This window comes from Lactuca saligna, chromosome 6 (assembly GCF_052625555.1).
Source record: "Lactuca saligna cultivar CGN05327 chromosome 6, ASM5262555v1, whole genome shotgun sequence".
Taxonomy (NCBI): Eukaryota; Viridiplantae; Streptophyta; class Magnoliopsida; order Asterales; family Asteraceae; genus Lactuca; species Lactuca saligna.
The window spans coordinates 152,949,018-153,021,106 of NC_136422.1; the positions used below are offsets into that span (position 1 = coordinate 152,949,018).

At 36.4% G+C, this 72,089-nt stretch overlaps 2 protein-coding genes and 2 long non-coding RNA genes across 4 annotated transcripts; all 4 read right to left on the reverse strand.

The window, feature by feature from the left end:
- Positions 1-3,544: 3,544 nt before the first annotated feature.
- Positions 3,545-5,268, reverse strand: LOC145002041 (uncharacterized). Its single transcript, XR_013661787.1, has 2 exons — positions 4,072-5,268; positions 3,545-3,953 (listed from the first exon to the last, which is right to left on the reverse strand). It is a non-coding gene; the product is annotated as an uncharacterized LOC145002041 (long non-coding RNA).
- A 7,879-nt stretch (positions 5,269-13,147) lies between these two features.
- Positions 13,148-14,354, reverse strand: LOC145001132 (phylloplanin-like). The gene is made up of 2 exons (XM_078960482.1): positions 14,132-14,354; positions 13,148-13,621 (listed from the first exon to the last, which is right to left on the reverse strand). The coding sequence occupies exons 1-2, from the start codon at positions 14,316-14,318 to the stop codon at positions 13,341-13,343; spliced, it is 468 nt and encodes a 155-aa protein (XP_078816608.1). The 5' UTR covers positions 14,319-14,354; the 3' UTR covers positions 13,148-13,340.
- Positions 14,355-26,767: 12,413 nt separating this feature from the next.
- Positions 26,768-27,978, reverse strand: LOC145000009 (uncharacterized). Its single transcript, XR_013661086.1, has 2 exons — positions 27,796-27,978; positions 26,768-27,383 (listed from the first exon to the last, which is right to left on the reverse strand). It is a non-coding gene; the product is annotated as an uncharacterized LOC145000009 (long non-coding RNA).
- A 7,159-nt stretch (positions 27,979-35,137) lies between these two features.
- LOC145000204 (Transducin/WD40 repeat-like superfamily protein) lies at positions 35,138-40,617 on the reverse strand. The gene is made up of 15 exons (XM_078959396.1): positions 39,737-40,617; positions 39,583-39,664; positions 39,332-39,487; positions 38,195-39,228; positions 37,977-38,118; positions 37,635-37,880; positions 37,245-37,539; positions 37,017-37,138; positions 36,829-36,948; positions 36,470-36,601; positions 36,266-36,388; positions 35,928-36,185; positions 35,713-35,838; positions 35,504-35,620; positions 35,138-35,430 (listed from the first exon to the last, which is right to left on the reverse strand). The coding sequence occupies exons 1-15, from the start codon at positions 40,435-40,437 to the stop codon at positions 35,413-35,415; spliced, it is 3,672 nt and encodes a 1,223-aa protein (XP_078815522.1). The 5' UTR covers positions 40,438-40,617; the 3' UTR covers positions 35,138-35,412.
- Positions 40,618-72,089: the final 31,472 nt, after the last annotated feature.

Here is a 72,089-nt window from a genome sequence, read left to right on the forward strand (position 1 = left end):
TTAGATTAGATGCGTGTAAGTTTTATTTTGATTTTTAATTTCTGTATCAGTTAGAGATATATTTGGTATAAGATAAACTAATTCAATTTTATTTTGCTTATTTTCAGGGATATGACAGAATCTGAAGATATTTGTAGAGAATGTGAGATTTCAAAATCGAAGCCTTATTTTCAGGGAGTTTTAAAATCTACAACATAGGTTTAAATGGATTTCAATTATAATTAATCAATAACATGTAATGTTGGTATAAAATCATGTAATTTTGATAATTGATATGCTGAATTGAGGGGTATAATGTGGAATACAATTACAACCTGTTTTAGAGGTATAAACGGGATGAAATTCAAATCACAACCTATAAAATAAAAGGTATAAACGTCTTTTATAATGGTAATTTTTTAGGCGGGAAAAAAAGACTAAATGGATGGAGAGCAAAACGTTGGTCTAAAAGTAGGACATGTGGCATCTAAAAGAGTCTTTTATTAAGAATAGATATATTCAACTTTAAGTTATGTATTATTTATGTTAATATTTGAACTGATTTTCAATAAGATTTTTATGTTTCCGTGTAATCTTTATATTCAACTCTTATCATGGTGGTGTGGAACATGATTAAGGGCTATTTGAAACTGGTAATGGAGGTTCAAACTCTACTCATTAGTTCATATGGAAAATTCCTAATAGAAGAACCATTAGTTGTTTTTGAAGAAATGCTTGATGCTGGTGTAAGGTATGCTAATGAGCTCATCTCCTTCATTAATTTTTTTTATTTTTTATATAGACTAATTTTTTTTATATCTTTTTGCATACATTTTAGCCCAACACAAAAGGCCTAAAAACGTATTGCTTGATGCATTTGCAATATTTGGAATGGTGGACCAGGCAAAGACAGTGTTTGATAGTATGCGAAGAGACATGTTATGAAGGTATTTATATTGTCTTTTCTATCTTAAAGAAGAGATACAAACTGAGTTTTTTTTTATGGATATACTTGGGATTGAATTTTTTATTCTGCGTTCTTTCCATTATGTTGTAACTTTGATTATTTATATAGTGAATATAGAGACGAGAGAATACAATTGAAAATAGATGTTGTGTATTGATTGATGAGAATTACATGTATATATATACAGAAAGAAAGTAACCTAACGTCTGATAAATGAGTACTAGTACCACGTGACTATAATACCTAAAGAATAGGACTAGAAAACAAATTCTCTTGACTAAATCTTGTTGACTAAGTTATTAGCCGTTATCACCCCCCGACAATCTCAAGTGGGGGTCGAACTTGAAGCTTGTGTCGTATCTTAGCAAAACGATCTTTTCCCAATGGTTTTGTGAAAATGTCGGCTAGCTGATCAACGGATGAGACTTGACAAACTTTAAGAGCACTTGTATCAACTTGTTCTCGTACAAAGTGAAAGTCTAGAGTGATATGTTTAGATTTGGTACTGATAATAGGATTTTTTCACAAGAACATTGCACCAACATTATCACATAGCAAAATAGGAGACTTAGGGAGATGAACTTTTAGATCGTGAAGTAGATGTTGGATCTATAGTAATTTAGTTGTTGTGTAAGCAAGGGCACGATATTCCGCCTTAGTGCTGGATCGAGTAATGACACATTGTTTTCGTGATGTCCAACTAATCAAAATTGCTCCATGAAATATTACAAAACCATATTGAGATCTGCTATCGTCCTTGTCTGATATCCAACCAGAGTCGGAGTATGCTAGGAGTGAGGTTGCCTTGTGTGGTTTGAAGTGTAGACAATGATGTAATGTACCATTCAAATATCGCAATATTCGTTTAACCGCTTGCCAATGTAGGGTAGTAGGTGCATGCATGAATGGGCATACGCGGTTAACCGCGAATGCAATGTCTGGTCTTGTGATGATGGCATATTGTAGAGAACCAATAGTTTGTCTGTATAGCTTGGGGTCAGGGAATGGATCACCATGAAGGGTAAGAGGAACAAATGAGTTTACTAGTGTGGATACGCATTTGGATTCATGCATCTTGTTGCGAGTGACAATATCGTGAATATACTACTGTTGTGAGATCTGTAGGCCATGTGGAGACTTCAAGATTTGGACTCTTAGAAAATAAGGTAGATTCCCAAATCTTTGAGTGAAAATATATGATTCAACTCTTGAATGATTTGTTGAATAAGATGAGGATTGTTCCCTGTGATGATTAAATCATCAACATAAACCAAGATATAAATAGTAGCGTTAGTTGATGAGTGAACAAACAGAGATGTGTCTGAATGACAAGCACGAAAGCCCAAATCTTTGAGTGAAAATATATGATTCAACTCTTCTGTTAGCACACCGTTGAGAAAGGCATTATTGATGTCTACTTGTGGAATGGTCCAGTTTTCAGAGAGAGCAATGGAGAGGACCAAACGAATGGTTGTCGTTTTATGACGGGACTGAAGGTTTCAAAGAAATCCACACCTTCCTCTTTGACTAAACCCTTTTGCAACAACCTGTGCCTTGTAGCATTCGATGGTGCCATCTGAATGCCTTTTAATTATGAAAATCCACTTACAACCAACAATATTAGTATTAGGAGGACGGGGAACAAGTGTCCATGTCTTATTTCTCATTAAAGCATCAAATTCATTTTTCATTGCATTTAACCAAAAAATGTTTTGGAGAGCTTGGGGCGCATTTTTAGGCTCGGTGGTAGGTGGGCCAGTGGTGGTTGGAGTGGAGTTGGATGTTAAAAGGGCTTTCAGTTTGAGCGAGTTGGTTTTAGCACGAGTGATCATTTGATGTTTATTGTGGGCTGTTGGGCGAAAATAAGAAGGTAGATTTTGTTTGGCACAGGAGCTTATGGTGTGTCGTTGATGAGATGGACTGGTAGGTGAAGGTGGAGATGATGGATGTGTAGAGGTGTTGGGCGATGTGGAAGAATTGGATGACGACGGGGCAGATGTAAAAGAAGATAAGATAGGTGAAGATGTGAGGAATTTGGCTTGATCAAGAAGACACAAATACCCTTTGTGAGAAGAACTGTATCCTAAAAATACATAGGGAAGTGAGCGAAAGTCCGTTTTATGAGAGTTGTACGGTGTAAGAAGGGATAACAAAGGCATCTGAATGTACGAAGAAAGGCATAGTCAGGGTCTTTGTTGTAGAGAATGGAATAAGGAGATGAATAGTTTAATGTAGGGGTAATGGTTCGATTATGTAGGTAGGTTGAGGTTTTAAAGTCATGTTCCCAGTATTCCTGTGGGAGTGATGATTGAGCTAGTAAAGATAAGCCTTTATCAACAATCACTCTATTTCTGCGTTTCACAGCCCCATTTTGTTCAGACGTATAGGGATAGGAAATTCTATGAGTAATCACACAAGTTTGGAGGTAAGTAGAAACAGGGCGACATTCACCACCCCAATCAAACTGAACACATTTGATATCGGAATTAAACTATCTTTTAATCATAGTGCGGAAGTTGATAAAAGTTTGTAAAACTTGGGATTTGTGTGAAAGAAAATAGATCCAAATAAATTTTGTATAATCATTGACAAATAAAAGAAAATAACGATTGCCATTTATTGATAATAAAAGGGATGGACCCCATAGATCTGAATACAATAATTCAAATGGTTTAGAACAGGAAACATGAGTAGATGAAAGGTGAAATCTGTGACTTTTGCCCAATTGGCAAGATTCACAGATTGGTGACATTTTATTTGTGGAAATTGGAAGTTGAAAGTTAGAAACAATTCGGCGAAGTATGCGGTCATGGGGGTGAGCGAGACGGTTATATCATCCAGCTAAGGAGGTACGCACACAGGAAAGAGCCATGGTAGACGACTTGGTATGTTGAGGTTGAGCTAAACGGTAAAGGCCATTTTCAACTCTGCCTTGGATGATTGGTTTGCCCTGTAAGGTCTTAACAACACAATGATTAGGCCAGAATTCCTTGAAGACATTATTATCCTGTGTTAGTTGAGAAACATTGAGAAGATTTTAGTTAAACGAGGAGCAACAAACACTCTAGGTAAACACAATAAAGATAATGAAGTAGAGCCAGAATGAGTAATAAGTAAGTGATTACCATTAGCAACTTGCAATTTTTTGTCTTCAGTGTGTGGTTCTGTGATATGCAGCTTGTTGAGATCAAAAGTAACATGATCGGTGGCTCCTGAGTCGAAGTACCAAGAAGGGTCCATGACAGTTGATAGACTGGGGTAGTTTGCAAGATGAGCCTGTCGAGGTTTATAACGAGGGGTGGGACTCCGAGAGGGGTAGTCAATTTGATTACCCCGCTGCCAACAGTTGATGGCTTCATGGCCTGGTTTATTGCACTTCTAGCAATGCAGACGACGACGGCGAGGATCAGACCCACGATAGCTGGAATTTTGTTGTTGAGATGTGGTAGGGGAGCGGGAATGGGGCTGGTTGGAAGAAACTTGATTTGCCACCGGGAAAGAGGTGGGGTAAGTAGCAATAGATGTCGAGAGTTGGGTAACTGCTTGACGAGCAAGGTCCTGATCAATACGGGCTTCTTCTTGAAGAAGTAAGCCAAATAGGGCATCAACAGAAGTGGTGTCAGAATTCATGAGGAAAGCTAAAACAAAGTAGCTGTGGGAGGAGTCAAGACCATTGATGATGTAGGTAATGAGGTCGTCATCAGAAACATGGGTGAGATTCTCAGCCAAAGAGTCAGCGATATGGCGTTTCTTTTCAAGGTAGTCAAGCATAGATAATGACCCTTTGGAGAGCGTTTGAAGTCGAGTTTTGAGGGTCATCCGTTGTGCACGAGTGTGAGCTTGAAAAAATTGTTCTAGGGTTTGCCATGCCTGTTGGGAGGATGATGATCGAGCAATGGTAGCAAGCGATCGATCAGATAGGGTGGATTTCATCCAAAGGAGAACAAACTGATCCTACTTTTTCCAGGCTGCAAACGCTGGATTTGGAACAGGGACTGCATTATTAGGGATTGGAGCATCAACAATAGTAGGAGGAGCAATATTTTCTGTTGGTGGGAGAGGATTGAGAACAAAGGACTCGAGATCAAAGCATTCTAGGGCAGAGAGAATGGTGGTGCGCCAAATAGGTTAGTTGTTGCGATCTAGCTTGATGCTGAGAGTGGGAATTTGGAAGTTGAGGTTAGTAGAGGCGATCTAAAGAAGTTGCTGGTTTGTGGCGGACATGGTGGAATTGAAAAGCTCACTGGGGAAAAAAGGAGGAAAAAAGAAAAAAAAAAATGATGCGCAGGTCAGCGCTCTGATACCATTTAGAGACGAGAGAATACAATTGAAAATAGATGTTATGTATTCATCGATGAGAATTATATATATACACTAGGTTTAAACCCGTGGAAATCCACGGGTGATAAATTGAAATATAATTATAGTTTTTAATTTGTAACAAAAAAAAAATATGAAAGTTTAGAAAAAATGAAGAATAATGATATTAGCATTAATATGAATAAGTCAAATACAATAAAGCTGTAAAAATTAATAAATTAATATGATAGATGAAGTACGATACAAGAAAAGTAAATAAAAGATGGTAGAAAAGTAAATAAAAGATGGTAGAAAAGCATTGTTTATAAATTCCCAATTGTATCGTGATAAAAATTTAGTTTTGATTCCGGATGAGCAAACTTAAATTTTGAAGTATTTGGTGCGACGTTAGGTTTCTTGACGTAAATTGAACTATCCTCTTTTAAATAGCGCTTGAATTTAGGAAACCATTTCTTCACACATGATGCATGAATTTTCCTTCCCTAAAATAAATGAAATAATAAATATTTAAATATAATTGCTTATGAGTATGAATAATATAATTGCTTATGAGTATGAATAATTTTTTATAAAAATAATAATTGAATACATCCATCTTATACCTCCTCATCCATCAAAATCATTTCTATCGAGTATGTGTCGTTCGCATCAAATCTTGACTTTTGAGTCCAAAGACGTATGATCCAAACTTTAATTGTGAAATCGTCCTTGATTGAGTCAATTTCCTTTATAGGAGTAATATGTTCCATTGTACCTTGCAAGTTAAAAAAAAAATTACATTAAATTAGACAATTATAATCAGCACAAAGAAAAAAACAATCAAACAGTCAAGAAGAAAGTACATTGGTAGGCTGTTACGATTAAATTAGACAATTATAATATGCGTTTTTCCAGGTGAGTATTCATATAAAATATTTATTTCCTTAATTAAAACAACAAAAGATATATTTTTATTTATTTTTCCAATTTGCATAACTTTTTTTATTGATTTAATAAAGTTGCATACCAAATTGTTAGGCTGTTACGATTTCACCACCTAAAATATGTATATTTGTATTATAATATATTATCTTGTTAGTATTTCATGAATGCAATCAATAACACTTGTGTGCTTTGAATGCGAAGTTAGATTTAGCTTTACTATAAGTTTCAATCGATTTTGAAATTGAGTATTGTTCGCATTTGTATGAGTGTAGTCGATGAATCGATAAAGCAAGAACATATGAGTTTTGATTCGCAATTGGATTGATGATTGAGGGATGATTCGTGAAGAAAAACGCGAAGTCAAGGACTGTGAAATTGTTGTTTGCAAGAATTTAAAAACTCGATTGTGGAGTTGTTGATGCTCATTTTGCGAAAGTAAAACAATCGAGTGTTTGCATCTGTGAATCAATTTGAAGTCAATTGGGTTAATATTCGCATATGGGTTCAACATATGAATTTTTGATTTCGCAAGTTTAGAGTTCAAGAACTAAACTGTGTTCGCATCTGGAATGAAAATTTTGTGGTTCGCATTTGATTAATTAGGTTAAAATGCGAAGGTGATTAATGCGAAGGGATGCGAAGGGTGTAAGAATGAAGATCCGAAGTATTTCACAGTAGAATGCGAATTGGGGAAGAAAACAGAAATTTTCAAATATTGTCCCTGGAGTTTCGCATTTTTGGAAATAAATACTCAACTTCGCAAATGGGGGTCATAAAATGATGAAATTGCAGAATTTTTAAAGAGATACACACACATAGACAACCACACATATATTTAGAAAATTAAACTAAAAGATGATAAATTACAGATTATAGCATTGTTCTTTGAGAATAAATTACTAAAAATGGGATATAGTGTAACAGGAACTTTAAAAAGAAATTGATACTTTTTTGTTTATTATATAAACGGTTTGATAAATCAGACGAAATAATCAATTCTTTTGTTTATCATTTAAGTGTAGATGTTACCAAGAAAACAATGAGAAAATTACATATTTACTGATATACCCTTAAGGGTATATAATGAGAAAAAAACTAAAAATCGAAAACTAAACAGAAAAAACCTGTATATTTAACAAAAAAATTAGGATATAAACAGGAAAATCGTAAAGCACTGATTGATTTATATATTTAATTGTATCACTTGCAAACATACTTTTCAAAAACAGATATAAACATATACATACATATAGACAATAAAACATATATTTAGAAAAATAAACTAAAAGATGATCAATTCCAAAATATAGTATTGTACTTTGAGAGTAGATTCCTAAACATAGGATATAGTGTAACAGGAAATTTAAAATGAAATTTGTAATTTTTTTGTTTATTATTTAAACGGGTTTGATAAATCACATGAATTGATAATTTGAGTTACTTTTTCAACAGGTTTGTAGTTTATATGAATATGATGTTAAAAGAAACCACCAACTGATAAAAGTATTTTCAAGTTTTCAGAAAACGTGTCATGTAAGAAAAATCATTATGGAAGAATTATTGGTCTAACCATCCAAATACCCTAATTACGATTAAGTATTTAGATGGACCAAATCATTGGAGGAAGCAAATAGGTGTAGAAGAAATTGAATGGTCCTATGACTCTAATGTATCACATACAGTTATATAAGATACACATATTAAGAAAACCAAAAATCGACATACACAGATCGTGATTATATGTACCAGAATATACATAAAGAAATACCAATGTATCAAACTCTTATACATAACAGGTAAAAAAATAGAGGGAAAAGTGATGAAATCGATTAAGAATGTAGATGAAATAGAACATCTAAAAGGTAAAGAGCAATGTAGTTTTGCTGACCTGATGATGAATACGTGACCCTTAAAATCGTATTGACTTCTGAAATTGTATTGAAATATATCATCTCTTCCTAAACTGATTTCCTGATTTTTTGGGATTGATATAAAATGGAATTTAAATTGATTACCTGATTTATTGGGATTGATTTGATCTTCAATATTCCACCGAATTAAATTTGAAATTTCCTGATTTATATATTTACTGATTGACGATTTATGTTTCCTGATGTGTACAGTTTTATTTTTGAGAATAGAAGGGCAAAGTGGGAACTTCACTTATAATTTTTGAGCGGGAAAATGCAAGGGTGAGTGGCTAAGGGAATGCCAGGTGGCGTTTCTAGTACTGTTTTATTAGTAGAGAAGATATATATATATATATATATATATATATATATATATATATATATATATATATATATATATATATATATATATATATATATATATATATATATATATATATATAGAAAGTAACCTAACGTCTGATAAATGAGTACTAGTACCACGTGACTATAATACCTAAAGAATAGGACTCGTAAACTAATTCTCTTGACTAAATCTTGTTGACTAAGTTATTAGACGTTATCAGTGAATATGTACTTTTGTTGTTTGTGTGAATTGAAAAGCCAATAGTACAATTCAATATTAGAAAGGGATTTATTCTTCTCATTCCAAAAAAAAAGTCTTTCTCACAATGCTAAAATTAGTTGTGTTTATATGCAAATGTTTTATACATTTTTTGTTTTTTTCTTTTGATTAGATTATGGATACTTCATGGGAAAAATTAGAGCAAGTATTTGTAAAGTATTGTAAAGTTTGTTGCTATTTCATGTTTTATAATAAAAGACTATGAAATACGCTCCAACCCCCCACAACTTCAACACCCGCAACACGGAATTCTTTCCTAGCTCTTTATTATTTCTATGTTATTTTCACGTGCAATCTATCTGCACAATCTTTCATATTACATCACCCCAACAAGTGACATCTACAAAAATTGTCTTACTAGTTACAACACACCAATGTTTGACAATGCTTTCCATCTTGAATATTCATCACAACCATACTAACCACACTTTGGTTCTAGGTTTTCACTCGTACAATTGATATTTTTTGGGTGGAACCAACATCTGTATTTTCGTATTTTGCAAGTAGAACCAACAAATTTCATGCATCCCAATCCCAATCCTTAAACGATCAAAAACCAAACCCGATACCATACCCGAAACCCAACCTGAACCATCCCAAAGTGATAAGAGCTCCAAAACAACTGCAACTCAAGATCGTATTGATCCCTCTCCCCCTTAACCATGGTAGGGGTGTGCGTGATGCGGTTTTTGACTAAACTCGCACCAAAAACTGCAAAATCGATTTTTCCCTTTATAAAACCACATGGTTCGGTTTTTCATATGATATGGTTTTTAGTTTTTAAATGCGATTCGTTGTCTAATAGTTGTGGTTCGTTTTTTAAACCATATATATATATATATATATATATATATATATATATATATATATATATATATATATATATATATATATATATATATATATATATATATATATATATATATATATATATATATATATATACTTTGACTTTTAAAAACCGCAAAAAAAACATACACCTTATTAATTTTTTTTATTTGTTTTAACTATCTAAAACCTAAAAACAAATTGCAACTATTAGCAACTATCCAATACATTTCAGTTATCCATTGTAACTATCTCTCAACTATCGAACACATTTCAGTTATCATGATAACTATAGAAACTATTGACCAAATAATCCATCCTATATTATTGCTTTAGAATGATTAATGTGATTACTCTTTATAGAATACTGAACTAAATAATCAACCAAGAAAACTATGAGCAAATGACATACAAACAATAGACCACATTTTATACAAATGATTATTCCAAATTTTATAACGATCAAGAATTATTTGTTTTTAAGCTTTAAAAACAAGTAATTCTTTCATTAATTTTTAAAGAATGATAGCTAATCCTACCATAATCTTTCATTAATTTTTAAAGGGTGATATATTCTTAGTAAAAAAATATAATTCATGCAACAAAAAAATATGATATACACGGTAAACATCAAATTGATAAATGCCTCAGATGAAATTCGGCTAAGTTTAGCAATACTACTTTAATAGAGATGGAAACGGGACCGATGAGTACCGGGGACCCCAATTCCCCTTCTTATCCCGGAATCCTCATTCCAATCCTTATCTACATTCTCATCCCCATTGGGGAATATAAACGAATCCTCATCCTCATCCTCGGTCAAACCGAATACATATTTTGAATTTTCCAACAGCTATGAGTTTTATTTTATTTTATTTTATTTTTTTATTTTTTTTTTTCAATCCGTATACTTTAATATGAGAAAAGTTTACTTACAAGTTGATATATTAGTTAAATGTTTAAATTATTCACAAATTATGTCAAGATATATCAATATTGTGTCTGGATTTATGTAATCAGCTTATATTATGAGTTATGACCATTCACATATAACTTATAAACAACTTAAGATATGAAGTTTTTGCAAAATATGCAACTTGGTTTCTCAACTTATTTATTTTCGATTCTTCGATAATGACAAAATATTAAAGTTTTGCAAAATAAAATGCGAAACACATATTATAGTCAACTTATTTCTTTTCAAATTTCAGATATTTATACGTAGCAACTTCGTCTCATCTTTTCAACTTTTCATTATTTCACAATAGTCCTCTCTTCCTTCTTATTTTTAAGAATACCCATTTCTCATAGGCACTGCAAAAGAGGGAAGACCCTATTTTTTTTATTTTCTTTTCAAACAGCTATATTTTATATTGTCAAAATACTATAATTATGATACTTTACACGCTTAAGAGTTTATACGGAAAAAAATAAATAAAATGATCAAAGAATGTTGGATCCTTCCCGTTTTACACTGTACCCTGTAATATAGCAAAATGATGGTTTAACAATTTTACAAGGTCCTCTCTCATTTTACCTTATCACATATGAAATGGCAAAACGAGGTCTTGTTGATCATTTCACAAGTTACAAGTACTCTACCTATTTGTAGGTATTACAAAATGACAAAGTAACGTAGTTTTGACAATTTAACAAGTTTCTCTATCATTTTGCAGTGTCCCCTGCAAAATGGTTGAGTTCTTTACCATTTAAGAAGTTTCTCTATCATTTTCTTAATTTTTAGCTTATTTCATATAAATTGTTTAAGAAAAATGATAGTTTTTTTTTTCTTTCAAATATAAAGCAGTATCAACTTAGAAAATAATAGATAAAACACTTTATTGTAAATAATTTAAAAATAATATTGCATGTCAAAAAGGCATTTCACACATTTACAATATAAATGATTAATTTATAATATTTAATCAAAAGGGCAGTCATCCTGTCATTAATCATAATCCCTCACATTTTGTTTAGTTTGAAGATATCTCATTAAATATTTATCCTTTTTAATAAATAAAACCTAAGAACATCTCCAAGAAAGTACAACTTATTAAGATTTAAAATTATTGTTCCATCATCATTTTAATAACTTAACCTATAATCAAATAATCACTCAAACGATTAATCTTTTTTTATTTTATAAAAATTCAACTAATTTATCTATATGTATCTAAAATGTTCTATAAAACCCCTTTTTTAATTATTATTTTTAAACACACGATTATATTTTAATTTTATTAAAAATATTACAATACATTGTTTCAAAAGAAATATATTACAACATATCGTTTGGAAAATTTAGAATTAAAAAAAAAAAAAACTATTACAGAATTGTCATAAAAAATAAAGAAAAAATATATATAATCATTATAATTTTATATTTCATAAATAAAATGTCACTAAATATTTAATACAAATAATTAATAAATAAATAATATTTAAAACTAAAATATATTTAATGGGGTAAATGAAATATGACTAAAGTACGAAGAAGTTAAATGACAAACCATAGAAATATATCGACGACACTATATATATTGAGTGTTCAATAAAAAAACGAATAAGTTTTATATTCTAATGATAATAAGTTATTAACAAGAAAAGTTCATAATAATATATTGGGAAGTTCTCATTAAAAATGTTCTAATAATGTTATATCCTATTTCAAAAACCTTCTAAATTATTCATGATTTTAGTGAATCTTATAAAATCACGAAATACTTGGAATGATCTTCAAATATACAAATTGCTCTAAGCGAAGTTTGAATCCTCCTTAATTAATGAAAGTTTTTTTTTTTGCCACATGTCAATCTCTTATGAGTTTTGACACTTGTCATTTTGTGGTATTTTTGAAATAAATATTATCCACTTATCAATTTTTGATTTGTTTCAGTTTTTAAAATTAAAGTCATATATAATTATATATGTAAAATATTAAATATCATATATATATGATATTAAATTGCAATAAATATGTTTCTTCCTTTCTTATTTCAAAGTTGTACATTAAAAAATATTTTCTGTTTACACTTTAATTTAATGTTTAATCTTTTTTTTAAATCAATCCGTGTAATACACGGATCTCACACCTAATATTAAAATATTTTAATACCAAGACAATATTATGGTATTTAAACAATGTTACAGAATTGAATTTTGTTTTAAATAGTTGAAAGCTTTTGAATTGTGTAAAATTAAATAAAATAACAACCTTTTCAAAAAGATAAATATATTTTTAAAGATAATTCTGGAAATTGATTAAAAATTTTCAATAGCTTTTTTCTTAAACACTATATGAGATAATTTTTAGATTTGAAACTTTTTGTTTAAATTAAAACTAAATGCTCGTACTCTCAAACAAAACTTTTTTTTTAAATCGAGTGTTTTTGTTAAAAACTAAAATTAGAAGCTCCCAAACACATCATAATATTTTGAAATTCTTTGTTCTTTTCAACGAATTTGTAGACAATTTTTTCCTCTTCGTGGGATTGATTATAATTTGGTTATATACTTCTATAAAGATACGAGGCTTGAGTAATTAGCCAATGTTTAACCAATATGATATATGAAACTATAAGTATGAGACTTGAATTGAATACAAAGATGAGTGAAATAACCTCTTTCACATAATATTTAATTTAGTCACTATTAAAAAAATACATACTATATATTACAAACCTTTGAAACATGAAGAGATACCTTACAGGCTTACATCTTCTTTTATTCATACAATATTATAGTTATAAACTTATAAATAAGGTATGTTGGATTAATCATCCATACATCAAACATTAATAAGTTGGAATAGTGAGGGAATCAAGGTGACTACACTCAAAAGGCCACGAACAGTGTTCCCAAACAATAGTAGTGGTGCTTGTAGAAATCCAGTTGATGGTAGGCTTGAGTTACAACTGGAAAGTGGTGAAGCAACAACAACGTTGCAAGAGGATAGAATACTAGTAAGAAGAAACTGAAGGGGATTCAGTACGATGTTAAATCCTCCCAATCCATTTGTTATGGCTGACGCTATCACATTGCCACCACATGTTACTTGGACTAGAGCATCTGAATGTCAATCACAAAACAAGAAACACATATAAATGATTAATTATATCTTGATTGAATGTTAGCGAGAAAAATATATATTCTCTGGAGATACTATATAATTTAAGATTTCTGTTGCAATACGAAAGAAACTAAGCAATTGTTTATAAGCTTAAACCTAAGAGATAAAAGATAAAATAAAGACAAGTGCAATCCTAATCCTAAGAAATTTAATCTAGGAAGTTTTAAATCATGAAAGCAGTGAATCCTATTAGAATTTAGTAGTTACACGTGCTCAAAGGAAAACAGTAACTTACTTACTTTACTGACCCCCTTGAAAATTACTTGTATCAAGTTGTACAGTTTGCAACATCTCATGTACATCTACCATATATTAACCACTTTGGACAATCCTTCACAAGGACTTCCCAAAGGGGTCATCCATCATGTTACTTACTACTCTTGCACAATTACACTTAACTGTAGAGTTTTTAATAAGATATTTTTATATCATATACTAACATAACTTACTTGAAAATGGAGGTGTAGGGGTGGCAACATTAGGAATAATGTTGCCATTAGTAGAGCAGAAGATGGTTCCGTTGATGTTTATTATGCCGAGGAGACCAGAAAGTCCGGGAATTCCGAGAATTTGAGCTTCAGCTTGTGATGTTGCTACCAAAAGGGCCACCAAAACGATCATAGATTTGAAAGCCATTGATATAAATTGAAGAGCTAAGTGAAATGCTTAATATAACGTTGTGTTCCCTATTTATAGGCTACATTGTCGTTTTCTAAGACATCTACATGCATCTAAGTGATATTTTCTCTTGCTAATCAAAACAATACCATGGAATTTTGCCATGCAAGTGGTGTAGTATAAACGTACACATCGTATACACTTGTGCCTTTGAAATTTCTTACTTGTCATGGTTCCTAAAAAACATATTGTATAACTATACCGTCATGTTGATGTTTTCCGTTTGTTTCTTTCATAATTGATTTAAATCCGTACTTGAAAGAATTTTCTGTTCTAGTAAAAAAGTAAAAAACAGCCATTGCTTGTTATGTTTTAGATTTTATATCTTGTAATCTAGTTAAGTGATTTTGTTGCATGTACTAAACAAAGTGACAAAAAGATATGTTGATGTTTTAAATAACGTCATTTGTCAATAATAACATTATAACAACTTCACTTCCATTCGTAATCAAATTGATTATAAGTTGAAAATCTAAGGGTTCAATTAGACATATCACTTGACAATTTGTGAACATGTAAAGATTGGTAATGATTTTGTTTACATTCAACCAAAGCAAAGATTATATATGTGAAAGGAGACATTTTAATTGTAAGCTATCAAGAATTTGTTGAGAGTAATGATTTTGCATAGGAAGATTATATGGATAAACTAAAAATGTTACATAACATAATTTGTGCAATTTTCAAAGTCACACACATGCATCCATCTTACGTTATTAATAATGACTTAGTGTAAAACTAAAACTTATGTGTAACTTATTTAATCAACTATTAGGAATATATGAATCGATCAACAACGTTATTTTCTTCAATGCAAAATGTACATAGTCAAGAGAACCAAGTTGAAGATGCACGCCATAGATTTTGTGGGCATGAGTCTACCTATTTTCATTCTGGTCCAATGATTATGTGCACAAGTCAAATTTTATTTTTTGAAGTTAAATTCCATGAAGGAATTCGTTGACAATTTGTTCATCTAAACACGAGATTCTCTAAATAAATCATAATTATAAATTTATAATTCAACCAACATTACTCATTATCTTTTAATATCTCCAACTAGTTGAACCTTAATTTATATTAATTTAACTAGGTGTTATTATTGATGTAACGGAACTTTAATTTGTATTGTTAAAGGAAGCAGAACATATTTCAAGCATTTAAATGTTGCATTTTGGGCAACTACTACGCTCTGACCTCTATTTAGTATTATTGGGATGGTATGATATTTTTTTTATTTTATAGAGAAATTTGTACATTTGATGATTTTGACAAAACAAATTGTAGTTTTAAATTAAAATCAGCGACCAAGTCCCATTTAGGGGTGTTTGTAAAAAAAAAAAAAAAACTTATTGGTTATTAGTTTATAACTTATTAAATTATTAGCTTATAAGCTAATAAGTAAGTGTGGGGTAGCTTATGAAAAAATGATTTATTGAAGATTCCCTACTAGAATAAGTTATTTTTCATAAAAATATTTTTTTTAACTTATAATGGTGTGAAACCATTAATAAGCTATTGTTTTAAAAAGCTTAACTAAACACCCCCTTAGGCTTTACAAAAATGGGCCTTTCGGATATAATTTATCAAAAAAAAAAATAGTCATTTGTGTTAATAAAATTACAAAACAATTTTTTTAAATATAAAATATTTCAAAACAAGTCCATTTGATTTAAAATATTATAAAAATAGGCCCGGTCTTTGTTTTAACTCAAAAAGACATCAAGATGCAGTTTCTCATGTGAAGCTTCACCAAAACGAACATGGATCGGGATCACACATCAAAAGTGAGTTACTACAGTCCCTCTTTTACGGTTTTAATATTTGGGAGAGAATATATGTATGCCTATTAAAGTTTGATGATTTTCAAGTGTTATATACAAAATAGCATCATACTTTCTTATTGGTCAAAAGTTTATGAAATAGCAATCTAAAAAAGTGATAAATCACCAGTAAATCTATTAAGTTAAAGTAGATTGTTAAAAGATGATGTATTTATACCTTACGTGAAATATGAATATAATTAATAAGAAAATTCACAGGATTATAAGTAGATTACTATAATAACACATGTTGATATTATAAGTCACAAAAATGATGATTATATATATATATATATATATATATATATATATATATATATATATATATATATATATATATATATATATGTTAAAGTATCTCATGAAAGCATGGAAAGATATAAAAATGACCAAAATATATTCATGTATAAAATGAAAGTATGTTGTTATAATTGATGGATAAACCAAGATTATGAAAAAATATAATTAATAGTTAAAATTATGGAAAATTAACTTTTAATATATATATATATATATATATATATATATATATATATATATATATATATATATATATATATATATATATATATAAGTTATGTAAAAATGAATGTAAAATTTATTAATATATTTTATCTTAACTATAAAATATAATTCATTATTACTAATATATTGATTTCTATTGCAATAAATAACGTGATCGACTTCAAGACTTAAGAGTCATTATTTGCAAAATAATATATTGTATTAATCACATGAATTATAAATATCATGAAAATTGTTGGTTTCATGTTGCTTGAAACCTAGAAAATGTTATAAAAGCAATTATTACGTTGCCCAGATTTTTTCATAGCATACAAAATAAATTTAAAAATCTATTAAGTTTTGCATAACTCAGATACCAAAAGACTTCAATCAAATATCATTCCTAAACAACAAAATCATAAATATTCAACAATCTTATAACAGGAAGTTTAGGACTAGGATGCCTAGACACATTGTTAGGATCCAATACTCGAGGGTCTCCCTGTAAGTGTCACGTTGTTTCTAAGACATGATTTAGGTTCGTTTCCTAAGCCATTTGGGTTACGTTGTTGGGTATACTAAGATTGGGTCCTGGTGGAAAACCCTTTATTTTCATAACCATTAATCCGCAGAGAACGACTAACGACAAGTATAAGTGTCATGTTATTGACCTTATATGGTTTGACCGCCCGCCTGTGAGTTGCTAGCTAGAACTAAGTCTGACGAGACAGATTTTGGCGTTGACGTTAGTACCATTGAACATTTCACGTGTTATAACAGGGTGAATGGCTTAAGCATGAACTAAGTCTGACGAGACAGATTTTGGCGTTGATGTTAGTACCATTGAACATTTCACGTGTTATAACATGGTGAATAGCTTAAGCATGCCCTATTAAGGTGTCAGTGTAACGCTTGAATTTGGGTATATTTCATTATTTCCCTTGCTAATTTAAATTTTGCATTTTTGGTCCTTGTGTAGTATGCGGGGCGTACCACATGGTACTCTTAGCGTACTCATGTGAGGCCATTACAGGGTTCCGAACACATACGCAGGGCATACGTATGGATTATTGAAACCCTAATTTTCAGGGTTGGACACTATATAAACTCATTTATGGCTCATAAAACCCTCATGTCTCAGCCTTTATAGGCCTTATAGCCTCATATTCGAAACTCTAAACCTTTCTTTTTTGTTTTGAGCTCAATGTGTCCATTTTGGTGTGCTTTGGTTCATAATCAAGAAGAAGGAGCTTAGTTCAAGATTTTTAATCAAGGAAGAGCTTGTGGATACTAATTCTCTACTTCATTTCCAACTTATTTGAGGTAAAAAGCTATGATCTTGTTCATTTGTGGCTTAGATCTATTTATCTGTCTCTCTATCTCTCTCTCTCTCATTCTCTCTCTCTCTCTCTCTCTCTCTCTATATATATATATATATATATATATATATATATATATATATATATATATGAGTTTTGGACCCCTTTTTGACCCCATTAATGAGATCTAGTGGTTTGATACCACTCCAGGAGCTTTGAGTTGCCACTCTTAGTGCTTCTAAGGTTCAAAGTCCATAAAGTTAGCACCATTAGAATTTAGAATCACCCATGTATAAGATTGTGTCCATTTAGTGAAAGAATAGTGTTATATCTTAAAGTTGGGTTCTTTTAGGGCATGCAAAGTCATCAAGTTAGCAACTTTATGGCACTGGACACTTATGAGGATTCAAATCTGTGGTTTGGACTTCTGGACTTAAGCATGAAGTGCTTATGGGGGATTTTGACTTAATGGGTGAGTACGTTGGGCATACAAGTTTGTACGCACGGCGTACAAGCCATTTAGCGTGTACGCTTAGCGTACAGCTGAGTACGCCTTGCATACTCAGTCTAATGGTTTTTTGCCTGTTGGTATTCGAGATTGGGATTTCTTTTGGGCTTGGGTGTTTGAGTTCTTGTTGGGACATCTGAATGTAAGTGCTTGGACTAGGATAATTTGTGGGCCTTAGGGTAAGGCCCATGTATGTATTTGAGCCCAATTTAGAAAATTAGGGCATACACGGGCCTTGGATGGTTGATTGTGATGTTTGATTCAAGTGCTCGATCTTTTGTATCATCATCCTTTTTTCGCGGGTTTAGTATCGCGCAAGAGACTTTGAGCAGGCCCTTGAGAGTCTCTATACCTGATGAGTCACTCAAAGATACCATCTAGCGGACATAGAAATATAACTCCCTACCTGGTGTTGGCTGCAGGTCTCGTCCCCCTCACCGGAGTACGTGCGCGGCACTTAGAGCACTTATTTCTATTAACAACTTTTAGCTCTAATTGGAAAGCTGGAATCAAGGATCAAATACGTTGCATCTATTTACGGACTTCAGAGCTCGACAAAACAGTTGTGTCGAATAACAGTCCTAGAGACTTTATGGTGAGGTTACGCTTCTTAGTTACCATGTCCTGACATTTTATCGACATTAGTGTCACGTAACACTCTTTAGCAGCCTCGCTCTGCATAACATTGTCGGCAACAATTACGCTGCATCACACCGACCGGATCACACTCCTCTCAATGAAGGGGTATCAAGTCAGTTCAAGCTGCATAAGCAATGTTTGGCTCATTGCACAACCCCATGGCTCCTGTGGGCGAGGTTTAGTCATTCTTTTTATTCTTTGATGCATTGGTGCTTTGTCTAGTCCTATCCGATTGTCAACAGTTCAATCACAACGGACTAGAGGGACTTGACAACGCACAATTTATTTGACTAAGTCTAGTCTAATGTCATTGGTCGCATACCAGTCACATCGGACTGAGGGGACTTGATGATATATGGTCCATTAGCACGACCTAGACTGCTCTAGCGTGTCGGCCTGGCCTGGCACGTTCCTGCCAGCCTTGCGTGATGCTCTCCTGCCAGCCCAACCTAGATCTCCATTGCCAGCCTTGCTAGGGACTCCCCTGCCGGTCCGGCCTGGCGCTCCCTTACAAACCTTTCCTGGTGCGCGCCCGCCAGCCTCGTCCGGCGCCTCCGGGCGGCTTTGCGCAGCTCCTTGCTAGTTGGGCCTGAATTGGGTTGGCCCAAGGCCTGACCGAATTCCTCTTAACCTAATTATCCCCTATAAATAGAATAGTTCTTCCTCCATGGAGAGGAACTTTTCCCTTTGGCTCAGCCGCCACACTATACTTCGACCGGGTGGCTCATCCGCCACCCGCCGTCGTCAGCCACCATACACCAACACCAACACCAAGATGGTTCTCTCCAGCTAAGGAGAACTATCTTAGGTCTACCTATTGATCTAACTTGATTGTCGAAGCCTGCTCTCGGGGCACAGTCCATGGGGCGGTTCTAACGCATCTCTTTGATTGTGACTAGGAGATCTCTTCACCATAGCTACCACCAAAAGAAGAGAAAACCATAAGATGCATCGAAGTTCTAGGTCGCATCATAATCCAATGCCACATTTCACCCATTTTAAGTTTCAACTTCCAAAATATCGATAAAAAATTTAACAAGTAACATACAAAGTAAATCATTACTATGAAGATCATAGAAATTGTATGAGCTCAACTGCAAAGTTTCCCTTCTTGGTTTTGTTCACTTCTCCTATCTGTGCAAATGCAAAACACCAAGGTGTTATTTGACAAAACCAAAAAAATGTGTGTTGTTTCTTTTTTATTTAATAAAGTTATACATGTGTTTCTTTTTTTGACCTAAAAAAAGGACTTAACATAGAAAGTTTGGAAAATGATGTGCAATCTTGCACTTGATATGACATCAATCCTCATAGAAGCCTCTACTGTTTTGAACGTTTTAGTCCTACAAAAAAAAAGAGCGAGTTTTATGTAGGACAAGGTGCTGCTAATAAAAAACCCCATAGACACCCTTTATCATAATTTTTATAAAAATTCAACCTATAATCAACTTCTTGTAATCAACTTTTTTCGGAAAACAATGCAATTTCAACCAATTAAAATATTTCAAAATTTAATTAGGGTTGTCTAAATGGTAAAATGGGGTATCTTTTTAGCCAACCCCTTCTTCAAAACCTGCGAAAGAAACAACTCAAATAAGGAATTTTATATCAGATATATTTAAATCAAAATAAGCAGAAAACAATGCATTAAAAGGGGAGAGTTAGCGATCAACCAATTCACTAACGATAATTGTGAAACCTACAAACAATGGTGTTGAGGGTGTGGTAACTGTAAATGATAGTGATCGAGGATTTAATGAGCATGATACAATCCAATCGTTCGTCTCTGTCCCTTTCCCAGTTTACCACTTTCCCATTTCCCTAAAATCGCATATCACAAAACAAACGCACACCACTGAATGTCCTCTCGATTGACCGCTCGACGCCGACTCTCCACCACTCCGCATTCGCCTATAACTTCTAGCAATTTTGCCTTACCCTCCGTCTGTATTCGGTTGTTGATCGAAGGTAATAAGGTTACAAAGCTTTTTCCTTTTCCCCTACCCTTCTTCCTTTTCCCTTTTGTCAATAAATCACTGAAAAAATGTATTAAAATATGTGAGCTTGTATTCAAAGAAACAATATCATTATAAATACTTGTAGAATTACATAATATGGGGTGTTTGTTTTTCCTTTTAAATCAACTTTTTGACTTTTAACTTTTCCAAAAAGTTAAAAAAAAATCCAGAAGTAGTTTGGTAAGTGGAAAAGTACTTTTAAAAACAACTTTTACCAAAGCACAAAAACTAGCATTTGCAAAAGTTACACATCCGTGACTTTTTGTGTCTTTTTGAACTTTTGAGGCTGAACAAGCAAAAGAAATCTCAAACACTTTTTAAACAACATCTTTTGGATAAAGGTCTTTTACAAAAAGTCCTTTTATAAAAATGACTTTTCCCCTTGAAAAGGAATCTCAAACACCCCCTCAGTAGCGTTTGATTGTATGAGTGACAGTGAATAGAAATCGGAGAAAACATTGTTTTTTCTCTCTCTGAATCGATTTCTGAATACCACAACTAAAGACCGACCAGAGAAACAAAAGGGTTTTTTTTGGACTTAGGTTTCCAGAGAACATCACCATAACGTATCCTGTTGTTCGCCTCGTAATTGATATGTAGCCATTTATAGATTGATAAAGGGAACACAAGTAAGGATTGAAGGTGAGTGATCCGGGCAACTCCAATTTAGCGATTTCGGTGTCTCTGTCGACGTTCTTGTGAAGAAGGTGGGCAGTGTGGAAGGAAAGAAGTAGAGATAAACCCTTGCAATCAACAAACATTTATCAATTTAGAACCATCGGGGAAGAAATTATACGACTTCTTGATTTAGGGCTCTTGGAAGTCGATAGAGAATGGGAGTCGGTGGGTTTTTGGGAAAGTAGGAATTGGTGGATGATACAATGAAAAACGGAAGAATGGTGGGAGCAGCTAATGTAATTAACACACATAGACGATTAGCGGTGGATCGGTAAAGTTAATCCAAAAATGCTTCTCTTTTAATCTATTATATAATATATTAAGGATATGTCTAGTTGGTTGACTGCTACCTAATTTATTAAGTTTAAGTTATAAGATATAGAGTAAATTACACGAATGGTCCCTATGGTTTAGGGTAATTTGCATGTTTTGTCCCTAACTTATTTTTTTAACTTGGAAGGTCCCTACTGTTTGTTTTTGTTACGAGCTTGGTCCCTATCTTACCTAAAAAGACTATTATGCCCTTGATTTTTTAATTTATTTAAATAAACACTCCCCTAATCTCACCCCCTCACATTACCTCACCTACCCCATCATTTTTTCCTCTTTAAATAATAGTCTTTTTAGATAAGATAGGGATCAAACGCGTAACAAAAACAAATCATAGGGACCTTTTGAGTTAAAAAAATAAGTTAGGGACCAAACATGCAAATTACCCCAAACCATAGGGACCATTCGTGTAATTTACTCTAAGATATAAGTTATTAAAGTGGGTTTTAATAAAAACTAATATATATTAAAACTATATACAATTACATATAAAAAATTAATTTATATAGATTTATAAAGTTTGAAAAGGTTGAAACCACAAACCAAACCGTTCACTGGGGTTTCAAAAATTTGAAACCGTAAGTCAAACCATAAAGAAAAATACAAACCATGAAATGAAACAAATGTCCGATTAATCCCATCACCCTATGTGTTTGTTTTAGACCACACAGTATGAAGGTTTTCATTACGCATATGTATCCTTTGTTGATCCTATGTGGAATGGATTTTCACTAGTGAACACCACCCTAAAGCATAGTGGGTGTGTTGTGGAGTGGTGGCTACCACAAAAGATCACCAAAACCTTTGTGTCTATCTCTCTTTTCCTTTTTTCTCCTTCTCTCTCTTCTTCATTGGTTCTTCACTAGTTCTTCACTTTGTCGCTATATATTATATGTAGTTATTCAATATCGGACATTAAAAATATATTATAATCTCTTTAGTTGGGGATACAATAACATGAAACATGTTTACAAATAATATTTTTTTTATATATAAAACACTTTTTTTGGGGATACTATAGTACCCCCAACGCCCCATATAGCTCCGCAATTGGATGATATGAAATTGTTTTCACTTGTATATGTGTTGTAAGGATACCGGATAGTAGGGGTGTTCATGGGGCGGGTACCTCACATACACTAACCGAACCTAAACCGAATTGCTTATAAACCCAAACTGAACTGAACCGTATAAACACGGATAACCATGGTTTGGTTCACGGATAACCGCTAAATGTAAGCATTTAGTAAAACTATAAACTTAAATATAAACCAATTATATGTTTAAAAATAATTGTTCGTCTAGCGACCAAAGTAATTGTGACTTGCGAGTGATCTGCCAATCTTGAATTTCGCTAAGGATCAATTTGAAACAATCATGAGGTCTCTGTCTTCATATTATATATATATATATATATATATATATATATATATATATATATATATATATATATATATATATATATATATATATATATATATATATATATATATATATATCCTTATTCTAATCATACATCATACATACGTATAAAGATAGCATTTTTTCTTGAATCTCATACATTTGAAACCCCCATTTTTTTTCCTTTCACCACATTCATTTGAAACTCTCATGACTTTTCAATTTCTTTATAATAATAATTATAATTTGGTAATTAGGTTAAATAAATATCAAATCTAAAGTGTATTCATATATAAACTAAATTTCAATATTAAAATAATTTCTTTAATTCTACTTATAAAATTATGTTTTTTAACTTTTAACATATTATACTTAATTTATTAGTTTTAATATATTGTTGAATGTAAACCATTATCATTTTAAAGGTAAAATTTTTGAACAATAGTTAATAAGATTTTATTTAACTTAAACAACCCAAAGATTATTTTATAAATAATTAAAAGTGATAAATTGTAGTGTCTTTCTAATAATGATTATAAGTTGGTTAATAAGATTAAATAAATATCAAACCTAAAGTGTAATCATAAATAGACTATTTCAATTTTAAAATAATATGTTTACTTCTATTTATAAAGTTATGTCTTTAAATTTTAACATATTATACTTAATTTATTAGATTTAAAATGTTGTTGCATGTAAACCATTATCAGTTTAAAGTTATAATTTTTGAATAGTTTAGATAAAATACTTAAATTGTTAATTTAAATATAACATTACAATGTCAACTTAAATATAAATTTCAGTTTCACTAAAAAAACCAAATAATATTTTGTAAATAGTTAAAAGTGATAAATTACAGTGATAAATGCAAAAACTAAATTGTAATATCAGTTTAACTAAAATATTTCCTAAATATATTTATATGATCGTTAAAAATTTCAAATAAGTATCTTAAAATAACTTATAATAACAATAGTTAAAAATAACTCTATATAAATGATTATATTGTTACCTTTAAAATCAAAAAAATAATGTTTGATGTTTTAAATAGTTATAATGATAGAAATTAAAACATTAAGCAAATATATTTTAAAAAATTAGTTAAAAATAACAACTATAAATAATATTAAACCGTATATAATATTTAATTTTATTGATATGTAACTCGCGAGTAAAAATCATTCAAACGAATGAGATTATGACGTTATAATAGATTTATATATTATCATATAATTCAAAATAGTCAATATATTATATCAAATTAATATACGAATTATTATATCAAATTTAACAAGAATGTTAGTGTTATATTTTAAAAAATATTTATTTGTAAAGACTTCAACTATATAGGTGTTTCTGCGCATTACAACGTCAACTCAAATATAAATTTCAGATCCATTTAAAAAAACTAAAGAATATTTTATAAATAATTAAAAGTGATAAATTGTAGTGATAAAAGCAAAAACTAAATTGTAATTCAATTTAACTAAAATATTTCTTAAATATGTTTTTATAATCGTTAAACAAATAAGTAGCTTAAAATAACTTACAATAACAATAGTTAAAAACAAATCTATATAAATGATTATATTGTTAGCTTTAAAATGAAAAAAACAATGTTTGATGTTTTAAATAATTATAATGATAGAATTTAAAAAATTAAGCAAATAAATATTAAAAAATTAATTAACAATAAAAAAAAACTATAAATAACATCAAATCATATATTATATTTAATTTTATTCATGTGTAACTCGCGGGTAGAAGTTATTCAAACGATTATTATATCAAATTAATCAATTTATCATATAATTCAAAATAATCAATTTATTATATCAATTTAGTATATACAAATTATTATATCAAATTTAACAACAACGTTATTGTTATATTTAAAAAATCATATATTTGTAAACACTGCAACTATATAGGTGTTTCTGCGCAACGCACGGACATTCGCCTAGTAAATGAATAGTTTTAATCTCCTCTTGCCAAGTGTCACTTTAATATAACTTCTCATTTAATATTATGCCATATGTCATATAGATATATTAGACAACTCATTTTAAAATTCAAATTTATATTTTCTAATTATATGTTAAAATTGAAGTTATAATAACTTTAAAATTTTGATATATATCTCTTAATTTAATAATTTATTTAAAATAATTTTATGAAAATTTAATTAATTTTATAACTCGTGGTTCCCACGGGCTAAAAACTAGTGTGTGTGTGTGTGTGTGTGTGTATATATATATATATATATATATATATATATATATATATATAGCTTTAGGTTCTATGGAAAACAAAAAACCCTAAAAATCATAAAAATACATAAAAAAATACTTAGAGATCACAAGACTTTTTTTTGAATTTTTTTTATAAAAAATCGCAGCTTTTTATAAACATTCGCTGAAAAAAAAAAAATAATAATTTTTTTTTTATAAGGAATGTTTGTTCTTCTTAAGATAATGATTGCATATTATATATTTGTTATGAACTGGACTTACAAGAACAAATTCAATAACATAAACAACAACCAACAGCTTCAAATATTGATTGATAACCTTAAATATAACCAAAAGATTACAAGAACAATTGATAGGATAGCTTATTCGAGATAGCTACTCTCCCAAGGAATACATTCCAGATTTCACAAAAAGATTGATACCTCACTACCTGCCTACTACCCTCTTCTTATACTATCTGACAAAACAGTTAAATACTATAAAATACCTAAAATGCCCCTCCTACTAATAAGATACCCTTTAATTAGATGAGTTCCCATGTTACCCCTAACTTACTTATTTGCCTAATATCAGAGGTATAACAATATTGTTGTTGGAACTCCTGGTCGTTTGAAAGACTACTTAATAGAAATGGGAGTATGCCAGCTACAAGAGGTCTCTTTTGTGGTAACAACATCTTATTGTTATTGTCCTATGAAGGAATAAACAGTTGATCAAATTTTCTTTTTTCTTTTAAAAAAAAAAAAAAAATCAATCATAACGAGTGTAAATTCTTTAGTAAAAGGCATATCTTGAATCATAACAGAGTACTGTACTGGTCTTTGTTTTGTACAAGAAGGAAGCATCCTGAGTTGAGAGTATGTTTGTTGCAAAGAAGGTATTTGACTGGTGTACCAAAATATCAACTGTAAAATGACTCATTTCTTTCTATTACAACATTGAATTTTTACTTTTTTTTTCTTCCTAAAGTAGTGTAACCCCATATGTGAAAGATCATGTTTTTAAGAACAACAGCTTGTGATTAAACTCAAGGGAGTGTTAGTACTTAGTAGAATATAAAAAACTGCATCACTTTATCATAAAGACACTAGAGTGGCTTAAAATAAAACAAATAGTACCCCCTACATTATAGCTCTTTGCTTTCTTTTCATTCCTCAGATTTACTTTCATCAGGAGAAGGGGGAAACATTTGCTTAATCAACTCCACCAATTCACCCACATCTTCACCAAGGCGTGACTCAAGATCCTCTATCAGGGGGTCGATTTCCACTTCACAAGTCGGCCTAATGTTGATGACACTTGTCATCTCAGGGTTTGAAAGCTTGTAAGGTTTACATTTTGTCACAAACTCAACAATGCTTTCTCGTGTTTGACTGGAACCCACGCTTTTCTGTAGATGGTCATAAACCTTGAATTCTCAAGGTTTTAGGGGCGCAAGCACCTTTGTGGGATCTTTTGCAGCCCCTCTACAACGTAGGAAATCCAGCACTTCAAAATTTGTAAGAAGCCCTGCATTCTCTTTCAGTATCTTCATCACTAAAAACAGCTAACCTGACTTCAATGAACAATATTAGGAAGAATCGTGATTACTCTACATGTAACAACTAGCAATAACAGACTATTACTCAAATCAGCATTCTCCTAATTAACAAACCCTAACAAATCATTGACAATAGCCGATAAACTCTTATTCAAACATCTAATTGAACATTTTACACTTCAGATATCATATATGAACAGAAAACACATTTCCTTTTTACAGATATCATATATGAACAACAAACAAGGAGCAAATTAGTAGCAGCAAAAAAATAAATAGCTAAAGGGAAGAAATCGACCAGCATCAATTGATAATAACACCAGCATCAATCGATAACCTTTAAATTGGTATCAATTGATATCAAAATTAGCGATTTCAAAAGAGAGCAGAAAAAAAAAAAAAAAAAAAAAAAAAAAAAAAAACCTGGAGTGGGGTGCGACGGTGTGGCTGCAGCTATCGAAGGTCTCCGGTCGGTGTCTTCACAGTAGTGGCGACGGCATACGGCGGCGAGCTGGGGAGGGAGTGGATTGAGCAGAAGCGATAGGCGACGCTGTAAAGGAGTCGTAATCAGGTGAAATAAAAGTTTTAGTAAGTTAGGAATGGGTTAAAACCGTTATAACATTTTTTGAAAAAAATCTTTATCCAAATATTAATTCAATAAAAAATTACATAAATGTTCCTTATAAATGTAATAAACTTAATTTTTGTCAATTTTTTACGAACATCATCCTTCTGGTTTTTTAATCTTGTATTAAAGGGTTTTTTTTTTTTTACAAACCATTTATATAATTTTATCTATATTTTATGTTTATAAGTTTGTGATTTTTCCACATTTGTATTTTTTAAAATTTTACTCTCAGCTTAGTAAAATATTATTTTTATCACTTTATTTTCTAAATTTTCTTGTTTACTCCATAGTATATATAATTTAATTTTTCTTAATAACTTTAACTCGTTAACCTAAAAAATCTATTTTTTATGTGGGCTTATATCATTAAAATTTAATCAGGATAATATGTGAACTTTTTTTTTCTGTAAGAACTTATAAGGACATCTTAAAAAAATTTAAAAAAATACAAATCATATTGTTAAGCGATTCAATTTTAATGATGTTTGATCCTTATGTCTCATTTCGTCGACTTCATATCGTTAAGTGAAAGACATTTTTGTCATTTCACTATCCAGTGACCATTTATGATGTTATATATATATATATATATATATATATATATATATATATATATATATATATATATATAAAATAATAATAAAATATAATTATTTAATAGAAAAGGGTCCTACCCCCTCCTTAAAACACATACACAAACTTAAACATGATGAGTAAAGCATAAAGACCAAAAATCAAAAATTTTGAAACTACATGGACTATCCATGATGTTTTTTTAGATTTTTGGACTATATTTTATACTTTCGGATACCACATTAACCATTTACGAAATTTTTTATTTTTTTTTTTATTTTTTTTTAACCTTACGGCAATTGCAAACAATATGTCAATCTCTTTTATACTGGTGAGTATCGAAGCATGAGAATAGTACAGATAAACTTATCTTCTCAAGCATCCAAATTCCAACGACCATCCACCATTTTTGAACAGACGAGGCGTTCCTGAGCAGGCAGAAGTAGAAACGATGATCCCTAGATAGTATCATAACAATTACAACAATGTTCAAAGTATAAACAACCAACATAAATATAATTAAAAAAGTTACATCATACTATATGTTTATATATATTTTCAAATCAATTACATTATATTGACAAAAAAAAATGAACATTTGACGCCTTAGCGTTCCATCCTCATAAGCGGTCGATTACCTGTTTTATTTATTCCCTGAGAATACAAGTAGTTTCGAAAAAATGTCAACAAATAAGTTGGTGAGTTCATAAACTTTTGAAAGTGATACTTAAAATCCTCTTCATGTAAAAGTGATGTTTGTTCGAGAAAATCCAATATTTTCCTTATGTAATGCATTGTAGTCTTAAAAGTCAAGATCGATGTGTACAAGTATTTACCATACTTAAAGAAATTTATGCAAGTTTGAATAGGCATAAAGCTCGTGAAATTTAGAAGTAGAACACGTAAATCTTATGTTTTGTTAACACCCCATGTGATTTATTATAACCATACTATGACTTAGATGGCCTCGTAATACGACGTTCTTCAGGCGCCGCAAGTTAAATGATAATTGTCACCCTAGACCTGCCAGTCTAGCTGTTGCATGCAGCTCAGGTGTGGGTTTGTCAGACCCAATATAGATCTATACACAACAATCACGTTCTCCCTACAATAGACTATGGTTACAATTTACAGGACTTTTGATTTCGTTACTTTGGATGTAACGCGAAGCGAATGTCTCACAAATTTATTCAATAACAGATTTACGTGCACTGAACTGAAAACCTTTGGTAATGAGCTTGAAATGTAAATGATACATAAACTATACCTATTATAGTTTATCCAAAACGTTTGTAATGCAAATGAACCCCATTTCATTTTATGTGAGTTGAATTTATAGTAAGAACATAACCATGTTTATCATGCCTTATTTTGTATTATTTGTAATGATAAAGGACTCTTACCAATCAGTGAGCATTTTCTATTATATAATTATACCACAACGGAAAACACTGATAAAATATGAAATCATCAAAGATTAACACTTTGTTCAACATGTTACAAAGTGTGATGAAAGTTGTAAGCTGTTAACTTGTTTTTGATATTTCTGCATTGTTTTGGAAAAATCACAAAATAATCATAAGAAGTCGAAAACTAAATCCATAGACTCTGAGTGTTTAGAAAATGTGTCTAGTTTGTTCATAAATTTTATTATGATTTTTAGATGTCTCTAGCTTGTGTGAAAATGTCCATATTCACAGACTGATCCGTATTCGTAGCTACAGTGATAGGCAGTTTTGTAAAAATCGCCATAAATTGTAGAAAAATCGTATGGACATGTGCAAGTAGTCATTTTAAAGGTATAAACCTGAACTATTTTCATCTAATACAGTTTTGAAAACTAAAATGTTTATGTTGACCAAAACAGTCTGTGAATGGAGTTAAACTTTTATGATGAAAGTTGTTGGATGAGTTTAGTTATGTTCTTGGTGTTTTAACTTGTATTCCCCCCCCCCCCCCTTAAAACTTGAGCAAAATATGAAAATATAAGGGTATGACTCACCTTGTGTGTTCTTAGTGGATGGATGTTGAAGAAAAAGAAGTGTTCAACTCAAGAACACTTAGAAGATGCCTTGAAGGTTCGAAGATCTAACATAAATGTGATGAAATTTATGTAAGTATTCTATGATTTTGGGTAGGATGAAGTGATATAATCATAAGGAGGATAATATCACTTACCAAAAGTGGAAGAAAACTTGATGATCGTCACTTGAATATCGAATTTGAGAGAGAGAGAGAGAAGTGAGAGAGAAAGGTGTTTGCTCTTTGGTGGAGTAGGAGTGAAGTGGGAAGAGAGATGAGGATTTTCCAGCTTTTGTTCAAGAATGTGGCTAGAATAATGGTGGGAAAAAGGATAATGATTGACTAGGTATGGGGGAATAGTGGTTGGGTATGGTCTTGGAGTGAGTGTGGGAGGTTGTTTGTTTTACACACTAAGGTAAAGTCAACACTCCACCCATAAATCTTACCCGCTAGATTTCATTCTTAGGCAAGGTTTTTCCCCAAAATATAATCAAAATATGAATTCTTAGGGTTTATTATGTTAAAATACGAGTTTGGGTGAAAATCCCACGTTAAAATCACGAAAAACGGGCTTAAAACGCTAAAAATATTGAAAACCGGGCAAAAATTATCAATTTCCGAAATTCTGGGCCGGAGGTTCGGTCCCAACTCTTAGAACCAAGAGTTGATGGGGGAACTGAGAGTAAGGTTCGGTAGTTGAACAGGAACCGATAGAAGGGAAAGGAGAACCGAAGGTGCGAAGGAGGGGAGGGAGCAGAAGGTGAGGCTCGATCTCGGTTGGCCTGCGAGGCTCGGTCTCGGCTGTCAACAAGGTTCGGCTTTGGCTGCTCAGTGGGGTTTGGCTTCGGCTGCTCAGCGAGGTTCAGCTTCGGCTGCTCAGTTGGGTTCGGCTTCAGCTGCTTCTCGGTTCCAGGGGGATTTTTGACCAAGTTAAGGGTCGGGATGACCCGAATGACTATAAAAAAGTTGAGAGAGATTTTGAGAGATATTTGGGAGAGATTTCACATACTTGGAGAGATTTGGGAGAGATTTCACATACTTGGAGAGATTTGGGAGAGATAGAGATTGATAAAGAGGGGTTGAGAGAGACTTAGTTTGTGACCTTTGTGAGTGCTTATCTTTGAAACGCAAGGTCTGCAACCCCGTTTAGCCCTGTTTAAGAGTCTTACACACCCCTGAAAGGGTATGTAATAGTGTTTTATCACTTTGCTACCTCACTTACCCCGATTAGGGTTTAAGAAATCTAAACATACAAACTTTTCAAGTGATGATTTCTTATTAAAATAGTGAGTTGTACAGTAATTACATAAAGGTAACCCTAGTATACACAGGTTGTAGGAGTTAATCGGTTGGCTTTGACTTGATCAGAAATTGGCAGTTGTCACACTAGAGACCAAAGGGGGTCCAGATCTGAAGTTACAACTTCAGATCTTAGCTCAAACATAAGAAGCCTTTCATAAAACCCATCTAAAAGAGGTTTTTGATGAACATGAGCCAAGGAATAGTCTAATACCTTCCAGAGAGTGTCCACTGATGTAGATCTCGAATCCCACAAGTTCTTGCTTATACTTGCTTGCTTTTCCCCAAGTGTTTCCTCCTCCAAAACTCTTCAAAACTCCTCCTCCAAGCTTGAACACACCCAAAGAACACACACGATTTAGGGTTTGAGAGGGACAAGAAGCAATAAAGGGGAGGCTATGGGAGCCCAATGATCCTTTAAATAGGGTGCAGTACCTCAAAATTTAGGGTTTCATCTGCCAGTTCCTACTCGTCGAGTCCCTTCTTGGACTCGGCGAGTAGGTCATTAAAATACGTGGATCAACCCACTGCTACTCGATGAGTAGGGCAACCACTCGTCGAGTAGCCCTTGAAATTAAGAAAATTTTTACATTAAATCAATACCTGAGAATCAGGGTGTTATACTTGTCCTTACAATGCATAAAAAAATGAAAACCATGTTTCTATACATCTCCTAAGCAATCCATTAAATTATCCTAACTCCTAAGCAATAACTCTAAATTCTGATCATCAAAACTATGTAACCGAAGTCCATTTCTCACAATCAGATTTAGCGTACTCTTCTAAGCTTCCTTCTTTCTCTTAGATCCCACAATAACATCAAAATGTGATCATCACATCATGTATTAAGAGTCTACGAATAGGAATTTGTTAAGATAATGGAGTTAGATAATGGATTTACCTGAAGTAGAGTCACACAACTTGACTTCACTATCTCTGAGGTCTTTCAGGTACTTCGGGCAGCTTTGCATCCAATGTCCCTTCAATTAGCAATAGAAACATATGGACTCTTTCGGTTTAACACATCGAACTATCTCAGAATTAGCATTTATCTTTACTATATGATCAAACTGTTCGACCTTGACTGATCCCTTTCCATTGGGAAGAGAAATATTTTATGGACCACCATTGTTAATATCCATAGAAACTTCCGAATCAAACCCTTTAAACACTTCTGCTTCAGATGTGCTCTTATGCAATTCTACTTCAGCAAAAATCAACATTTGGGTTAGATCAATAAGGGTCACATTGATGTTCGTCATACGAAAGTCCTCAATGAACTGACCATATGACTTAGGAAATGAAAAAAGAACTTGTTGGGTTTTGAGCACTATAACACTTCCTAAGTGCACATGCAACCCTAAATGCTTTGGATCTAAGTTTTCTCTAATTATACATGCATTTTTTTTCCAAAGCATTCACCCTATCTAGCATACATTTGAAGTTATATAATATAAAACTTAGTTAGGATGCTTACTTCTTGAGTAGAGTAGATTTCTTGATCTTTGAAAGCTTGAGCACCTCAAGTGTGATGCCTCTATCGGTTCACAAACACCAAGATGCAAAAGGAGGATTCTAGAGAATATGTTACTTGCCCCTACTTATAGAATCATTGATTTGCATAATCAATCCCTCCATATTTAATTAGTCTCTTTTGACCACAAAATTAATTCTTGGACGATACTAATTAGATAACTATATTAATATATTATATTTATAATATATTAATTATCCTTTATCCTCTAAAATCCATCATATCAAGTTGCACTGGTGAAAACAATCCAAAAAGGGACCATGTTACAATTGGGTCAAGTATATCCCAGTTATAGTTATAGGCTTAGACACCAAATCCAACAGAATCAAATCAATGGCTTGCTTCCATGGGAAAACGACACCCATTCTATCCAATTTGTCAATGTACGATTTTATTTCCAGAACATGTGCACACACAAAGTTTTCATCTTTATGTTTACATGTCAATAGAGCTTGAGTAGTTTCGTATCTTTCTCCTCCTGAAAAACGTGATGTGGGGTGAGTCACTAAAGGAGGAAAAGTTGGAGAAGTATGATGTCCAGTTCTATCATTTTCAGAAGAAGAGATTACATTTTCACATTGATTAGAAAGTGGAAGATCATCTTCAAAAGAAAGAAGAAAACTATTTCCAAAAGAATAAGGAAGACCGTAATTGTCTTGACTTGACATCTATAATGGGAGAAAAAAGAATTCAAATTTGTTGATTTTAATCCTTAATTATTAACCCATAAATTTTAAATTATTCTTATTTTTAACCAAGACTTTAATAAATCAAATTCAATATGTGTAACTAGAAAGGAGGTGCAATAATAATCAATACGTGGGTGTTAAAATATAGGCTTAATCATATCATTAACCACCAATTACGAGGGTATAGTCATTTAGACAATAAAATGATCATCTTTTCGACATTTATCAAAATAACCATCCATTTTTGCAAAATGGCTTTTGTGAAACTACTTTTTGCAAGTTTACTTTACTAGATAGTCCTCTTAGGTTTTGGATCAACACAAATAATATAATATACAAAAAATAAAATAAATAACACGCATGAATTACGTGGTTCACGCACTTACGGATGAGTGTGCTACCTTGTAGGACGAGTTAGAGAGATGCTGTTGATTCATAATCACAATTCAGATTGCAAACTATACAAAATCTATATATACAGAAGTACGGTTTTAAATTCCGGGTTTAAAATACCATACTGGCTAAGACCAAAATAATATTTCATTATAGCAACGGTTATCATATTCCATTAATGACTCAACAGCCAAAATTATAAAAACTTTCATATGAATAATCACACAAATACTTTGTAAAATAATGCAAATTTTAAGAAAAAAAAACTATTGATCAAACAAGACTCTTCTAGTAGTACTTTCTTTCAACAATGCAACTTTTTGTAGTGGTATCAACTGAATGCCTGACACACTGCACAACAAAAGTCAATAAAAATCCAAATTTCTGAAACGCCGCGTTTGCTGCTACTAGTGCTTAGACTACTCTTCCATTTTGCTTTTGTGTTTGTAACCCTTTTCCCATTTACCAAAATACGCGTTACTTTCTAAATTTTCAACTTACAAAAATTTGTTACATTTCTCAAAATGTGCATTATTAATTTATTTTGCACATATTTGCCAAAATTATTTTCCTTTAAAGATTTTTCTAGGACAAGTCACCGGTTACAAATAGTAAAAGATTTGAGGATAGTAGATAGTCATGAAAAATAAATAAATAATAATATACACACTACAATCATCACTGATCTACAACTTCATCTCTCCAATTATTGTGTGAAAAAAAAACACTCGACTAACAAAGATAAATAATAGATTGTGTACGGATATACCATTCTCATAGCCATTGTTGTGTTGTATGCAACTCATGTCTCATGTACATGTACATTATATGCAATTCATCTCTTGTATATTTACGCCATATATATATATACTCAACCACACCTTCAATCCTTTCTTTTACTACTATAGTGGGATCCAACCCTATTAAGTCATGGAAAAGGACACGTGTCATACAAAAATATATGTCAATTAATTAATTAATTAAATAACTTACCATGATTAGCCCTGATTCAGTACCACATAAGATCATGTCATTGGCTGTAAGCATGCTTGTAATCTTGCTCCCTGCTGATAACCTCCCAACTTTATGTTGTGTCCCTCTCAACCAAATCTGTTATTTTATAAACAATACATATTACAAAATTACAAATATACCCTTCTTGCCATTTTTTTCTAATATATAATAGAATGAGAATTACTCACCTCTAGGTTGCTTGGTGAAGAGCTAGTGATTAAATATACAAAATCCTCTACAACACTCATTGCCACCACATTTGTTTTTTTCTCTGGTTTAATACACATTTGACCCTTGCTCTCTCTTCTCCAATCCTGCATTGTTTATGTTTATTAGTTAAAAAGTTGTTTAAAATTTTTATTAAATGATCATGTGAATTTAGGTGTTATTGTTATTCATATACCTTAATTCTTGATCCATCGATGCAACTACTTGCACTATATAGCCAATCTTTATACACAGCTATTGAATTTATAGGCTTATTTTGTAATCTCCAGCTCTTTGAAGGACCTTTGATTTCTTGTTGTCGATTGTTTCCGATTATCAATTCATGTATGCTTGAATCCATGCATCCTATGTAAACTTTCCCTTGATTTACCCTCATGCATTTCACATTCTTGTTCTTCAAGACATCCTTTACCTTTCTTGATGAATCAATCACCTGCATCACAATATCACATCATGTTATTTTACTGTTTTACCCTTGTTATTCTTGTTGCTTTAATTCCTTTTTTTACTTACCTTCATTTTATGGCTATTGGTAACTGCAAAAATCACTTGGTTACAAGTTTCAAGGCTTTGAATTGCTTCCTTTGTTGTTATCACTTCAATGCATTTCATTTTCCTCTCAAACATTTGCCAAATCTGCAATATGGGGAACTTTTTATTTACTTGATGATTATAAACAAAACAAAAAATATTAAAAAGATTAAAAAGATTGATTACCCTAATCGTTTTGTCTGCAGATCCACTCAAAAGACAATTCCCTTGCTCAAAAAGTGCAAAACATGTTACTGCTTTCTTGTGCTCCTTTATATCTGATACAAGAGTAGTTGTCTGCCCCTTTATTTCCCATACCTACCATAAAATAATTCCATTTTTATCCTTTTCATCTAATCAATCAAGTATGTTTCTTTTTCACTTATTATTGTTTTGAAAACAGAAACAAAAATGACAACAGTGACTTTTTGATTGCATTTCTTGAAAAGAGACTTTCCACTTGACTTCTATTCATATTCAAACAGAAGTCACTTAATTTAGCATGTGAAAAGACTAAATTGCCCCTAGTTAGGATTCTGACTCACCTTGATAGAACCATTTGAGTATCCACTGAAAAGCTGCCCCCTATAGTAGATAAGAGAATTCACAGCTCCACTTCCATTATAATTTCCCTCCAAAACTTGCGTGTGTACACAAGATATTCGCTGTAAAAAACGAGCTAATTAATGAGTTGCCAGGGGTAAAATCGTCATTTCCCAAAAAGAAAACTTACCCATTTATTAGGCATATAATAATCAGCAACTTTCAACAATTCTTCTGCCATCCATGTTACACTAGAAAGTCGTCTGAGTGACTCTCTTACACCCTCTGAAAATTGAGTTAGCTTCTGCATGCCTTCATGCAAAACAGTGAAATACATTACAAAATGTGTGTGTGTATATATATAAAAAGAAGAGTTTAAAAACAATAAGAAAGTAGAACAAAAACGACAAATAATTACCTCTACCAAAAGTGTAGTTATATATGCACAAACATGCTAAAAGTCTTTCTTCAAGTTCCATTCCAGGATGCACATATTGTTCAATTGTACTTAACAAAATGTCACAAGCTAAACCTCTCAAATCATCATGACCTTTCACAATTTCACACCCAATCCATGCAATTGTTGTCAGACAATCTCTTGAAACTCTCTTGTTTTTGCTCTTTAATCCCTTCTCCAAAGCATAAAAAACAGGATTTCCAAGTTTTATTATGTGTCTTGCAACTTTCCCACACCAAATTTCTGTCCCATTTTCCTACATTTTCATCACATTGCCCAATTTACAACACTTAAGAGTCGTATGTTTGACCAAATAAGTTCAAGATTACATTTTTTTTTTTTTTGTATTACCTGTAATGTATCATCTGACCAATCAATGTTTTTAACAATGTTTTTATGTAACATTGAGTTTAATCCAGCTTTTTTCAACAACCAAGCTATTGTATATGGTTCTCCTGTCCATGAATAAGTTCCTCCAAGATTTGAAAATATGAATGCTGCTAATTGTTGTGTGTCCATGTCTTCTTCACATGTTAGTGCCTCAAGAAAAGCCTCAATAGCCACTTCACGATTCAAAATCTCAACAACTGACCCTTCCTGAATAGTTACATTCATTACAAAACTAAAAGTTATAACATCATTGAAAAAAAAAAAAGCTTATAAAAAGTATAGCATAAAAGTTAAAACTCTCACCATAACATCCAACTGAAGCAACAAACTAGCTGCTAAAAGTTTGTATTCTTGTTGTGTTTGTTGGATAGAAAGTAATAGAACACACATAATGTTCATCCCCCCTCTTTCATGTAGCTGGTGTAGTAGACTTATTGATGATGATCTGATAAATTTTATAGATAATATTTATTAGGGTGATAAAATTTTCAACTTGTTGTAGTTTTGAATTTAGAATGTACCTTGGCATGCGTAGTAGTTCATGGTAGAATTCTAATCCTGCAACAATGGCGTTCTTGTGGTTGCTTAAAATAAGAGATATGAATGGATTGATAGGAGCAAATTGCATGATATGATATTTACATTTTCCATCAAATCTCATACACTTGACAAGAATAGAAGCTAAAGATATAAGCTCTTCAAGATTCTCATTTCTTGGAACATTAACAAGGCTTGAAATCACTTTTGGTGAACTAATTTCAGCCAAATGAGTGTTGTTTGTTGAATAGTCAAAAGCAGTCACCAACACTTGAATAATCATTAAAGAAGCTGAAGGTGGTGTCACAGGTATTGATTTTAAACCATTTTTGTAACAACTTGAAGCACAAATGATTTTCACCAAAGTTGGCATGATTTCTAGGGTTTTGATTTCATTTGGTGAGGGATTTATCAAATGAATCAAAACAGCTGCTTCATGAACATCTCTTTTCAAAGCATTTGCAAGGTGTATGAGATTTAACCCTTTCTTCTTTATGTCTTCGATAACAGAGTGATTCCCTGAAATGATACTTGAAAGTATTGAAACCGAAGCTCTTGTTACTCCTTCTTCTTTTGATGTTGAAAGAGCCATTAGTAATTGATCTAAAATTACGTCTTTTAATAAAGAGTATTTTAACCCTGGTTTGCTTGCTAACATTTCGTACACTGTTGTGATTTCTACTGTTGTTGAATCATCTGGTTTTTCAAGTCCTTCTGAGAAACATAACTTTGAAATTACTTTTTCAACAATCTCAGCTTGTTCAATTCTGTAACTGGTTTCACCACAGAAGGAGGTAATTTCATCTGTTGACTTGTGATTATTGGTCAACATTTCATCTCTTTTCCGAAAGTTTTGCCATGTGGGTTCATCTTCGTCTTCGATTTCATTCACACTGTTCCAAAATTCTAAATCGCTTGCTAAGATTCCTGAAAAACTGTCGATGTTTAGAGTTTCTGGTGCTTTTGATTTTGTGATTGCTGTTCTGGATAATGATCTGTCATATTCATCTTCATTTTCCTGATAAAAATCAAGAATTAGTTTCTTATTTCCCCCTTTTTACTTTCAACTTTATTGTAGATTAAAAAAAAAGATGTGGGTTTTTTTTTTTTTTGAGAAATACCTCAGAATCGTCATCTGAAAACCCACAACTGCCTGAATATAAAGAAGTTGGTGAATCTGATTGATCTTCCATGAGAAGATCTTGGAGACGTTTGACACTCGAGCTTTCTTGTGCTTTCTCATTCTTTTGAGGATCGATAGGATGCACCTTTTTAAACTGCATTATGATATGAAGATTAATCTCATTTACATTTATTATCTTTATAAGTTTACACGAAATCAGATTACATAATATGATATATATGCACTCACATTCTGATGAATCCGTAAATGATGAAGACGATGCACGTGTTCATACGAATTTGAAGATGACGTGCTGCAGACATTCGTGTTTCTGCAACGAAACCCCATTTAATTAATTATTATTGAAAGTTTTATAAAAATGAAAGAGAAGAAGTAAAGTTACCTGATTTCTTGTGATTTTTCATCGGGTTCTTTCATCAATAAAGGAGATTGTCCATAAGAAATAACCTGGTGATACATCAACCATGCTTTATAACTTCTTGCACCCCATCTCACACCTTCATTCTCGTCAACCCCATTCTGGAATTCCTGTTTTAAAGGCATAATGCAGGATTCAACCATGGCGCGATACAGCTCCGGTGAAAGCTCAGTCCTCACGATCACCGGAGACACCACCAGCGCTTGAAGAAAATGAACAGCAACTTGAAGCTCATCCCGTTGCAGCTTCCTAACAACCGACAAATAAAAATACGCGTAACAAACCAAGTAGGAATTCGATACTCCGGCCGTCGTCCCGTGCTCATTCAACAACGCCGGCGCCTGAAGCATCCTTTCGGCGCGTTGGAGGTTGGAGTTAACGTCTTCAAGGCATTTCGATTGAATTGCAGCCTCTACATTTTGAATACCCCAGTAGAGATTTGAAAGCACCGATTGTTCTGAGAAGTCAAAGAACTCTTGCTCGTGAATCTTGAGGTTTGACGAGCATTTAGCTTGTTGGATTTTTCGGGTTTTGGGGTTGGATAGGAATGAGTGAATGTGGTGATTGGTCAAAGAGACGAGTAGTCTTAAGAGCTTGGGGTCTATGGATTCATGGCGATGAGAAGACGAGGAAGAAGAAGATGAAGAAGAAGAGGTGGACGCCATTGAAGGGTTGAATAAAGAAGAGATAAGAAGAGGAAGGGAGTGTTATGAAGAAGATGTAACATGTGTTCTCGTGAGACGAATTCCAAAACTTTTCGGACCCTCTGGTTCTTCCAGAGACGACGATACAGACAAATTCAGAACCATCTCTTCCCATATAGAGAGGGAATTATGGCCGAATGCCAGCACAAATTTTCTAAACAGCCACACCTTTTAGTAAAATTAATTTTTTTTAATTACTTTTGCAACATTGTGAATAAAAAGATAGAAATCAATCGTATACTATTTTGATTATAAGAGAAAGTGGTGTTACTTTTTCAACATGGTAAAGTTATCTATGTTCATATTTGTGATATAAAGTTGTAATGAAGTAATGAACTAATAAAAACTAATGTCATTCATTTTTTTTTTTTTTTTCATTTTCTAATGTTGGACGGCATCTAATTTGGCTATCCAATTAGTGGGTGTTTGGCATAGTTTTTAAAAAAAGCTTATTAGTTTTTTAGTTTTTTAAAAAATTAATAAGCTAAAAAGGTGTTTGTCTATTTAAAAAACACTTTTTAAAATAGTTTTTTGAATGAGAAAAAGTAAAGCTTTCAAAAAGTTAGAAAATCCTAGTTTTTTAGTTTTTTAACCATTTTACTCTTGAAAAAACAGTTTTTCGTATCCAAACACTTTTTAAAACCAGCTTTTCCTAAAAACTATAAGCTAATAAGTACTTTTCTTAAAAATCACTTTTGACATAAAAAAATTAATCCAAACATGCCCTAAATACATATTTATATTTCGAACTTAGATATATAATCATATTGCTAAGAGCTTAGATACATAATCATATTTCTAAGAGCATTTCCGTTGGGAATTATTTTAGAGCTTTTTTTATTGATTTATCAATTTTTTTCATTTAACACCATTGGAGTGGAATGCTTATTGTTCATTTATATTGACCACTCAATATATATTGAGTGGTTAATATAGTATAAAGTTTTAAACGATTTATCCCTTCTACTTTTAATATATTATATTTTTACTCTCTTAATTGTATTTTATTTTTAAATATTTATTTATTTATTTAAGTACTTAATTATTTCTATCATAATTTTTCATTTATTAAATATTTATATACTAATTTGTAATGATAACCTTAATTTAAAATATTTTATATTAAAGTATAATATGTTTAAAGACTACTAATTAAATGATGGGGGTTTATGAACATTTTTAATAGATGATGATCAATAAGTTAAATTTTTAAAAAAATTATTGAAAAAGTTTAACCATTAGAGGACTTATTTAATTAGAGGTCAAAAATGTTAGAATAATGATACTGATAAAAATATTCAATGATATGGTATGTTAACCATTGGAGATGTCCTAACTTTTGATACCACTAAACAATAAATTTTCTTAATATTATTAAATAATAAACAAGTTTTAGATATTTAGATATTTTGTTGAATATATTTTAGGGCAAAGTACATCAAAAATATCATATATTTACATTTTGTTCAGTATTATATTTTAAGTATATATAGTTTACGATAAAACTTTAAAAATGGTTCAATGGTTTTTTTAGAATAAGTTTTAGTCATTAACTTCAAAAAATATTTATGGAATATCCATTTGGTTTTCAATTTCTACGACGTCTTTCACCCACATGAAAAGACTTATATACCATTTTAATTTCTTATTGTAATTAATTTTAACTAAAACTACTTAAAAAATAAAATAAATAACCTCTCTCTCTCTCTCTCTTGTTAGTAAAGAAAAAAGTATTAAAAAAACTCACACCATCTTCTTCTTCCCTAACCTACATTTTTTCACAGTTGGAATGACAGTTGAAGTAATCGTGATGTATCCAATCCAGCACAAGACATACACTAGTGGAATCGACAATCTTCTGGTTCTTTTAATCGGTGGAATCCCGATTTCTATGTCAATTGTTATTTTCGTCACCATAGCCATCAAATCTTATAGGATTTCATAGCAAGGTGTGATTATCCAAAAGAATGATTGCAATTGAAGAAAAAGGGGGGAATGGATGTGCTTTGTAACGATAAAATAGGGACACTTAAGCTCAACAAGCTTTTTGTGGATACGAATTTAATTAAGGTGTTTGCTAAAGGTTTCAATAAGGAACATGTGTTTCTCTTTGTTGCTAGGGCTTCAAGAATTGAAAACAAAGAAGCCATTGATATCACCATTGTCGGAACCCTAGTTGAACACAAAGAGGTCTGTTTGTTTCTTTGATAAAACCTAGATCATCAACAATTAAGCTTTATTTTGACTTACTGCACATTTCTATAATGTTTAATGGATCCAAAATTAAGTTAAGACATAAGTAGAGCTTGAAGTCACACTTAATCCCTAAGTCAAAGTTGAAGTTAAACACAAATCCATAAATATAATTTCCAAACAATGATTTCATAACTTAAGTTTATATATATATATATATATATATATATATATATATAAACATAGAATCAATATTAATGTCATGAAAACAGTCATTCTAGCATTATTGGAGCTTTGAATGTAACACTTGGATTTTTGGTATGTTCCTTATTGCCCTTTTATTTTGAAAATTTTGCATTTTGGTCCTTGGAGTAGTACGCGGGGAGTACCACATGGTAAACTTAGCATACTAAGGAGAAACGGTCAGGATTGTGAGGCCCTATACGCTGGGCGTACGAGGGTTACGCTTAGCGTAATCCGTGTTTTATGAAACCCTAATTTTAGGGTTAAGGACCTTAATTCCTTAGGGTTGGCCTCTTTACCAGCCCCCAAACCTCCTAAAACCCTAAATCGACCCTTAAGCCTTCTTTGTGGTGTTCTTGAGCTCTTGAGAAGATATTGGTGGTTATTTTTCCCTTTATAAAGGAAGTAAAGAGGATTGAAGGTGCTTTGCTTGGTGGGGAGTCTATAGATCCAAAATCATCACCCTTTTTGCAAGACTTTGGAGGTATCAAGTTCGTACATTGGCTTGTAAATACTTAGATCTCTTTATGGCATGATTTGTTATGCTTTTGGTCACTTTTAGGGTTGGTGGATGAGTTAACACGTTTGAAGGACTTATTCTTTTAGATCTGAGCTTATTAGGAGTTCCTTAAGCATAAAGGTGCCAACTTTATGGGGTATAGGGTTTCATGCATGCGTTAAGTCACCTATTAAGTCCTTTTTAAGCTTAAGAGCTTCATTTAGCCATGTATGAACGTAAAGTTAGTAACTTTACGTGATAAACCAGCTCATGGAAGTCAGATATACATTTTGGAGCAATGTCTTAACGGATTAAGGGTTAAAATCATGTTTTGGTTGAATGGGTGAGTATCTTAGCGTACAGGCCCTCAAGCAAGTACGTTGTGTGTAAGTGCTGAGTACGCACCACGTACTCAATCTGATGGGCTTCGTATTTTGGGCTTCGAGTTTGGGCTATTCTTTTTGGCTTGGATGCTTAGGTCTTCGTTGGGCCATCTGAGTGAAAGTGTTTTGGACTAGGAAAATTATTAGGCCTTGGGGTAAGGCCCATGTAAGGGTTGGGCCCAATTTGGAAAATTGGACCATGTATGGGCCTTGGATGATTACTTGGTTTTGGGCCTTTTAGATTGAAGGTTTGGGCCTTAGTCTTGGACCAAGCTAGGTAAGGGGTAAAATGGTCTTTTACCCTAAGTATGGATTGATGGTTATAAATTGGAATTTGGTTGTTAATTGGATGTTATTGATATTGATAGCTCGGGAATTTTTGGACCAGCATCCAAGGATTTATCAGTGTGATTTAGCAATGCGAGTTGAGTTTCCTCACCATGTTTAGCGAGTCGAAGGCTACAATGCCGACCCATGATATGTTATGTTAGAATACTCGTTTTCTATATGCTTGTATGCTTGTTGGACGGGGCCCGATGGTATCTTGTCTGCTATTACATGTTATGCTTATATGAATTGTATGTGGGTGGGGCTCGTTATGCGAGTTAGGGTGGGGCCCATTATACTTATTGGTCAGGGCCCGTTATGCGATTTGGGGTGGGGCTCATTATACTCAGTGGGTGGGGCCCGTTATACAAGTTAGGGAGGGGCCCATTACACTCATTTGGGCGGGCCCGTTATGTGTTATCTATATATATATATATATATATATATATATATATATATATATATATATATATATATATGGTATGAGGTATTTTGGGGAACTCACTAAGCTTTGTGCTTACAGTTTTTAGTTTATGTTTTCGGTACTTCCAGTTCCAAAGGGAAGGGTTCGGGATGCTTGCAGGGCACACACCACCTCATTCCGTATTTTCTTGATTTAATCTTATATGTCATGATGATTGATACATTTGTTTATCTGGATTTGTATGAAAAAATTTTGGAATACTAGTTTTATTAATTTTAAAAATGAAATTTTTGGGTCTTATTTTTGGGACGTTTCATTGAAGCTCATATCTCTTCATTATATTTGAAATCAAGTCCAAACAAGTTAAGTGATTAGATATTTGTGCTTTTATGACAAGAACTCACCAACAAACACACTTAAAACACTTATATATGCTACAAACTCATATTTGGGGAAACTCTCCACACCCTGACTCAGAATGGGTGAAGAATGCATGAGAGATTATCTTATAATGGTCCAAATGCAATGATTCTAGCTCTCTGTCTTATAAGATGCTCCAATCTATCTCTAATTCCCCTTGAATTGAAGGAAATCACCATTACTATATTCTCAATCTCTTAAAAACATGAATGAGAGGAATAAAGAAGAAGCTAGGGGTTTTGATTTTATATTTTTACTCTAATGACACTTTTGTTCATCAAGGTTCAAGTTTCACACTAAATTCTTGTTGATTCATGTTTTGTTGTGATATGGTGAAGAGGTAGTTATCTTGATGTCGAATAGTCTGTAAATAACTAGTGTCTACATGACTTCGTTATGTAATGTATTTACCATGCATCTTGTCGGTTCGCAATGTAATGTCGAGTCCTAGTATTTTTTGTTTTCATGAGTACCCTTTAAATAAGGTAGGTACATTAGAGAGTCTTAACATCTTTTGCACACTTGTACGCTTTGAGCTTTCTCTCATACGATATTATCTTGTACTCATTCCTGGATATAATTGAGCTGAAACCAGATCTTATTTAGATCACTATGTTCATCTTACTTGTAACATCGAAAATTATGGTATGTCTTGAAACCCTAAGGAATTGTAACTTTTGCATAATTGGTCCCTTGAGTACGTTGGGCGTACTTAAGTGTACGCTTAGCGTACTGCATGGTTGTGGTTGCAAAGGAATCAGGGTACGCTGGGCGTACCTTGAGTTACATGGGGCGTACGCGCCAGGGACGCAAAACCCTAAATCTCGGACTTGAGGCCTATTTAAGCATCCTTAACTAAACCCTAGAGATCCTACCCAGCTAAAGAACGTCCATATACTCCTGGAAACTTTGTGAGATCATTCTTGAGCCTTAAAGAGTGCATATGTGGCCTTTTTAGTGTGTATTTCAAGAATAAGGAGTGGTCAAGCAAGCTTGGATCAAGTGAGTGCTTCAAGATTCTGCACCAAAGTCATCTTGCAAAGCTTTTGGAGGTAAAAAGCTTGAATCTTTCCTTTTTAATCTTTAGATATAGCTAGGGTTTTGGTGGTTTGTCCCTTTGGTGAACTTTGGACCTCTTTTGTTGAGCTAAGCCTCCCTATTCGATATGAGAGTCAGATTTGAGGTCCCTTAGTCATTTAGATGTATAAAAATGGAAGCTTGATGAGAGTTTTGACCTCATTCATGGGTAAAAGACATTGGGAAGGTCTTAGTGGAGTAGTTGGGTGTGTATGAGACATGCAAGGGCATAAAGTTGCCAACTTTATGCCTTAGGAAATCTTGTTAGATTCAGATCTAGCTTTTGGACGAGAAAGATTCGAGAATCAAGCACTTATTGGAAAAAGTGGTTAAAATGGTTGTACGTTGGGCGTAACTGGCTGTACACGACACGTAGTCCCTAAGCCTTCATTACGTTGTGCGTACCAGGGTGGTACGTTAGGCGTACGCAAGTCAGTTGGGCCTTAAGTTGTTTTGGGCCTTTGGGCCTTAGTTGGTTGTTAGACTTGATTGGATTATGTGAGTTAGAGGCCTTTGCATCTGTTTGGGCCGTGGATTTATCGGTTGGGCCTTATTGGGCCAAGGGGGCCCATTAAGGATGTTGGACTTGGACTTGTGGACCATTTGCAAATGAAAAGGGTAATTGGGCCTTGGGGTTAGAATTGAAGGTTGGGCCTTTCCTGGAATAATTTAAGGACTTATTATTGATTATATTATTATTGTTATTATTCAGCTCGGGAGGTTGCGAATTATTAGGAGGACAGTATTTGTATTCATCGGACGGAGGTGAGTCTTCTCACCATACCAATGGGTCTGAGGAACCAAGGCCGACCCATTTTATGTTATGTGTTATACTAGCTATAGTATGGATATGTGGTATGATAGTTAACTTTATGCTAAGTGGTATACTAGTGGTTTTATGTTATGTGTTACACTAGCTGTAGTATGGATATGCGGTATGATAGTTAGGTTTATGCTAAGTGGTATGCTAGTGATTATATGATATGTGTTATGCTAGTTGTCTTTATGATACTTGCATGGAAGACCTTGGGGGAGCCCGTGACATTAGATATAAGACCATGTGGGGTAGCTCATGGCATTCCTAGGTAAAGACCATGAGGAGTAGCCCATGAAATTGGACATAAGGCCATTTGGGGTAGCCCATCGAAGTCTAAAGCTAGTGGGAGCCCAATAGATACTGAAGAGATTCAAGAGTCAAATGAAGAAGGACATGCAGCTAAATCTGGTGCTCAACCCAAGGTTGATCAACCTGTTGAGCAGACTAACATAATTCCAATTCCATCCCTTCACATATCTAATAGAGTTTGTATTCCTCTAGAGTTTTATCATTTCCATATTAAAAAAGAAAAAAGATGTGCTAATCAGTGACCGTACACTGGCTAGTATGGATGAACCATCCAACTATAGGGAAGCGATGGTAGGCACTGAAGCTGCTAAATGGAAGGAAAGTATGGAAAGTGAAATTCAACCTATCTATGATAACCAAGTTTGGAATTTGGTTGATCCTACATGTGGTATTAAAAACGTTGGGTGCAAGTGGATCTTCAAGAAGAAAACCGACATGGATGGGAATGTGCAGACATTCAAATCTAGGTTGATCACAAAGGGTTACACTCATACTCAAGGAATTAATTATGAGGAAACATTATCACCAGTAGCCAAGAATAAATCAATTAGAATATTACTTGTCATAGTTACTTTCAATGATTATGAAATATGGTAAATGGATGTGAAGACTGCTTTCCTTAACGGGAAATTGACAGAGGATGTCTAGATTACACAAACCAAAGTCTTCATTGATCCAAAATAGCCTAACATAGTGTACAAGCTTCAGAGGACCAATTATGGACTCAAACAAGCACCACATGATTTGAATATTTGCTTTCATGAAAAGGTCAAGGAATTTAAATTTTCTAGAAGTGAGGATAAGTCTTGCGTATATGTAAAAGCCAGTAGGAGTAATATAGTCTTTCTAGTATTCTATGTTGATTATATATTAAGAATCTATAGAGATAGATAATATATAATTTTCATATGTTTCAATGACCAGAGAGAATGTTATGATATCTCTCAGAATTCAAAAACTCAACTGAATTTCAATAAGGAAGTTTTTGGTTGATAATCATAAGAAATTACATTTCAACCACCCTGAAATTCAGTTGATATCCATAGATAATGCTCTAATATCTCTCAGAATTAAGGTCCCTCTGTTAGTTGATAACCAAGGACATTCGTGAAGGGATGTCGCCCCTTGGAACCCCGCAAAGGGGTGAAACCCCCTTGACCGCCGCTCTTTGGGTCGTATAAGAGTTAATCTAGATTAATACAAGTGTGCACTCCACACCTCCAACCTTGTATTAAAACTAAGATATAATCCCCATTATTGAACCATACTCTAATTATTTAATGCTTTATATTCCTCAATGCTTTATGCATATGTCTATGTAATGCCCGTGTTTCCAGCTAGGCTTAGTAATCAAACATGTAACCTTTATGGTCGAGTCATGTAGACATTTTGTGAATGAATAAGACATGATTATTCATATATTTTGTGCATATGTATTTTATATGCTATTAAGATATATTATACAATAAAATAAATAAGATTTAAAATACACGTCAAAATGAAAGATCACCTAGGGAAAATAATCTCAACCTAGTTATAGCATTAGTAATTAGGATCTTGTACATATCTAGAACGCCTCAATCCGACTCAGAATGAAGAAGTTAGGAAGCACCAAAGTCTCGCGGTAAAACCGACATGGCTACGGATAGCGTAAAAAGTGAATCAGGGTTGGATTGATTTTTACCTTAAAAACTCTAAACAGAATTCATTTATGTCTTAAAAGCAAATTCCTACATATAGGTATCGTCTAAATCTGACTTCACTAGAGGAAGTTATGGTTTTTCTAAAATTCGGCGCAGCAGTGTGCGTACTGATATCAAATTTTAGACCGATAGATTGTTAGCCAAAACAATTTAAACGAGAGTTGAATATCTCATTGTTAGGATTACAGTGATATAAAAACCATCGAAAACGGATGTCGGATGTAAGAGTTATGCATTTATACGGGTTTTAGTAGGCCAAGCCCGTGTAAATAAAATAAAGTCAAAATTAACCGACGAAGTCTAAAGGAAAGTTGCAGATCTCGTCGAAGAGCTTTCCGTGGATATAAATAATGTCAAAAACGGAGCTCATATGAAGTATTTATGCAATTTTGAAAATCCGAAAAACATCACATGCGCACGCGAAGTCAGTCGTGTAGCCCCACCTAGATCGTGCCACGTGTCAGCAGCCCAGTGGATCGACGTCACCTTTATGTGCAGTGCGCCTCCTGTTGAACGGCGTGAAAGGCTCCAAAGTCACCTAAAAGTACCAAGTCATTATTTCACTTATCCCCACACCCTCCATTCGATATCTCTCTGAAAATTTTGATAGTTAGCCCATTTTTCTTCATTCCAGCCTGTGGCAAAGCCCTGCGACACCCTCGAGTGCTCAGCTTGCCATAATGTTTGTGTAGGAAGGAGCTAAGTCAGTAGTCTACCCGTTTAGATCTCAATTCTTGTCTATTGTACTCTATAAGTTAGCTACACTTACTCTGCCCCTGTGTAATTTATAATTATGGTTGTAAGTCGCGATGTTACTAGGATCTTATAATTAAGATTTATCAATGATTCCAAGCTGTTATGTTGATGGATCTACTATGGGTTAGGTGTCTAGAATGGTCATGTCGGCTTGGTTGTTGGATTTCAAAAAGACTATATGTCGAAATGATCCTGCCTCCCGACTGTTTTGGCTTACTGATTTCCAAAAATTGCCCTGTGAAAAGAAGAGTTTGTTTTAATTATGTCTTTGTCTAGTTTCATACTATGCGGAACTATTATCTTAAGAGTTTAGATTCCTCAATTGCCCTGCTAGGACATATTTCCAAAAATTGCCCTGTGAAAAGAAGAGTTTGTTTTAATTATGGAGATGAGGGGCACAAGAAGACGGAGTCCCCGAAAGCATAGAAGGTGATCCTAAGGTCTTGCCACCAAAGACCAAAGGTCGGAGCTGCCAGATGACTCTCAATGAGGCTAAGGCAGAAGCCGATGTTGCTTCAGGTGCATTCCTAGTTAATTAAATTCCAGCAAAGATATTATTTGATTCTGGAGAAGATCATTCATTTACATTACCAGAATTTGGTAGGAAACTTAGACTAAGTACCCCTATCTTGGTAGAAGTAGTTGGTGGTAGGAATATACATGTTAGCAATATGATAGAGGCCATATTATAGATTTAGATGGGAATGAATTCCTTCGAGAGCTTTTTACCTTTTGAGTTAAGTGAGTTCGATGTCATTCTCGACATGGATTGGTTGGGAGAGAACCTCACAAACATCTTGTATGGATGGAAGATGGTGTGCGTCATTCCACCTGGAAGAAAGCCATTCGTTGTTTACGGAGATAAGAGTATAGAGAAGTCTGGAATCATCATGATGATGAAGGCCAGAAGATACTTATCGAAGGGATTTTCGGCATTCTTAACATACACAATCGACATGAAGAATGAGAAAAGGACAATGAATGATATACTTGTGGTACGAGACTTTCCAAAGGTTTTTCCAGATGAATTACCAGGATTACCACCATAGAGGTAGGTAGAATTCAAAATCAACTTGTTGCCAGACACAACGTTGATTGCGAATGTGTCGTATCATTTAGCACTGACAAAGATGAAGGAGTTAATTACACAACTCCAGGAGTTATTGGACAATGGTTTTATAAGTCATAGTTCGTCAACCTAGGGAGCTCCAATATTGTTCGTAAAAAAAGAAGGATGGTACTATGAGAATGTGTATTGCCTATCGGGAGCTAAATAAAGCTACAATCAAGAATAAGTATCCATTACCTAGGATAGATGAATTGTTCCATCAATTGCAAGGAGCAACCATTTTCTCCAAAATTGATCTCAGGTCAGGTTACCACCAATTAAGGATTATGGAGCAAGATATCAAGAAGACAGACTTTAAAACCTGATATGGACACTATGAATTCCTCGTTATGTTGTTCAGATTAACAAATGCTCCAGTAGCATTCATGGATCTGATGCATCGAGTTTGTAAACCTTTTATCGATAAATCAATAATAGTATTCATAGATGACATCTTGATTTACTCCAAGAACAATCAAGATCATGGCAAACATCTATGAGAAATACTGGAAGTCCATAAGAGGGAGAAACTTAATGCAAAGTTCTCCAAGTGCAAATTTTGGATAAGGGAGATTCAGTTCTTGGGTCATGTAATTAACCAGGAAGTCATTATAGTTGACCCAGCAAAGTGAGAAGTTGTAATGAAGTGGGAGACACCAAAGAGTCCCATTAAAATTCGTAGCATTCTGGGATTGGCAGGCTACAATCAAAGATTCATCCAAAATTTCTATTCTATTGTGGCTCCATTGATAGCCCTGACCAAAAAGGGAGTTGTTTATACTTGGAGCTAGAAGCAAGAATAGCATTTTAGTGAATTGAATAAGAGATTGTGTAAGGCACCAATCCTAGTCCTACCAAAATGAACTGAAGATTTCATAGTTTCCAGTGATGCTTCTAAGATTGGATTGGGATGTGTCCTTACCCAAAGGGACAAAGTAGTAGCTTATGCCTCAAGATAGCTAAATCCCCACAAGCAGAATTACCCGAATCATGATCTAGAGCTTGCAAAAATGGTTTGTGCCATAAAGACATGGAGGCACTATCTTTACGGAACCAAATGCAAACTCTATATAGATCATAAGAGCCTCCAATATCTCTTTGCTCAGAAGGAGTTGAATATGAGACAAAGGCAATGGATGGAGCTACTCAAGGACTATGATTGCGAGATATTGTACCACCTAGGTAATGCAAATATCGTAGTTGATGCCCCAAGTAGAAAAGTGATCTGTGAAGGAAAGAGATCTTGATCGTTGAAGATAGAAGTAATCTCAACAATTATAGATAAGATCAAAGAAGCTCGGACAAGGGCTCCGGCTGAGAGTGATCTGAAGGAGGAACGTCTAGGCAAGATGCTCATGTTTGAAGAAGACAAACAAGGGTTGAAGACATTTAATAATCGCATTTGGGTGCCAAATATGGGTGGGATACGGGATCTTCTCATGGAAGAATCTCATAAGACTATGTATTCTATACATCTAGGCAGCACCAAAATGCACTTAGACTTGAAGCCCTATTATTGGTGGCCGAAACTGAAGGCCGACATAGCAAATTACGTAGCGGAATGCGTAACTTGCGTGAAAGTGAAGGCGCGACATCAAAAGCCATTTGGGAGTCTGGAACCCTTACCATCACCCATATGGAAATTAGATAATGTAATCATGGACATCATAACAAAGTTGTTGAATATAATATGGGTTGTAGTAGATTGACTTACGAAGAGTGAACATTTCATAGTCGCACGAGAGAATTGATCTATGTAGAAGTTGGAAGAGACCTATGTAAGGGAAATCTAAGGATTCTTGGAGTGCCCTTATTTATCGTGTATGATAGGGGCAATAGATTCACCTCCATATATTGCAAAAGTCTACAGGAGGAGTTAGGCATGAAGTTGTGTTTGAGTACTGCCTATCATCCACAAACAGACGGACAAAGTGAGAAAACTATCCAAACCTTGGAGGATATGTTGTGGGAATGCACCTTAGCATTTACGGGTATTTGGGATGACCATTTATCATTGGCCGAATTTGCCTACAATAGTATTTATCACTCCAGCATCAAGATGCCTCCCGATGAAGCACTATATGGATAGAGGTACCGAACATTGTTGTGTTGGCTAGAAGCGGGAGAGAGGCATTTTACAGGTCTAGATATAGTACATCAAACCGTCGAGAAGCTTAAAATTATTAGGGAAAGGATGTTAGCTGCCCAAAGTCATCAAAATAGCTACACAGATAAGAAACGACGACTGACAACATTTGATGTGGGTGATCAAGTGTTACTTAAAGTCTCGCCATGGAAGGGACTTATTAGATTCTAAAAGTGTGGGAAGTTGAGTCCTCATTTCATAGGACCATTCAAGGTACTTCAAAGGATATGGAATCAAGCTTACAAGATTGAATTGCCCGCAAAACTAGAAGGTATCCATAATACCTTTCACGTTTGTTATTTGAGGAAGTACTCAAGAAAATAAGTGGAAATGCTTCCAATTTCAGAGTTAAGCATCGATGAAGATAGGCGGCTGGTTGAAGAGCCTGTAGAAATTGTCGACCATAAGAAAAAGAAGTTATAACGTCTCAAAAATCACAACAAATTTAAACTTTTCAAAACGACCCATTTTCTAAAAAGAAGTGCTTACAAAACTATTGTTTTCAAAACATTATTAAAAATCAATCCCAAGATCCAATCAACATAACTAAGGATGTGTACAGTCATACCTTCTCCTTGTTACAATCCTCAGAAGTATTTGAAACAAAACTAAAACTGTAAGCCAACACTTAGTGAGTTCCCCCAAATTGCCACCACATAAACATAACAAACAACAACATGCATACAGAGCCTTCAGCATGACTGGACCGCCTCACTGGGCCTTTAGCATGACAGAACCGCTTCACTGGGCCTTCAGCCTATATGGATCGCTCTCTGGGCCTTCGCCCTGACTGGTCCGCCTCCCAGGCCTTCAGTATATCCGTACCGCCCTAGGTATCTTGAGATTTCGCACAAAGTAGGACCGCCTCAACCTGGTACACCATCACATATCAACATATACCATAACAGTCAATAGCTAGCATATACAGGTAGTCATACAAATCTAACAAATCACTACAACATAACAACATCTTATATATCAGGATATAAATCTAATAGACCATTACAACATAGCAACATTCTATATACAAGGATACAGATCTAATAGATCACTATAGCATAACAACATATGGTAAAACCAGGATATCAATCCAATGGGCCAGCCTTGGTGCCTTCGATCCGTATGTCCAGTAGGGAAAACTCATCTCACAGTCTGAATAGCTCTCAGATTCGACAACTGGATCAACCCATTCCTAAATGCCAAAAGACTTCCCATTGTAAATTAATAACATTTTCTTAAAATACTATTGATCAAAACTATTCAAAATCCACAAGTTGACCGAGTCAACACAACCGAGTCAACTAAGCCGAGTAACTCAGGCTTCGTACGCGGGGCGTACTCCGGAGGTATGCGGGGCGTACTAGTTGTCTGAGGTGTCGGGGCCAAATCTGTGTATGTGCAGTGTACTCTTCGGTACGCCCAGTGTACGCATTAGTCCTCTTCTTAACCAATTAAGAGTTTAATCCTTTGACTTAATATGTCCAAATGCATATCCAAGCCCCAAATAAAATGTTTGACCATAAAGTTTCCAACTTTATGGTCTTGCATGGCTAAAAAGATATTAACATCAACAACTCAATCACTTAACCCGTTAAGACTTCAAAACACATGCATGGAAGGAAAGATATGATCAAGACTACATTTTTATGCTTCTAAACACCTCAAATTGACTGAAAGAATAGCTTAAAGGGGTTATAGTAGCTCGTACTCCAAATACCTAAGTAATGGGACCTAAAATGACACAAACTCCATGGCTAACTTAGATCAATGCATAGAATCATCAAGTTCGTTACTTTATACCTCAAAATGGATCTTCAAGGTGAGGTGTTCCTAGATCTAGAAGGCCTTCATCTCCCAAGATGGTGCTTCTTTCTTCACCTTGCTTCAAAAGCACTAAACACAAACACTTTTGAGCTCAAATGATCACACACAAGGTATTAGGGTTTCAAAGGACGAAATGAAGGTTGGAGGCTGCACGGGGAATGAGGAATGGAGAGTTAATGATGTTTATATATGAACTAAACCGTAGAAAATTAGGGTTTGAGCTTTCATTACGTACGCCCTGCATACATGGTGTATGCCCAGCGTACTAGGGTCCGCCCTAGTACGATCAACGTACGCCCAACGTACTACCCCTAGTCCAAAATTACCAAAATGCCACTAAGGTCCTTTTTAAACTCTTTCTTGTACTCAAGGACTAAAATGGTATACTTATCCATACATAGGGCTAAAATTGAAATTACCTCAACTTCGGGATGTTATAATTCTCCCCCACTTGAACTAGACTTCGTCCTCGATGTCAGCTGCTGCGAATAACTCACGGTAATACTCTCGTATCTCTGCCTATGGCTCCTATGTCCACTCAATACCTTTCCAAATGTTGCCACTGAACCTTTACCAAAGGTATCTCCTTGTTGCGTAGAACCTTCATCTTTCTCTCCACTAACGCTACCGGTCTCTCAATACAATTTAGATGCTCATCGACTTGAATATCATCCAAAGGGACCACTGCCTCATCATCCAGTATAAACTTCCGCAACTACGAAACATGAGAAGTGTTGTGGATTTGGCTGGGCTCACTTGGAAAATCCAACTGGTAGGCCACTCGGCCTATCTTGTCGATCACACAGAACGGTCCAACATACCGAGGACCCAATTTTCCCCTCTTCCTGAAGCGTATCACACCCTTCCAGGGTGAGACCTTCAGTAGTACCATATTGCCGACCTAAAATTCCAACTCTGATCGGCACCGGTCGGCATAACCCTTCTTCCGATTCTGAGTTGTCATCAGCCTCTGCCTGATCTCAACAGAAACTAAACCCAAACCCGACTACTCCTGGTTAACAATCCCCAACTATCGGTGACAAATCTATCAATCTTGCCCATAATACTCTCTTGTTTCCATTTATCCTTCTTGACTCCTTCTGTGTGAACCCCTCTAATAAAATCCAAAAGTAGGGAATCAATGGATATCTTCATACACATCTCTCCAGCTGAAGATCCCGCTGACTTACGGCTCAAAGCATCCGCGACTACATTCGCTTTACCTGGATGGTAACGGATCTTACAGTCATAATACTTGACCACGTCCAGCCACTTGCATTGCCTCATGTTCAGGTTCGGCTGGTGTATAAGACATCGCAAACTCTTGTGATCTGTGTAAACAGTACAACGGACCCCATATAGATAATATCTCTAAGTCTTGGGGAAAACACCACTTCCCCCAACTCCAAGTCATGAGTAGGATATCGTGCCTCATGCAGCTTCATTTATCGAGAAACATACACAATCACTCATCCCCTCTGCATAAGAACCATCCCAAAACCAGTGATGGATGCATCATAAAATACAACGAAATCCTTGACATCCTCCAAAAGGGTCAACACCGAGGCCTCACATAACCTCTAACATAGTGTCTCAAATGCAGCCTGCTGCTCAAGGCCCCATTGGAAATCCACTCCATTCCTTGTTAGAAGAGTGAGGGTACTGCAATCTTGGAGAAGTCTGGGATAAATATCCGTTAATATCCCGCTAAACCCAAGAAACTTCTGATCTCTGGGGAGATTTTGGAACCTCCCACTACATCACGACCTCGATCTTGGCTGGATCGACCAAAATCCCATTTTGGTTAATGAGATGCCCCAAAAATTGGACCTCTCATAACATAAATTCACACTTTGAGAACATGGCCTAAATTCGTTCCTGCCTTAATACTCCCAAAAGCTATCGAAGGTGCTCCTTGTGTTGCTCTCTAGTCTTGCAATACCCCAAGATATCATCAATGAACACAATAACTGATCGATCGAGCATTGACATGCATACCCGATTCATCAAATCCATAAACACTGTAGGCGCATTGGTGAGCCTAAATGGCATCACCACAAACTTGTAATTACAATAATAAGTATGAGATTCCATCTTCTCCACATCCTCTTATCTCACCCTCATATGATGATACCATGACCTCAGATCGATCTAGGAGAACCAAGATGCACCCTGCAACTGATCAAAAAGGGCATCAATCCGTGGTAGGGCATAACGGTTCTTCACCGTTCAGTTGTTTAGCTCCAAGTAATTAATGCGCATCCGGTGTGAACCATCCTTCTTCCCGACGAATAAAACCGGGGCTCCCCATGGAGAACAACTAGATCTGATGAAGTATTTGCCTAACAGTTCCTGAAGCTAAGAGGACAACTCCTGCATATCAGGCGGTTCCGTTCGGTATAATTCCTTGGCTATCAGAGCTGTACCTGAAACCAAATCGATCCTGAACTCAACCTGCCTCTCAGGAGGCACACCGGGTAACTCCTCCCGACACACATCAGCAACTCCCTAACAATTGGCACATCTGAAATCGAGACCTGCTCCCCCGCCTGAGTATCAACCACATAGGTAAGATAACCCATACACCCATGCTGAAAATACTACCAAGCCCTAGCTGCCGAACAAAACCCTAATCCAACCCTGGTACCATCTCCATAGATGACTAGTTCTCCCCCACTTGGGGTTCGAACTATCACTCGTTGACCCTTACAATCGATCATAACACCAAACTTGCTCAGGCAATTTATCCCTACTATCACGCATATATCGCCCATAGGGATAGGAATCAAATCAATCGAATAAGCACCCCAAAGATTCCCAAGACACAGCCCTGGACAATTATAAACTATAGATGCTAGGATAATGATTCTAACAAGCTACTACACGAATGGCTATCCATTAAAAATTTAAAATGAGGATCAGAATTTCATACATGTGATTTCTTGCGCTTCAACCTTGACCTCTCGTAGGACGACGGGCATTTGGGCCTACACTCCCTCCGCTACCCATGTAGGACAGTCAGGTTTGAGATGACCCAACTGATGACAGTGAAAACACATTCGATCCTTCTTGCAGTCGTGAAATGCATGCCCTCTCTCTCCATACTTATAGCATTTAAACTTGTGACAAGCCAACCGGTGGGTTCCCCCACACTTCCCACAAATATCATACCTCCCTTGGCTTCCAGTACCTAAGTTAGCAGCCTCGGTCTCCTTTTCCTCTACTAAAAAATCCCTCCTCATCTTTCATAGTTGTGTCCCCTCAACAAGATCTTCCTAGTAGTCATCTAGCACCCTTCACAGTCTGCAAGGCTGCAGTTCGTTACTCGAACTTGGCAATTAACCTGCTAGAGATCCGATCCACGATACCAGAAAATTTTTCCTGTAATATTTGCGAAACCTCAATGGTAATTATTTCCCGAATCTGATCAACAGTCAACCCCGACCTATCTTAGCCATCAGCTCCAGTTCCCGAACAATATCCCCTCACAAACTCCATACTGAAAAGGAATCAAGAGCATCAGAATTGCCACAACAGATATTGCTACAATCATATTACGGGACTACCCCTTGGGGTTTGTTACTTACTTGTGACGCATATGGGTCTTGTGATTTCAGTAGTACGGGGCCATACTACCTTACACAACTACCCGTAATTGTCTCAAGGATCATCTTAACCACCCAAAACCAATACAATAACTAGGATACACATACATCTATCCTTACTCTCTCTCAAGTGACTAATTATTCCAAATTGTCCTGCTACATCCATATTCACTTATAATGATAATATCCAATACTTGAAAAAACACAACATGAGCACTACTGTAGCGACCCGTTCCCGGTATGTTGATTTATTGGAAATTATAGTGAGTTTTCTAGAGGGACTCGGCGAGTTCTAGCCTGACTCGCCGAGGCTGGTCGCGTCTAAGGGCACGCGTGAGCCGAGGACTCGACGAGTCCATGTCCCCGACTCGGCGAGTCCATCTGTCTGGGTGAAACCCTAAAATCCCCGGGTTGCCCACTATTTATACCACCTTATAGCCCCCATTCTCGCCTCCCTCACCCTGAGAACACAGTTTTAGAGCCCCAAACCTCCATTGAAGAGCTTATTTGTGTTTGGTGCCCTCTTTGTGAAGGTGTGAAGAAGGAGAAGAAGGAAGAAGCAAGGAGAAGGGTTGGAGTGCAAAGATCCAAGGCCAAATCAGAGTTTATTGAGGTATTTTTGGAGTTCCATCTTATTATATGCTTTAAACTTCCATTAGGGCTCTCCTAAGAGCTAGTTGGTGCTTGTTTCAAGCCTTACACTTGCATGAACGTCTTATTAAGTCGAAATATCTATGGATCTGAATGTTGGGGTGTTGTAGAGCCCAGATCTACTGTCTTTTTGGGGTTATATTGCATGTTAGCCATAGATTTACTCATTTTATGCATCTTTTAGCCTTATTTCCCTTATTCATGAGGTTGTGCACGTAAAGTTGGAAACTTTACGTGGTAAAACAGCTTATTGGACTCAGATCTATCAATTGTATGCATTGGATTCAAACAAAATCAAGTAAAAATCTGTTGCATGGCGGCGACTTGCCGAGTCGGAAGAACGACTCGACGAGTTGGGTCGCGAGTCCCGAGTTCTTTAGTTTTATCAGTGTCGAGTGGACGAGGTGAGTTAGGGAGTGGACTCAGCGAGTTGAGAGTAGACTCAGTGATGGAGGGACTCGGCGAGTTTGTTCATACAACTCGGCGAGTCCAAGGCAATCTTCTTGGGGATCAAGAACAACTCGTCGAGTCTGTTCATACGACTCGGCGAGTCGGATGAAGATTGTCTGGGTTCTTGGATCCAGAGGGTACTCGTCGAGTCGATGCCACACTCGACGAGTAGCAGCGTGAAGAGCTGAGAGATGAGACTAGGACTCGGCGAGTTGGGTAGCCCGACTCGGCGAGTCAGCCCAGAGTGAGTTGACCTTGACCAAGGGTAAAAGAGTCATTTTACCCCCAAGTGTAGTGTTAGTATTTGATTGAGTGTGTTTATGGATTTGTAGCCGAGGAGATTCAGGAGCAGCAGCCGTTAGCTTTCCGAGCCACACACTCATCAGCTAGCTTACGAGGTGAGTTTCTCTCCAGTAAGGACGGGTCTAAGGCCACAATGCCGGCCCGTCCAGTTAGCAGTAGTTTCCGGACTTCGGTCCGATGTAGTAGTTAGTATGTTTGATGCCTTCGTGGTTCAGACAGGATTTATGCGCTATGTGTTATGTGTTTTATGTTATGTGTTCCGGGCTACGGCCCGATGCAATATGCAGTATATTTGTTCATGCTAGATGATATGCTATGCTATGCTCAGTCAGTTCCGGACTTCGGTCCGATGCAGGGGACACGGTCCCAGTCAGTTCCGGAATTTGGTCCGATGCAGTTAGTTCCGGACTTTGGTCCGATGCAGTTAGTTCCGGACCTTGGTCCGATGCAGGGGACAAGGTCCCAGTCAGTTCCGGACTTCGGTCCGATGCAGTTTCCGGGCTTCAGCCCGATGCAGTGGGCAAGGCCCAATATGTGTTTATATGTTATTGTATGGTATGTGGTATTTCGGGGGAGCTCACTAAGCTTCGTGCTTACAGTTTTTGTTTTGGTTTCAGGTACTTCCGCAAGCAAAGGGAAGAGCTCGGGGTGACAGCATCGCACACACACTACAACACAGCTTTTGTCCTGGGGATAACTTTTTGATATTTTGGAATTGATGTAGTATGATACAATCTTCCGCACCGTATTTTATTATGTTTTAAGGTTACACCGCGTATGATTTACGTTATGACACTTATATTATGGTTTGATTATATTGAAAAACGAAAATTTTTGGGTCGTATTTTTGGGTCGTTTCAAGTTGGTATCAGAGCCCTGGTTTGAGGGATTCGGATACACTTTCGGGTGTATCTGAACTCAAACTAAGGGAAATAAAAGATTTTAATAAAATAAAAATGTTTTACAAACAGAATTTTGAAAACACTTAGAAAGAAAGAATTGTTTTAACAAGATAGAGGTGTGTGCATGCGGTCAGTCGAGCTCAAGTAAGTACTCCCAAATTACCCATACAAATTATTTGTTCAGTTCCAGTTTCAGTAGAACAGCATGCTAGTGTAGGACTAAGGATCTAGGGTATGCCTTATGTGCCTGCTTATGTGTTACAGCTTTATGAATATTGCATGCTAGAATTGAGTAGACAGCAGTAGGATAGCCTGTTTAGGTTATGCCTGATAGTATGAGCTTAGCATCCTATGCTAGTACAGTTTCTTGTTATAAGAATAGTTTTGCTGGAGTCTGTTTCCCTTATCCGAATGCTGCTTGCTTCGTGCTTGGTGGGGTTCCGAGTAATGGGAGTTAGCCATTAGGTGGACACGTTACACCACATGTAATCAGGTTGGAATAATCCCAGAGTGCTGGAACTGGCCCTACTGCGCAGCTCTTGTTTGAGTCCAACCGTTGTAGGGACGGATCTTTTACTTGAAGGATTATCCGATCCTCATCACATGTGATGGTGTTCAGGTGGTGGCTAACTGGCAGTACGAGGAGACCTACAGCAGCTGAGGACCAGTCGTATTGAGCTTGAGTTTTCTCTAGGGCAAGCCTAGGATGAGAGTAGCAGAGAATAGCAGCGGTAGAAGTGACTTGGGGAAGTCAAGGCAGTTCTTGAGGAAAGTACGGATAGATGTGGAAGGTAGTAGGGGCCCATACTACTGAAAGCAGAGGATCCGTATTCGAATCAAGGAAGGCCAAGACAAGACCAGGAAGCTAGTAGTCGTATCATGATCCCTTGAAATATTTCAGTGTTCTGATGTTGTTATGATATGTTTCAGAATGGTAGTTTTGCGTCCGAGGCCAGCAGCCGGCAGTTCAGATGTCGGAGGGGGATCAGGATCGGGATCCGACCCGGTGGTCGGACAGATGGATGAGCAGACTAGGGAGTTTCTTTCTTCTGAGGTTACTCGCATCATACTAGAGCAGACTCCTGTGATCTTCGGTTCGATCAAGGAGGGCATTTTGGAGATGATGGATGAGAGACTGAGTACTTTCCGTACTGAGATGGCGGCCGTGATGGGGTCGCGCACACTCACTTTCAGGGAGTTCAGGGCATGCGGGGCTCCTGACTATCATGGGGCACGGGACCCCATAGCGAGTACCAGGTGGTTGGCAGATGTGGCCAATGCATTCCGCACCAGCACATGTCCCGAGGGGGACAAGGTCAGATTGGCGTCCTGTCTTCTGAAGGACAGGGCACGAGACTGGTGGGAGGAGGTCGGACATGCCATCGGGGATGATGCGGCACTGGATGCCATGACCTGTGCTGATTTCTCTACCAGGTTCAGAGCGGAGTTTGCACCGGTCATTGAGGTGCAACAGTTAGCTAGGGAGTTCCAGGATCTTACCCAGACTACCGAGACAGTGGCGGAGATCACCGCCAAGTTCAGGGAGAGGGCCCTTCTTGTTCCACAGTATGCAGCCGATGAGGAGATGAAGAAGGCCCGTTATCATGAGATGTTGCGGAGTGACATTCGTATGTTTGTGAGCCGGTCCAGTTGCAAAACACTGGACGACATGATTGCTAGAGCCAGAGAGAGGGAGATTGATCTCGAGATGGAGAAGAAGAGGAAACCGGAGGCGGTTTCGGGTGCAGGCAGTGTGGGCAAAAAGCCCAAGGTTTCAGATCACAAGTCCAGGGGTCAGCAGAGCCACGGTCGGTGTGGCAAGTGTGGGAGGTTGCACGAGGGGGCGTGCAAGGCAGGGAGTTCCGGCTGCTACAAGTGCGGTCGGACCGGGCATATGAGTAGGGATTGTACGGCCCCTGCCACTACGGTTACAGCATCGGATCTGATTTGCTTTCAGTGCAATCAGAGGGGACACAAAAGGTCCCAGTGTCCCAGTTTAGCTGCAGCAGGGAAGGTGCTTGCACCCGCCCCTGCCACCTTGAGGATCACGGATGGCCGGCAGGGCCGAACTGATGTGCCAGTGGCGAAGAGCAGGGCATTTCAGATGACAGCAGAGGAGGCGCGAGCGACTCCTGATGTGGTGACGAGTATGTATATTTCTTTCATCTTTTAATTATTAGTATATCGTTTGAATATTATTTGATGGTACGTTTTATTTAGGGTCGTTCTCGGTGAACGACATCCCTGCTTTGGTATTGTTCGATTCGGGGGCCACCCGATCATTTGTATCGCTTGCTCTTAGCAAGAGATTTAGCAGAGCTCCAGGGGAGCTGGATTGTCCATTAGAGGTTGAGATAGTAGATGATAGGACCGTGAGGGTCGACAGAGTACATAGAGGGTGTTCCCTTCAGATATTTGAGGAGCAGTTTTCAGTGGATCTGGTTCCTATTCCCCTGCGCGGGAATAAAGTTATTGTGGGCATGGATTGGCTAAGCCCCAATGGGGCGGTGATTGATTGTGAGCTACAGCTAGTGAGGGTTCGCACCCCCAGTGGGGGAGAGATAGTGATTCAGGGCGAGAGGCCCCAGCGAGGACCGGTCTTTTGTTCCGTCGCGAGGGCGACGCGCTATGTTCAGCAGGGTTGCGCCGGTTTTGTAGCTTACGTCTTGGATGCCCGGGAGAAGGGCAAGACGGCGATTGATGATGTTCCTGTTGTTCGTGACTACTCGGATGTGTTTCCCGAGGATTTGTCGGGGATACCTCCAGAGAGGCAGATTGAGTTCAGGATCGACCTAGTTCCTGGTGCGGCTCCGATAGCCAAAGCACCGTATCGACTTGCTCCCCCTGAGATGCAGGAGTTGTCTACGCAGCTTCAGGAGCTGTTAGACAAGGGTTTCATTCGGCCGAGTAGTTCGCCTTGGGGAGCGCCGATCTTATTTGTGAGGAAGAAGGATGGGTCACATCGTATGTGCATTGATTATCGGGAGTTGAATAAAGTAACGGTGAAGAACCGTTACCCACTTCCGAGGATAGATGACTTGTTTGATCAGCTTCAGGGAGCGTCTTGGTTCTCCAAGATCGACCTACGCTCCGGTTACCACCAGATGAGGGTTAGGGATGAGGATGTACAGAAGACTGCTTTCAGGACCCGGTATGGTCATTATGAGTTCATGGTGATGCCATTTGGGCTCACCAATGCCCCAGCCGCGTTCATGGATCTCATGAACCGCGTGTGCAGACCGATGCTGGATCGGTCGGTGATCGTGTTCATAGATGACATCTTGGTATATTCCAAGACACAGGGGCAGCACGAGGAGCACCTGCGGGAGGTGTTGGAGACTTTGAGGAGGGAGAGACTTTTCGCTAAGTTCTCCAAGTGCGAGTTCTGGTTGCGCGAGGTGCAGTTTCTTGGGCATCTCGTTAACCAGAAGGGTATTTTGGTTGATCCAGCCAAGATTGAGGCCGTGATGCAGTGGGAGGTCCCGAGGTCTCCATCTGAGATTCGGAGCTTCCTAGGATTGGCAGGGTATTATCGGAGATTTATCCAGGACTTCTCCAAGATAGCGGTGCCGCTCACCCGACTAACCAAGAAGTCGGTGGTTTTTCGTTGGGGGCCTGAGCAGCAGGCGGCGTTCGAGACTCTCAGGCAGAGATTGTGCGAGGCTCCGATCCTTACCTTGCCAGAGGGTGTAGAGGATTTCGTAGTCTATTGTGATGCTTCGATCACAGGTATGGGAGCAGTATTGATGCAGCGAGGCCATGTGGTAGCTTATGCCTCGAGACAGTTGAAGCCTCACGAGGCTAATTATCCTACCCACGATTTGGAGCTGGGGGCAGTTGTGTTTGCCCTCAAGATTTGGAGACATTACCTTTATGGGGTCCGCTGTACTATTTACATGGATCACAAGAGTTTGCGATATCTTATGGATCAGCCGAGTTTGAACATGAGACAGAGGAGATGGTTAGACGTGCTGAAGGACTATGACTGTGAGATCCTTTATCATCCAGGGAAGGCCAATGTGGTGGCCGACGCCCTGAGCCGCAAGGTGTCGACGGCCCCTATCAGAGATCTGTGTATGAGGATGACAGTGATCACTCCCTTGTTGGAGCGGATCAAGGAGGCTCAGATGGAGGGTCTCAAGGAGGAGAGGCAGAAGTGTGAGAGGATAGTGGGCCGAGTAGCTTCATTTGATTACGATAGTCGTGGTTTGTTGACACTCCATGGTAGGATATGGGTACCGTACTGGGGTGGGGTACGGCAAATATTGATGGACGAGGCTCATAAGTCTCGGTTTTCTATCCACCCAGGGGCGACGAAGATGTATCGAGATCTTCGATCGGATTATTGGTGGCCCTGCATGAAGCGAGATGTCGCTTGGTATGTGGAGAGATGTTTGACCTGTCGGAAGGTCAAGGCGGAGCACCAGAGACCTCACGGCAAGATGCAGCCGTTAGACATTTCCGTGTGGAAATAGGAGGATATCACCATGGATTTCGTCACCAAACTCCCCAGGACCGCACGTGGAGTGGACTCGATATGGGTAGTAGTGGATCGGTTGACTAAGAGTGCCCATTTTATTCCGATTCAGGAAAGTATATCGGCGGAAAAGTTAGCCGATATCTATGTGCGAGAGATTGTGGCACGTCATGGGGTGCCGGTATCGGTGGTGTCGGACCGAGATGTTCGTTTCACGTCCAGATTCTGGAAGCGATTCCACGACGAGATGGGTACTCGTCTCCATTTCAGTACCGCTTTTCATCCTCAGACTGACGGGCAGAGCGAGAGGACGATTCAGACTCTCGAGGACATGCTTAGGGCATGTGTTCTAGATTTTGGGGGCAGTTGGGATACGTATCTTCCGTTAGCGGAATTCTCGTATAACAACAGTTATCATGCGAGCATTGATCGACCTCCTTTTGAGATGTTATATGGCAGGAAGTGCAGGACCCCGATTTGTTGGGGCGAGATCGGTCAGCGAGTCATAGGGAGCACCGAAGTGGTGCTCAAGACGACGGAATTGATCCAGCAGGTCCGTAGTAGGCTGCAGACTGCGCAGAGTCGGCAGAAGAGCTACGCCGACAGGAGGCGTTCGGACTTGGAGTTCCAGGTGGGAGATATGGTTCTTCTGAAAATCTCACCTTGGAAAGGTGTCATCAGGTTCCGGAAGAGGGGCAAATTGGGCCCCAGATTTATTGGTCCTTTCAGGGTTTTGGCCCGGGTGGGTCGGGTTTCTTACCGGTTAGATCTTCCTGAGGAGCTTAGTTTGATACACAACACCTTCCACGTGTCGCAGTTGAGGAAGTGTTTGGTGGATGAGACGGCAGTCGTTCCCTTAGAGGACATTCAGGTTGATAGCAGCCTAAATTATATCGAGAAGCCGGTCGCGATTCTGGAACGGAAGACCAAGACCTTGAGGAACAAGGTAATTCAGCTAGTAAAGGTGCAGTGGCAGCACCGGAAGGGGTCCGAATGGACGTGGGAGGCTGAGGAGGAGATGAGAGCGCACTACCCGGAGTTATTTGCAGATCCAGCCGTAGCAGACTTCGAGGACGAAGTCTGAGACAAGTGGGGGAGAATTGAAACGACCCGTTCCCAGTATGTTGATTTATTGGAAATTATAGTGAGTTTTCTAGAGGGACTCGGCGAGTTCTAGCCTGACTCGCTGAGTCTGGTCGCGCCTAAGGGCACGCGTGAGCCGGGGACTCGACGAGTCCATGTCCCCGACTCGGCGAGTCCATCTGTCTGGGTGAAACCCTAAAATCCCCGGGTTGCCCACTATTTATACCACCTTATAGCCCCCATTCTCGCCTCCCTCACCCTGAGAACACAGTGTTAGATCCCCAAACCTCCATTGAAGAGCTTATTTGTGTTTAGTGCCCTCTTTGTGAAGGTGTGAAGAAGGAGAAGAAGGAAGAAGCAAGGAGAAGGGTTGGAGTGCAAAAATCCAAGGCCAAATCAGAGTTTATTGAGGTATTTTCGGAGTTCCATCTTATTATATGCTTTAAACTTCCATTAGGGCTCTCCTAAGAGCTCGTTGGTGCTTGTTTCAAGCCTTACACTTGCATGAACGTCTTATTAAGTCGAAATATCTATGGATCTGAATGTTGGGGTGTTGTAGAGCCCAAATCTACTGTCTTTTTGGGGTTATATTGCATGTTAGCCATAGATTTACTCATGTTATGCATCTTTTAGCCTTATTTCCCTTATTCATGAGGTTGTGCACGTAAAGTTGGAAACTTTACGTGGTAAAACAGCTTATTGGACTCAGATCTATCAATTGTATGCATTGGATTCAAACAAAATCAAGTAAAAATCTGTTGCATGGCGGCGACTCGCCGAGTCGGAAGAACGACTCGACGAGTTGGGTCGCGAGTCCCGAGTTCTTCAGTTTTATCAGTGTCGAGTGGACGAGGTGAGTTAGGGAGTGGACTCAGCGAGTTGAGAGTAGACTCAGTGATGGAGGGACTCGGTGAGTTTGTTCATACAACTCGGCGAGTCCAAGGCAATCTTCTTGGGGATCAAGAACAACTCGTTGAGTCTGTTCATACGACTCGGCGAGTCGGATGAAGATTGTCTGGGTTCTTGGATCCAGAGGGTACTCGTCGAGTCGATGCCACACTCGACGAGTAGCAGCGTGAAGAGCTGAGAGATGAGACTAGGACTCGGCGAGTTGGGTAGCCCGACTCGGCGAGTCAGCCCAGAGTGAGTTGACCTTGACCAAGGGTAAAAGAGTCATTTTACCCCCAAGTGTAGTGTTAGTATTTGATTGAGTGTGTTTATGGATTTGTAGCCGAGGAGATTCAGGAGCAGCAGCCGTTAGCTTTCCGAGCCACACACTCATCAGCTAGCTTACGAGGTGAGTTTCTCTCCAGTAAGGACGGGTCTAAGGCCACAATGCCGGCCCGTCCAGTTAGCAGTAGTTTCCGGACTTCGGTCCGATGTAGTAGTTAGTATGTTTGATGCCTTCGTGGTTCAGACAGGATTTATGCGCTATGTGTTATGTGTTTTATGTTATGTGTTCCGGGCTACGGCCCGATGCAGTATGCAATATATTTGTTCATGCTAGATGATATGCTATGCTATGCTCAGTCAGTTCCGGACTTCGGTCCGATGCAGGGGACACGGTCCCAGTCATTTCCTAACTTCGGTCCGATGCAGTCAGTTCCGGACTTTGGTCCGATGCAGTTAGTTCCGGACCTTGGTCCGATGCAGGGGACAAGGTCCCAGTCAGTTCCGGACTTCGGTCCGATGCAGTGGGCAAGGCCCAATATGTGTTTATATGTTATTGTCTGGTATGTGGTATTTCGGGGGAGCTCACTAAGCTTCGTGCTTACAGTTTCAGTTTTGGTTTCAGGTACTTCCGCAAGCAAAGGGAAGAGCTCGGGGTGACAGCATCGCACACACACTACAGCACAGCTTTTGTCCTGGGGATAACTTTTTGATATTTTGGAATTGATGTAGTATGATACAATCTTCCGCACCGTATTTTATTATGTTTTAAGGTTACACCGCGTATGATTTACGTTATGACACTTATATTATGGTTTGATTATATTGAAAAACGAAAATTTTTGGGTCGTTTCAACTACCTACCCCCTAGGCTACCCTAGGACCCACATCTCACCCTGGTGCTAACTGCCAAACGACCCCCATTTGTGCCAGTTAACTACTTCATGAATACAATCACATGCAACATGACCTAAATAACCCTAGATCAAAATATTCAACCCTACAACGATTGGACTCAGACAAGAGCTATGCAATAGGACCAAACCCTTCACTCTAAAATTATTTAACCCATGCAACATTGTGACTTGGCGCATTCAATTAATAGTTAATTCACAACCGAAACAGTCATACAACAATTGGGAAGAAAACTCTATAGGAAATAAGGCATCATCCATCAGACAATTCTATCATGCAATTCCAGAAGATCCCTAGCATATCACTAGCATGTTGTTCTATCATAACATAATAACATATAAATGTGTGGTAACTTGGGGTATACTTACTGGCTCCAACTGATTGTACACATCACATCCTTTCTTGATTGTTTTTTAAAACAATTTTGAAAATCATTTTTAAAACTTTTACAGTTCCTTAGTTTGAGCCTAGATTTATACGGATGTTCCTCCAATTTGCTTAAACCAAGGCTATGATACCAAATTGTAACGTCTAAAAAATCACAACAAATTTAAACTTTTCAAAACAACCCATTTTCTAAAAAAGAAGTGTTTACATAACTATTGTTTTCAAAACATTATTAAAAATCAGAGTCTCCCAAGATCCAATCGAGATAACTAAGGATGTGTACGGTTACGTGTTCGCCTTACCACAGTCCTCAGAAGTACCTGAAACAAAACTAAAATTGTAAGCCAACGCTTAGTGAGTTCCCCAAAGTGTCACCACATAAACATAACATATAACAACATGCATACAAAGCCTTCAGCATGACTGGACCGCCTCACTGGGCCTTCAACCTATCTGGACTGCTCATTGGGACTTCATCCTGATTGCTCCTCCTCGTAGGCATTCAGTTTATCTGGGCCGCCCTGGGTATCTTGAACTTCAGCACAAAGCATAACCGCTTCAACGTGGTACACCATCAGATATCAACATATACAATAACAAATAATAGCTAGCATATATAGGTTGTGATACAGATCTAGCAGATCACTACAGCATAGCAACATCCTATATATCAGGATACATATCTAACAAATCACTATAGCATAACAACATCCTATATATCAATAGCTAGAATATATAGGTTGAGATACAAATCTAGCAGATCACTATAGCATAGCAACATCCTATATATCAGGAAACAGATATCAACATATACCATAACAATCAATAGCTAGCATATATAGGTTGTGATACAGATCTAGCAAATCAATACAGTATAGTAACATCATATATATATATATATATATATATCAGGATACAGATATCAAGATATACCATAACAATCAATATCTAGCATATATAGGTTGTGATACAGATCTAACAGATCACTACAGCATAGCAACATCCTATATATCCGGATATAGATCTAACAAATCACTACATCATAACAACATCCTATATACCAAGATACAGATCTAATTGATCACTACAACATAACAACATACGGTAAAACCAGGATATGAATTCAATGGGCTGACCTTGGTGCCTACGACCCATAAGTCCAGTGGGGAAAACTCACCTTATAGTCTGAATTCAGTTGGAATAGCTCCCAGATCCGAGAACCGGATCAACCCATTCCTAAATGCCAAAACACACCCATTCTAAATTAATAACATTTTCCCAAAATACCCTTGATCAAAAGTGGTAAAAATCCACAAGTAACTGAGTCAACACAGTCGAGTCAACACAATCGAGTCAACTCAGCAGACTCAACTCAGGCTTCGTATGTGGGGTGTACTCTGGAGGTATGCGGCTTCGTACATGCAGCGTACCCTTCGGTTTGCCCAATATATGCAACAATCGTCTTCTTAACCGATCAACAGTTTAATCCTTCGACTTAACGCATATAACGTGTTTGACCATAAAGTTTCCAACTTTATGGTCTTGCATGGCTAAAAAGGTCTTAACATCAAAACCTCAACCACTTAACCCATTAAGACTTGAAAAAACATGTGTGGAAGGAAACATATGCTCAAGACTACATTTTTATGCTTCTAAACACCTCATAGTGACTAAAGGGACATCTTAAATGGGTTAGAGTAGCTCATACTCCAAATACACAAATAATGGGACCTAAAATGACACACAATCCATGGATAAATTAGATCTATGCATGAAGTCATAAATTTTATAACTTTATACCTCAAAATGGATGTAACAGCCCGGAATTTCAGGTATTTCTTTAAATTATTTTTGGGGCACATTTAGGAGGGGACTCGGCGAGTTGGTGCATGACTCGCCGAGTAGGACCACGATCTTGGTCACGGATACGCGACTGGACTCGACGAGTCCAATAGGGACTCGGCGAGTCGACGCTGTTCAGCTGAAACCCTAGCCGTTTTGATTCTGAATCGTATATAATGCCTTTAGGGCCGTCATGTCTCGTCTTTTGGCCGATTGAAGATACCTTAGGAGTCTGTGGGCATCTGGAGCAAGGGTGAGGGCTAGTGGAAGCTTGAAGAGGTTGTTAGACAAGGAGAGGCAAGGTGGTGATCAAAGGAGGTTCAAGGGGTCGAGTTCTGAAGGTTGGGGACACAGGGAACACGTTTCCAGGTAATCTTCGGATCATATTTGTAGCTTTTACGTTGTATGCGAATTTAGGGTTTAGGAAACCCATTTAAGGAATTGATAGATTATAGTGTTGTTACAAGTGTTTAAACCCCTGTAATAGTATATGTGAAAGTCCAGGAAGCCCCATATCTATATACTACGGAATCATGCGAGATACAGGAGGCAGCGAATTGACTGCATGGCGAGGACTCGCCGAGTCCAATGATCAGACTCGGCGAGTAGCTTGAAGATTCACTAGGACTCGCCGAGTTGTTCTTCAGACTCGGCGAGTAGCTTGAAGATCTACTGGAACTCGTCGAGTCGTTCTTTAGACTCGGCGAGTGGAGTCGGGGTGTCTAGACTCGCCGAGTTGCCCTTTGCACTCGACGAGTCCGGTCAAGTTGACCGTTGACCTGTATGTAATTTAGTAGGGTCAGTTTTCTTGTTTGATAAGATCATTAATAAAGGTATGTGGTATTATAGGAAACCTGCAGATTAGCGGATCGAGTGCGAGTAGCTCGAAGGGTCTATAGCTTGCATACTACGAGGTGAGTCTTCTCACTATACTTCACCCGTAAGGGTATGACTGCGTGACCGGAAGGTTGTATGTGTATTATATTTATGCTATGTCTAGGGAGGTAGATGCTTTGTATGTGATGTATGCTTATATGTGGTGTATGCTTATACGGGCCGGAAGGCGTGACTTATGTGATAGAAAGAACGGTATGATGTGTGACTTATGTGTTATGTGTGATATGTTATATGTGTTGTGTTTATACTGTTATGGGCCGGAAGGCAAAATACTATGGGCCGGAAGGCAATGTAATACGGGCCGGAAGGCGATATGTTATGGGCCGGAAGGCGATTATGTTACGGGCCGGAAGGCAATGTTATGTGGACCGAAAGGTCCGGGCCGGAAGGCGTATGTGGGTAAGTCGTATACTGGGGAACTCACTAAGCATTTATGCTTACTAGTTGTGTTTTATGTTTGCAGGCACTAGCGATGACCGTGGGAAGGCGCCGGCGTGACACGTACACACTGCCATTGTTGAAGATCTCGAGAATTTATTATTTATATTTTTGAAATAAATTTGGAATAAACTCTCTTGTTGAATAATGATGTTTTATTTTAAATGAAAATTTTATTTGAAAATTTGAGCTGTTACAATGGATCTTCAAGGTGAGGTGTTACGGGATCTAGAACGCCTTGATCTCCCAAGATGATGGTTATTT

Coding starts and splice junctions, on each gene's coding strand:
- LOC145001132 (XM_078960482.1), bottom strand. CDS start 14,318: ATGGCTTTCAAATCTATGATCGTTTTGGTGGCCCTTTTGGTAGCAACA. Junction 13,622..14,131: donor CCCTACACCTCCATTTTCAA/GTAAGTTATGTT, acceptor ATTGACATTCAG/ATGCTCTAGTCCAAGTAACA.
- LOC145000204 (XM_078959396.1), bottom strand. CDS start 40,437: ATGGCGTCCACCTCTTCTTCTTCATCTTCTTCTTCCTCGTCTTCTCAT. Junction 39,229..39,331: donor TTTCAGATGACGATTCTGAG/GTATTTCTCAAA, acceptor GATTTTTATCAG/GAAAATGAAGATGAATATGA. Junction 36,949..37,016: donor ATTATATGCCTAATAAATGG/GTAAGTTTTCTT, acceptor CGTTTTTTACAG/CGAATATCTTGTGTACACAC.